The 54,453-nt window shown below is 47.0% G+C and overlaps 3 long non-coding RNA genes across 7 annotated transcripts; 2 read left to right on the top strand and 1 right to left on the bottom strand.

Annotated features, from left to right (window-relative positions):
• The first annotated feature begins 6,606 nt into the window (after window positions 1-6,606).
• On the top strand, window positions 6,607-10,783 carry LOC136290767 (uncharacterized). Its single transcript, XR_010721377.1, has 3 exons — window positions 6,607-6,836; window positions 8,643-8,705; window positions 10,081-10,783. It is a non-coding gene; the product is annotated as an uncharacterized lncRNA (long non-coding RNA).
• A 2,176-nt stretch (window positions 10,784-12,959) lies between these two features.
• On the top strand, window positions 12,960-34,827 carry LOC136290467 (uncharacterized). 3 transcript variants are annotated; one of them, XR_010721139.1, is made up of 10 exons: window positions 12,960-13,671; window positions 14,742-14,863; window positions 15,912-15,994; window positions 30,730-30,770; window positions 30,865-30,913; window positions 31,011-31,072; window positions 31,154-31,196; window positions 31,396-32,934; window positions 34,021-34,170; window positions 34,674-34,827. It is a non-coding gene; the product is annotated as an uncharacterized lncRNA (long non-coding RNA). The 3 variants fall into 3 exon arrangements; XR_010721140.1 differs by having other exon boundaries at window positions 34,727-34,827; XR_010721138.1 differs by having other exon boundaries at window positions 34,021-34,827.
• Window positions 14,831-19,312, bottom strand: LOC136290466 (uncharacterized). 3 transcript variants are annotated; one of them, XR_010721137.1, is made up of 5 exons: window positions 19,227-19,285; window positions 18,136-18,160; window positions 16,925-17,007; window positions 16,726-16,819; window positions 14,831-16,653 (listed from the first exon to the last, which is right to left on the bottom strand). It is a non-coding gene; the product is annotated as an uncharacterized lncRNA (long non-coding RNA). The 3 variants fall into 3 exon arrangements; XR_010721135.1 differs by having other exon boundaries at window positions 18,118-18,160; XR_010721136.1 differs by lacking the exon at window positions 18,136-18,160 and having other exon boundaries at window positions 19,227-19,312.
• Window positions 34,828-54,453: the final 19,626 nt, after the last annotated feature.

The following is a 54,453-nucleotide window of genomic DNA, read 5'->3' on the forward strand; positions in this document are numbered from 1 at the left end:
AAAAAATGTCCAGACCTTTTCAAATTGAAAAAATTAACAATTACAGACAGACTCTGTAGAAGTTGTCAATCCATTGCAAATGCACTCAACCCTGGAATCCTCAGAGCCCCTCTGGCAGAGTGCTCTAACCAAAGCTCAAACTTTAATCCCATTTCTTTACTGCATGTTGCAGCCTGACTGCTATTTCCAATGTGGGACTCTGTAACAAGCACCTTAAAGCCGAAACTGCATCCAAGACTTCTAATGGAGCTCTTGTGTGCTTAAATCCACAAGGACTACAAGACAGTGTAAGAACAGGTTTTGTGAAGGTTTCTCCACTGTTGCCATTGACATATGCAGGATTCTCAGTAATTTCGGGTAGCTGATACAAGCCCAATGCACCCCCTTCCCGTGTCACTGGCCCGAGACACACTGGCAGGCAGCTCCTTCCTGACTCTTGCTTGCCAGGGCTACAGGACTGCCAGGAAAGTATCAGCCACTGTATTGGAATAGAATCTTTGGAAAGATTGGTTTCCCATCACCCACTGGGAACAGAAATGACCTTCAGAATATCTACCAAGAGATATCAGGGCAGTCCCAGTCTGCAGAGCCTTGTTGGTGAAACAGATTTGTTGAAGCAAGCATATCATACAGCAAACCCCACTGCTCCAGGGAGCAGGTTTTGTACAGCAGCAAAATATTTTATAGAGCAGAAAACTGCAGCTGGAGGGCAATCACTGTCAGAAATGACAGTGGATTTTCAGTCCGGCAGAGAAAGATTGGGTTCTACGACACAATCATGCCTCTGTCCTTTCTAACTGCTTACTATTTCAGACTGAAAACATAGACTGTATGTTCAAAACAGTGGCTGTAGAGTTAAAAAAGCCACAGGCTTCGATGTGGTCAAGTATAAACTTGACTGTATTACACCAATCTGCTGCAATGACAAATTTGTTACCAATACCATGAAAGATATCCTAAAGACAATCCAGCCAATGCTGAAATAAGACATTTCTGTCTATATGAGTCTCACATCCATAAGTTTAATGTTCTCATTTTAAAATAACAAGTCCCTTGCCTCAGGATGTTTGGAAAACTTTGTGCTATTGACTATTCGACTTTTCCCTTGCTGTTTCTGGGGAGGCTGAGTCGACCAGCTTGAGGAAGGGACTTCAAAACCCAAACAATTCAATTGTCAGGCCTCCCAAATTAAATTTGTCCTGAGCAAGCAGCTTGTACAGAAAGAAGGGAATGCATCTGGAGAGGCACAGTGGCAACTTTTAGCACATGTGGACAAACATAAGTGAGTCTATTTCCACTGGCAGTTATGAACAGAATTTAGTCTGTTCATTTATACCTGGCGTGGTTGTTACAGGTCAGGTTCAGTGTCCTGCACTGAGAACTGTGGGCACCATGAAATATATAAACAAGAAGAAAGAGACAGACCTGCTTCTGTTGGTGTCAGATTCTTGGTGTCCATCAGTTTGGCATTGCTGCAGGCATGCACAACCTGGAGAGGAGTGAGGTGGGATACCTCTCCTCCTTCGCTGTTCTAAGACTAGGAAATGGCAGATGTCAGCTTAAAACTCCTTGGGCACACAGCCTTACGAACCATTGCAAATATTTACCAGGAAGGTCTTGTTCACCGCCACACACCACACTGCACCACTGTGCAAATGAATAAAATTAGAGGGGATTAGAAGGAACAGATGGATGTTTAAACCTTTCCATCATCTGCATTGATTTTTGTTTTGTTTTTCAAAAGCATTTAGGTGAGTCTTCAACTAAAACAGGTTGAAAAACACTGCCCCATCTTCTCCTCTCCCCAAGGCAGGACCAGCCACATCTACAACACTCCTGACAGACTGTTCTCCACTCAATGGCTTCAGCTCATCTTGGCTGAGGTCAAACTCATCAAGGTCAGTCCCAAGAGGCCATTAATTAACAGCCTCCCAATTAAATCAGCATTTTTTGTGTAGAGAAAATCTTACAGGTAGAGTTTGCAGTTCTAACCTGTGACTCAGCAGGCAGCCATGGGGAAGACAAACTACCCTGCTGGCCAGGGAGGTAAGGGGGAAGAAATAAAATCTGGCACCCACGTAGGGTATGGTGGCAATCCAATAACTGGCTGCCAGGAGTGACAGTCATGAATCCATCACAAACAGGGCTCCCTGTCCTGCTGCTCCTGGTCCCAGGAAAAGCAGCTGGGATCAGTGTGAGCTACACTCTGCATCTGGTTTAAAACTTACCCATGGACCTCTTCATGAACTTGTCTTGTTAGCTTCTAAGCGTAATTTGTAGTCATGGTCTCCACAGTGCCACGTAACAGCGAGTTCGGTAACTTCATCATGTCATGGCAATATTTTCCTTTGATTTTATTTCTAAACTTCCTACCTGGCAATATTTCTGGGGTCCCCTGGTTCTTCTAGTCTGAGAACAGTAAATAATGATGACTCCTCTTCTCCTGGTCATTCATCAGTTTGTAGTCTTCTCTCATCCTTCCTTCCCTACAGTCATTTTCAGACTCAAGGGAACATATACAGTCTATAGGTGACCATAATATCAAGGCTCTACCTGCACATGAACTGAAGCAAAGTGTGACAAGTGATCTTTTGTTTAAATTCAGTGTTCACTTGAGCCATGCCTGCTTGGATCCTCATCTGCAACACAAGAGCCTGGTAAGACAGATGAAACAAACAGAAAGAGGCTCCAAATAAATGCACACAATGAGAGATCAGTCTGGAGTGAAGGTGACACAGTAGGTGCTGAGCCAAGGCAAAACAAAACATAAACAGGTTAAATAATCAGGCAATCATTTTGTTTCTTCCAGCCAGGGGATGCCTTTGATAGATCACAGTGTATTTTTACTCACTGTAAATGGCATTTAGAGGTAGTTGCTCTGTTATGCCCTTAAGGTTAACAGATGCTCTATACCCAGCTGCATAGGAGAATCACTGTGTATGCTCCTCATGAAGCAAGTCAGATTACCTGCAGATAACAGCACCTATAAAGTGTTTTAACATCTAAGCATAAAGCAGGAAGGCAAAGGGGAAGGGGTGTAGGGGAAAAAACCCAAAAACCAAAACTAAAAGACCCCAGCCTCATTCTTCCTTTCACAGGTCTTGTCAGCCATGTCTGTGTCATTGCTAAGGAAAATTTTGGCCGTGGCCACTAAGGAAGCCTCAGATAGAACATTTCAAGTGAGGCCCACATGTGGGACTGCCCGTGCTGCAAGCAGAGCTGCTGTGAATATGATGAAGTGCAAGCAGTGACAAAACACTGCCTTACTAAATTTATTTGTTAGGAGCAGTGGATGGCCATGGTGTCAAGTCAGTTCTCTTGCTAAGCTGCCATTGCTGAAACCCATCAAAAATGCATGGGCCTTTTTTTTTTTTTTTTCTTATTTTATCATTCATATTCACTCTGCCAGCACAGTCAGGATCTATAAGCTCTTAATTTCCACCAGTCAAACTTATCACCAGAAGATTGTTTTCTGAAAGTAAACATAAAAGGGCTGAAGGGTGAGCAGAGATAAATAGGTAGTTAATGAAGCCATAGAGGCATCCACAGAGTAACTTCCCTGATTTAATATTTCTGCATACAAAGACAAAGCAATCAGCGTGAAAGAAACAGAACGTGATGAATACTTGGCAACTGAAACAGAGCAAGATTTCTAATGACATTTTCACTGGATTTCAGAGATACTACCATGCCTCATTATGTGCAACCTGTAGCCTTTTCTTACTGAAGGAGGCTTTGAGAACAGGAAAGGTAAGAGGAAAGCACATTTACTGCAAAGTATGTGGAAATAATCACCTACACAAGTTGGCTTTTATCACTATTTCCTTCCTTCAGGTTCCCTCACTGTCATGACATATTTCATAGATGTGTAGAAGAATGACCAAGACTTGGACCTTTTGTTATACCATTCTGCTACCTATTGAAATTAAGGCTAGAAGTAGCCAAAAAGTTAAAGCTATCAGATTATTCTGTGGATGAAATTCTATTCACATATGCTCTAGATCCAGGAGGATTTATGAGTCCATTTCCCACAGATACCAATGGAAGATTACTTTGGCCATTTTTTCTTCTGGGAGCAGACCAGATTAATTTGTGTCTTACAATATCCTTCCCTTCTCCTGCTCTAAGAATTTGTCATGACATCCTACAAATGCCACCTCTGCTACCACAGCTATTTGAAAGTAAAAAAACAACATTCAAAACATCATCTTTCGTGTTCTTTCCACCCCATGAGTTTTTCCTGCTAATTACATAGTTACTTTCTAAAATATCAGATCTTCCACAGCCTTCCAGTTTCTTTGGAGAGTGCAGGGCAGTTATTCTGGTGCTTGAATGATATAACAGCCCAGGCTTACTAAGATACAGCAGTAATTCAGGGACTGCAGGTTAGAAATCTCTGTAAATCAAATAATACTGCACAGCAAAATCTGTTCCGCTCAACTCCTCAGTTGTAAATGCATGAATTGAACAAAAACATATTTTCTCATTTCCCATAACTGTGACTGGGGAGTAAGAGTGGATATTATCTATACTCAAACTGCAGCAGGTAAATGTTTAACATTAATAAAAATGTCAGGTACATAAACTCAGCTTCTATTTCCAATAAAGTATTTTGTTCACTCCTCTCTCATTTCATAGTGGACACAAGATTACATTAAAAGATTCTGAAAACATAACAAAAAATTCAATTGTCTGACTTTTGCTTTAGGTCAAGGAAACCAGATAAAGCAACCTGGAAAAGGTACTCATCCAAGTGAAAAAGGCCCCTTGGCAGGCAGCTGGGCAGACTTTGGAAAGGCCCAGTGCCTCAGGCCACAGGGGAGAAAAGGCCTCTCAATTGGCCGCCCCTGGCAGGTCAAGCCTGCTCCCAGGCTGCTTCTGGATTCTTCTGGAGGACTGCGCAAAGCTGGGAGTCAGGTCTGCCTTCTCCACAGTCCATGTTCTAAGGCTGCCTGGGAGAAGAAATTTATGCTCAGCTCTCGTGGCACAATCTGGCCTGGCCCACGGCACAGTGCCGGCAAGGTCTTTGTGCGTTGAGGCTTTGCTGCAGCCACAAGGAAATCTCCTGGCTCAGGCTCACCTTTCCTGCTCAGCCATGCTTCCTAGTGCCCCAGCAGCAGGAAATTGCCAGATCCGAGTAGTACTGGTGACAGCAAACTGCTGGATCCGGAGTCCTGGCTCCGGCAATGTACCAGATCTGGGCGGTTCCAGCACCAGGAAATTGCCAGATTTTGGCTTTTTGTGCCAGCAAATTGCTGGACTTGGGCTATGCTGGCACTGGGAAATTTCTGGATCTGGGCTGTGGCGGCACCAGCAAACACCAGTTTTCAGGCTACAGGTGCTGGAAAGAACATGATCTGGACCACCTCCTTTCTTGCTTGCTTGCTTTCTGTCCTGGAACAAGGTGCCTTTACCCTCCCAAAATCACTGCCACTTCACCTCAGCCCTCCACAGCTCAGGACTTTTACTTCAGCCTTCCCAATTTCACTGCAACCTCCCAGAAGACACTTTTAGGCCCCAAAATTGCTAAAAGCACAAGGAGCCTCCCAAAAGTGCCTCTTGCTTTTCCTCCCTCTAGTGTCCAACTCCAAGAGCCCAAACCACCCCATCGTCCCCATTCCAATCTCCACCCCTCCCAAGCTTCATACCACCCCACAGTGCAATCCCCACATTACATTGCTCTACCCTATCCCACCCCATCCCACCCCTCCTGTGCAGAAAGCCCTGCCAACCAGGTCTTGGATGCTTTCAGGGATTCCAGGGCAGCCACAGCTTCTCAGGCCAGCCTGTGCCAGGGCCCGACCGCCCTCCCAGGATGGAACAATTCCATCCCCACATCCTATCTTACCCTGCCCTCAAGCAGCATGAAGCCATTGCCTGTGTCCTGTTGCTACCAAAATGGCTATTTTCTCCACTGAAAAGCTTCCCCTCAATGACCATCAATGCATGTATGTGTTTCAGTCATGTAGCCTGAAGTACTAAGAATTTTACTTTCCAAGCCAACACCTGTAGTAGATTTCTGTTTGGTTTGTGTCTGAGAAGTGGAATTTGTGCTGGAGAGGTGCTGTTGGGAAGAAAGGATGGAGTAAATCTGCTCTGGGGGTGTGCAATGAAGGACTAAGTTGAAGGGAAGGGGAATATTTATAAACTGTCTCCATATTTCCCTGTCATTCTGGGTGTTTGGATTTAGCCTGGGTTTGTCAGCTAAGTCATAAACAAGCCAACCCAGCTCCTGAACTCTCAATGAATATTTGAAATGCTTCCACAGAAAGACAAGTTAGCAATGATTCCGAAGGCAAAATTGTAAATGAAGGCTAATGATTGCTGGGGAATCTCTTTAGGAGTTATGAACCTCGGGCAATGGAACTTTGGAGGTGGAATCCCAGTTTCAGCCTCAGGCACCTGCAGGAGAAGAGGGGTCCTTATGCACAGAAAGGGAAGCCAGATGCCCCAGTGTGTCAGGTGCAGACAACGAGCTGTCCAGGGATTGTGCAGCAAGTCCCCTCTGCCCCTGCCCTCACACTCAGAGTGGCAGCAGCCCCAGGTGAGAGCTGTGAGGATGATGAGGGGACAGAGCAGTCCTAGATGTGAGCTGTGAGGATGATGAGGGGGTGGCTCCTGCTGGGGTCTGCTTTAAGAGGGGTTTTCCTCAGCTCACTTTGGCATGGACCTGTTGGAGGAGAGGGCTTTTTAGTGAGTTCCCAGGAGTGGCTTATGGAACAGTGGTGAGACCATCTTGTTTGGTCTGGGGTAGCACCTGGATGCACTTGGGTGTGGAGTATTGCTTGAAAAGGGGATGCTGAGGGATAAACCTTTGTGCCAGGCAGCAGTAGCAGGTGAGACAGTGTGGATTTGCAGGGGGAACTTTTCTCCTTTCAATTTCATCTTTCCAATCCCTGGTGCCCCCAGGAAAAAAATGGGGGTTATGAGGACAAAAGGAGTTAAATTGAGGGAAGGAGCTCCTCTTCTGTTGTTGTCTGTGTTTAAACTGTGGGGAATCCTCCTTCACCTGTGATTTTAAGGGTGTTGATTGAGGGAAAACTTGTATTTTCCATGGTGTTAAGGGTATCAGTTAACAGGGAATCCCTGTATCCTGTTTTAAATGGAAGGGAAAGAATACTGTATTATGGGTTTGAATTGCAGGTAACACCTCACCCCACCCTCATTTTCATCATGCTTAGATTCAGAGTGTGGGGGGAAAGCCCTGTTATTACTCCCTTTAAAGAGTTTGAATAGAGCTAAAAATCTCCCTTTCATCATTTGAGACATTTAATTTGAGGAGAACCCCTCCTTTTCTGTTTTTGTCGAGTACTAAATTGAAGGGGACAATACATTTATTTGCTGTCATTTTGGTTTAAGGTGGGGTGAACACCTGCTGTTGCCTCAGTTTCAGGGCTTAAATTGAAGGAAACCCCAGCCTTCCCAGCATTTGAAGGATTTAAATCGGGCTGTGTCTTGCTGCATTTGAGGGAGCTTCTGCCCGTGCCCTGGCACCAAATGCGTTGTGTGGGAGCACTCCTGGCATTCATTCCCTGGGGAGCTGCTGAGGTGGAGTGGGGAAAAACCCAGCCAAAACTCCCCGCAGGCTTTTCATCTGTGGGCTTTGTTGGTATTGCTCTTTAACCGAGCCACAGCTTTAAGTAATACTCTTGCTGCCTTCTAGAAACACTGTCCAATACATTTTACACTCTCCCATGAGATCTTTGGGTCCATGTTTTTTCATTGCTGCATCAATCCAGTAGCAGGGGCGGAGGTAATTGCAGTGGGGGTGTGGTGTGGGTCTTTTTGGCCCCGGCGTGGGGTTTTTGGTGCTGGTTTGGTTTTTCATATGGTGGTAAAGTTCCATAGTTTTCAAAGAAGAAGAAGAAACAGTTTTGGCAAAATTTTTTGTTATGGCTAATAAATGAGAAGTTATTTTAAAAGAGTAAAAAAATGGGGTTTCTGTTTGTTTGTGCTAGATAATATAGTTGAGAGAGAATATGGGGGAGGATGATAGAGGATATAACATAATATTGTTTTAAGACATTTTCTATTTTATTTTGTATTGTCAGCTTAATGCCCAAATTAATATATTTTAATTATATGTATACATTTATATATAGATAGTGGCAGTGCTATTTAATAAATGGTAGTATTTATATGTGTTTTTTATTCAATATTACATTCTTTGGTGGTATATAGATCCACTATGGCAGATTAGGACTTGTACAAATGAGAAGATAGGTAGAGGATTTTGTCCCTAGGACTCTTGGGCATCCATCTTTGTGCTTCTTGGAATGTCATCCCGTTGGCATGTTCTTCCTGCAGGGTTCTCTGAGCCTGGTCAGTTCACCTTCAGTCTTACATCAGTCATCTCATTCCGAGTTCTCTCGGTCCTCACGGTTGTTCTTCTTGCCAAGTGTTTTGTGTCCCCTCATTTGTCGTGTCCTGTGTAATGGGTGTCTGCATGTGTTTGGCCGGGAGCTGCTCTGCCTTGCTGTTCAGTCTGGGTGTGGGGGTAATAGGACAAGTCCCAGAGACTTGAAATTTGTCATATAGGGTATAGTTGGCCTGTAGAGAGGGTATTCCTAGGTTGCCACAAGATGTCTGGAGCTGTCAGGTTATCCTTCAGCACTCTGACTTTTGTCCTAACTTTTTTTCAGATGCAGATGGATTAAATCTGTGGCAGAGCACCCCATCCTAGGTGAGGAGATTCCCCTGAACAGGTCAGTCACTGTTCAAGACAAGAATCATATATTTCACATTTATTCACATTCACATTGCACTGCATTGCAGGCCACCAACACAAACAGTTTCAAACAAATGAGTCCCTTGGTAACCTCCCCTGGGCAGCAGCTGGACCCTGCTTCGGGCTGGGCTGAGGGAGCAAACACCTGGGGCTGACACAGCTCCACACTGAGGGTACTTGGGAAAATGTGTAGTTTTGTAGTTTTATCTTGATTTTGAGACTCTCTTTTTGGCCAACTGTATTATAAAAATTCTTATTTTAAAGTAAGCTACTTCAATAATGAATTTATGGTACAAATACCCTCTAATGCCAGAAAGTTATAAGCACTAACACTAACATTGCACCTCTTAATTTTTAGCAGCAAAACTTGATCTTAACTAAACTTAAAGCTTCAGTTTTCTGCTACTAATAAGTTAATAAACGAGTTTCTCAGCTTTTGCTCCCCTTCACTAATACTCAAGGTCTTGAAAAATTGCTCTACTATTCTAAAGTAAATACAGATTTTAGACCTCCCTCATTCTCCCCAGACTAGAAACATGTGAATTGATTTTTGATCTTCTTTCTTTGGGTTTCTGTGGCTTTTTAAGCTGCATGGAGAAGGTGTCTGTGGATGTGGTACTCAGGGAATGGTGCTGGGAAGGGCAGGATGGGAAGGAACTGCTCAGAAATCCAGAAGCAGCAGTGGATTGGGAGCTGGTATCCTGCCTCAGTCACACCCTCCTGGACAGTCTGTGCAATGATAATGTTCCTATTTTCCTCCCTGAACATGGAGTCGGAGGAGAATTGAAGCCTTTGCATTGATGGGAAGGGGAACTCCAGGGAAAAGCTGCTGTTTGTGTCCTCAGAGAGCCTGAGAGAAATATTAGCTGGCTGAAGGATACTTGTGTCCCCTCTGGAATAAATTCCTGTGTCTTCCCAGACCTGCTGGTTTGCAGTGCAGTTTGGACACATTTTGCTGCCACTTTGGTTCTTAATAACTGAAAATTCATGGATTTCTGGATGATTCCCATAGATTCTCCTATTTTGTCAGTATTCTGAGGGAGGCCCTGGCAGAGTTGCAGACGGCATGGAACATAGAACATCCAGGGGGCTTCTCCCACCTGAGTTTGTCCTGTGTGTCATGCCGGATGTTTAACTCAGTTTTGGAGTGTTCTCCTGCAGTACCCGCTTGAACAGCTGCCCCTGAGCCGAGGCCTCGCGGTGTCCCAGCCCTAAACCTGGCAGTTGGGTGCCCTTTTCCAGCCCTTTAATCCCACTGGCAATCCCAGATTCCCAGAGCTCCCTGAGGCACAGCCTGGATGGACATCCTGCCCATGTTTGAAACTTTATTCCTGTTGTTTTTCCTCTTGCAGTAGTTGACAAAAAAGAAGAGAGCCAGTAGGAAATGAAGCCACTGGAAGGCCTTATCCCAGCCCAATGTTCCCACTTTTCTCTCTGACTCCTGGATAAATGCCTGACCATAACCGGACAGAGACTGTCCATTTGATTTCCTGCCTTTTCCAATAAATTGTTGCTTTCAGCTGGAGTGTGTCCTGCTATCATCCTCCTCCTCTTCCATGGATTTGTAAATAGAATTCCTGGCTTTTGCCAAGTTGAATTTTGTTATTCCAGAAATTGTGACTCTTTTGTTCCACTGGAACTTCCCAACTCTGCTGAGAGTTTCAGATGTCAAATAGAAACAAGATTGGAGTTTCTTTGAATTGTTACTCCCACACAACACAGATGATTCTTGGACAGGAGTAACTGGACCTGTTGAATTCCCCCTTTCCTTTAAAATCAGAGCAGAGGAAGCAGATTTTAAATCATCATTCCATGAACTTCCACCAACTTCATGGCTGTTCCCAAAGTTTTCAATGCTAGAAACTCCTGAGCTTGTTTTCCAGGCAAGCTGGGATTCAGATGTTCTTCCTTCTTTTTATTTGATGTTTTTCCTCTCTCTGATTTTAGTAAGGGAATATTTATTCTTTCCACTTTCCATCCTAATTGGAATTTTTGTACATCTTAGAGCACATTTCCAAGGAACTTTACCCAATTGATGTTGGGAAATCAGGCATTGTTCAGCACCATATTCACAGAATTCTGGGAATTCCCAGGAAAACTTGCTAAGTGTTTAATTGCCATAATTAATCTCTTCATAAAGTTAAATTTACTGCATTTTTAATTACATAAATCCCATTAAAACCTAGATCCGGGCCTAACTGCTGTTCCTTGGACACAATGGGGTGGTTCTTTCCTGCCTTGGCTCATGTGGATGTTCATCCGAAGTGAGCTTCCTGCTAAAATAGCATTTGTTTCCAAGCAAAACTGGGAATTGTCTAGAAAACCTTATATTTCTGGGAGGCACTGGGTTTGTTTTCCCCATTGCTGCATAATCCAGGATGCTACTGGAGCTGTGTCAGGCAATGGCATGAGGGGAGAGCTGCAATTGTTTAATTTAATATTTTATTTATTGTTATGTTTTTATTTTTTACTTTTTTATTTTTGTATTTTAAATGTTTTCATTTTTCATGTTATTTTAATTTTTGCTTTGTTTTTAATAGATTTTATTTTTCTTTAATTTTAATTTTTATTATTTTTATTTTTAATTATTTTTAGAGTTTTTGTTTTAATTTTTAAATCTTATTTTCATGGTTTTTATTTTGCTTTTATTTTTATTTATTTAAAATTTTTATTTAAAATTTTTTATTTGATTTTATTTTTTATTTTGTTTTCACTTTATTTCTAATACTTTTAAGTTTTATTTTTATATTTTCATTTTATTTCTTCTTTTATGTGTTTTTGTTTTATTTTTTCATGTTTTCTTTGTTCCTTTTTTTTTTTCTTACTCTTTCTTACCCCGAGTATGTGGAAGTTTGGCTGTTGGCAAGAAAGAAGTTTAAAAATGACCTCTGTGCCTGCGGGACGTCTGGATATAATTGGGAGCGCAGTTAGCAAAACCTCTGTATTTTCTGCTAAATTAGAAAACCCAAAGGGAGAAAGCTGTGAACACCGCGGAGCCATTTTTTCCTTTCAAGCCCCGAACAGGACTCGTTCTACCCATGCACAGTATTACCAGCAGCAGCCTGATGTCGAGGTGTATTTCAGAGGTAGCGATAAAACAAAGCAGACGTTTTATTTTGTAACTCTCCGAACCTGGTTGTTTATTAGCAAAGAAATCCAAAGCAAACAAAAAACCCAAAAACAAAACAAAACCCCCCACCAACAGCCCCCACCCATCCCCCCAAGAAAAAAACAAAGAAAGAGGCCAATATTATTTAAATAAAAATTAAATCTTTACCCCTTTAGAAAACCAGGCTCATTTAATTCTACTGAAATTGTGGTTCTGATGTGTTAAGTTAATGAAGTCATCTAGTTTTAAATATCATTTAAAATACAGAGAAATAAACACGAATTTTAAAAAATAAATACAAACACAGAAAAATAGAAGTAGCAAAAATAAAAATATAAAATACTAAAAATAATATCAATTATAAAAATAAACATAACCTATATTATTACATGTTATTTATATTATTATATATTATATTGAAAGAGATGAATAGAAAAGATAAATGGTAATGATAAATATCAAAATAATAAATATAAGGAATATTGAAATATAGGCAAATTAAAGCCTTTTTTGGTTTCAAATTGGTTGATGGCAGGGATCTTGTAGTTGTGGGCATTTATTTTAGAGGATGTTTGGAACGGCATTTTTGGCCGCGCTCTTTTGCCTTCGCTCTGTGTTGTCGCCCGGGGCGCGCGGCAGCCTCGGGCCGAGCTGTGCGGCAGGGCTGCCACCGTGTGGACAAAAAGCGGTACTGCAGCTCCCCCCGTGCCCGTCCCCAACACGCGTGGCAGCCCCGGGCTGTGAGCTCGGGGGCAGTGCTGCCACCCGACCGTCCAAAAATCAGGGCCAAAAGGCAGGAAAAAGGCAAAGGAGCCCGGGCGCGTGGCAGCCGGCGGCCTGCGCGCGCGACCCCGACCACGGAGCCGCCCGGGCGCGATTTTTCGCGGCGTATGCAGATGTACGAACACGGGATGGAGGCTCAGCGGCGCCGCGGGCGGGTTCAGGCAGTCGATTTAGTCAGGCGCCTGTGCGAGCAGGCGTGGGGACCTTCCAGGTGCCACAAAAAAAAGATGGCGACTCGGCGCGACGCGCGACGCACTTGACCTTCCAAAGACGGCGGCCAAAAGGACGGGGGAAAATGCAATGGACGTTGGGGCAGTCTACCCGATTGCCTGCGCACGACCCCGACCACGGCGCCGCTCGGGCGCAATTTTTCGCGTCGTATCCAAGTGCGCGGGCACGGGCTAGGGGCTGAGGGGCGCCGCGGGCGGGTTCAGGTTTTTTATTCAGTCAGGCACCTGTGTGAGCAGCCGGTGCGGGGGGCCTTAGCGGTGCTCACACAAAAGATGGCGGGTCGACCAGAAGTGGCTTCACCCACAACCAACATGGCGGCGAGGAAGGATGGAAGCACGTCCTACCCCTTCTAAGGTGGCGACTCGGCGCGACGCACTTGCCCTTTCAAAGCTGGCGGCAAACAGAGCGGGAAAAAGGCAAGGACCCCGGAGGCGTCTACCCGGCTGCCTGCGCCCTGCCCTGACCGCGGTGCCGCCCGGCCGCGATTTTCCGCGGCGTTTCCAGGTGCGCGGCCACGGGCTGTGGGCTCGGCGGCGCCGCGGGCGGGCGGGAGCCGGGCCTGCGCCGACAGGCAGCGGCAGTGACGTCTCTCTGCCGAAGTCCTGCCGCGGTCGGCGGCCCAGGGGTGGCCCCCATCCCGCATCGGGCGCCCGGCCCGCCGCGTCCCCGCTGCTCCCACACACCAGCCCCGCCTCCCTCTGTCCCGGGGGGATGGAGGAAAACACAAAACATTAGGACAGAACAGTCGGCGGAGCTGCCCCGAGCCGTCCTCCTCCCGCAGTCGGCAGCCAAGAGGAGGCGGCTGCTCTCTACCGGCAAGGTAAGCGGTACGGAGGGAGCGGAGGGGTTGGCGGGGGGACAACCCCGGTTTTTCGGCCGGTGGGCGGGCGGGCGGGACGCGGTAGCGCTGTGCCCGGAGCTGGAGCACTCGCTGTCGCTGCTGGAGCCGGGCGGCGGCCGGGCCGAGCAGCAGCAAGCAACGAGAGCGGCGGACGGACGCGGCCCCCGTGCCCGTGGTGTTCGTGTGCGCCGGCTCGAGGCGGCCCGGGGGCCGCACCTGGAGCTGGGCGTTCAATGGCAAGGAGAGCGGGTGCATCCTGCTGCGCGGTGAGTGCCAGCTCTGCCACCCCCGCGGTCCCTCCTGCCATCCCTCCTTTCCTCCCTCCCGCTGCAGGTGTGGCCTCCTGCGTCGGCGCGGGCCCGGAGCGGAAGGTCTCCGAGCTCCCCGGAGAGTGCGGGTGGGGTGGGCCGGCCCTGGCTGGACACAGCCCCGGGGGAGTGGGGAGTTCCCGGGGAAGGCGCCGAGGAGAAGCCCGGTAAAGGGCCCGGAGTGCTCGTGTGCCCCCGAAACATTTATTTGGGGTGGTGTGCCAGCCGCTTATGGCCTAAGGCAGAGGGATTTCTCACAAGGACACGTAGTGAGGATGGACGAGGGGAACGGCCTCAGGATGAAGGGAGGCAGGTTTAGATTAAATATCAGAAAGAAAATGTTCCCTATGAGGGTGGTGGGGCCCTGGCACAGGTTACCCAGAGAAGCTGTGGCTGCCCCTGGATCCCTGGCGATGTCCAGGGCCAGGCTGGACGCTGGGGCTTGAAGCAGCCTGGGGTAGTGGAAGGTGTCCCTGCCCTGGGGGGGGGGGGGCGTGGAAAGGGAGGGGCTTTGAGGTCCCTTCTACAATTCAGTGATTCTGATGGTCTTGCTGAGGTCAGTCAGCCTGAGGAGCTGTTGCAAATTGAGGCTGAAAGATGAGTGCTCGTAAATTACACTGTGTAAAGCAAGAAGGAATGCTTAAAAAAATTCTAATGCATTATTTTTTTTTTTAGGAAAGGCATTGGGAGAGGTGCTTCCTTTTATTTTCTTCTGAACAAATGTTAATTCCTTACTTACAGCACGGTAGAAACCTTATTCTGCTCTGGCTGCTGAAGGACATTGGAGGCATCTCCAGGTGCACCTCCAGGCATCTTGACTCCAAGAGAGATTTGTTCTGTTTCTGTATTGACTCTGTTGAAAGGTAAACACAGAATGCTGATGGGTCAACCTGCCAGCTCCACTTCACTCAGCAAGCATCGCACGGAGGGTGCTCCTGTTATATCTCTGGCAAGGCTGGAGGTGGCTTTTTCTGCTGCTCTGTCCCAGAGTGGTTTTCTGTGTTGCTGCTGTTGGCATCGTACTGCTCAATTGTGAGGAACATACCTGTGTAAGGCAAATCCTAGGGGAAAACCCCAAACAAAACAACCAGGTCTGTCTTTTGCATGGGAAATTGCATTCCAGCCAGGAAAATATCACCGGGCCCAGGGCACAGGAAGGTTCCTTCCCATTTGATGGGAAGAGCACACAAACCAAGCAACAAATGGGCCTGGCTGGAGCCTGTTAGGGGTCAGCATTAGCAGTGGGAAGGGTGGCCAGAGGGGCTCAGGCAGGACTTGGTCTGGGCCTGACCTGCACTGGCCACATCTGCTCTGTCCTTACTAAGGTGGGTAAAGGCAAAATTTACAACTATGTACTTGAGACTCTCGCTCAGCTGTCTGAGAATCTATCTAGAAAATGGACATGTCCTTCGGTTTAGTCGGTGTATAGCACTTAAAAGTGGTCTTCAAATATTCTTCAATAACTGTATCCTGAATTAAGGCTCCACGCCAGAGTTCTTTTGTGCCAGCATATTTCTATGCTGGGTTTTTTTAATCTCTGGTGTTTTTCTGAAGTTCCCATTTATTTTGTTATATTGCCATGGATGTTCACCCTTGTACTCTGGACAGAGGTTTGGGGACTTTTTTCTTCATTCCACAGCTATAATACTTCATTTTTTTTTTCCCCATGGCAGTAAAATTCTCTAAAGCACTAAGCTGGCTGCAGAATGACATTTTCTCAGAGAGAGTAATGCTGCTTCTTCCAGCCAGCGCTGCACTGTTCTTGGTGTCTTGGTGCAATTTTTCTGTGTATCCTGTAGCCCCAGAATCCACAGCTGTCCCTCAGAGTTCTGAAGGAGTGCTGTATTTGGATTTTTGGCTTCAGAGTGGGAAGTGGAGGATCTGAACTGTGACATCTCGGCTCTATTCTAGGAACCCTGGAAAAGCAAGCTCTTCTTCGTGAGGAACTGCTAAGTCTTGAAAGCCGAGCTGTCTTGCAAGAGGTGCTGCAAAGGGTGAGATTTAACCTTATATCATTCTTTGTTGAAATCACCTCTGTGAAACCTTAATAGGCTTCAGCAGTTTCTGCAGAACAGCTGATTTCACCCAGAGCAATTCAGTGCGTTGTAACATGCACTGGACTGCTTCATGTAATTGGTATCTTGTGTTATGCAAGATCTTCAGCAACTTTTTCTTCAGTTTTCATGGTAATTAGCATTTTGTGTTTATCAAGCACATCATTAGGTTCCTATTTATGTCTCAGTAATTTGATATGTTATTCCTAGTCAGTTCCAATTCACTTCACCACATCTTGACTTAACTTTGAGTCACATTTCTTCTGCCTTTTGTGCAAATGGACTTAATGCTTTTGCTGTAACTTTGTATTGAGCAGAGAAATCGCCTTAGGCAGATCTAGTGGTCTCAGAGGCTGTTTCTGTAGCTTTGCTCAGAGCAGCAGCCCTGTGTTTTTTTCTATGCTCTCCACAAGCAGAGAAGCTACTGCAGCAACGCTCGTGCATCCCCTACCCTGGGAACAGAGAAATCGCTTTATGCAGATTTAGTTTTGTTTTTGCAGGCACTTTGCTCCTATCCAAAAAGATTAATATCACCTTATTTTGAGGTTTCAAGAAGTCACATCAAGTCATCTCAGTCACATGTTCCACATCAGATTTTCCTGTAAAAAGAAAGATATTTTTTTTTCAGCTCATTTCTTAAGCTGTCAAGAACACCAGGATCTCACACGTACTCGCAGAAATTCTCTCAACACTGTTTACTGCTTCTCTCTCTGCCAGGGCACCAACAAGTTCTGGGTCAGTTCTTGTTCCATGCTGGCCAGTGACCTAAAGAGATAAACGAAGGCACCATTATTCCTGCTAATTACAGCAACAGGCTTTTAACTTTCCAGAAGGTAAAGGCTTCTGGAAGCAGAAGCAGACACTCCTCACCTTGCTGGAGCTGATGGGTCCATTCTCTGCTCTGCTCTCACAAACCCTTCAGCCACACTGCCAAACCCAGCACTACTGCAGATCTGCAACACAACAGCAGTTTATCCACAGGGGGCTCCCCCAAACACACATTTCCCATCAGGTAACCAGAGCAGTTTATCAATGGGGGGCTTCCCCCAAACACACATTCCCCAACACATAACCAGAGTAACCCAAGTGCTGATTTTACATCTCCCCAAGTATGGCCAAAGCCCCATGTGCACAGGAACACCACATTCCTACACGGTGGCAAGAGAAACTGGAACAAACTTCATCCATTATTCCTCAGACAACAATTAATCCAATTAACCACTGTGCACATGCACTGCTTGGCGTGGGGGTCAATACACCTGCTTTATATGCTGAGCTGCAGAGGATAAACACAAAAATCCATCATGCTCCATAAATAAAACCAAACAGAAAAAACAACCATAAGAAAATTCCATACACTAGGAAATTCTTGCACATCTTTGAACATACCTCCTGAAAACTCAAAAAGCCACTTACAATAGGAAATATTCCCAAGCCAGACGAAAGTACCAAACACTGGACCCAGTACACAAAGTCTTGGGTGTAAAACCTTCACACTTCATGACAAAACTGAGAGAAGGAAAAAAGCTCCTCCAGGCAAGAAAAGTTAAACACTCTTTGCCCCCATGAGAAAAGCCCCCAAAACATACCACCAACCCAAAAGCCAATAAACCAACCCAAACGAACCCCAGCTGTCCTGAGCTCCATTTAATGTTCAGCATCTTCCCAGACTGAGGACACCTAAGGGACGTCTCACACACTATTTCCAACCCCTCTGCCCCTGCTTCCCTCTCCCTCAAGCACCATTGCCCTGCCCAGGGCTGAGAAAACCTAAACACCATAAAACAAAAAATGTAAGCTAACAGAAATAACTCACAGTACTCAAAAGCCATCTCTACTTCCAACAAGTAGCCCTCAGAAACTTGATGGCACCTTCCACAGAAATTCTGTTATTAAAGTCTCTTCATAAACCAACCAAGAACACAAACCTCAAAAGCTTGTTTCTTCCTGCCATGTTCTTTGAAGTTAAAGGCTAATTAAAGCGTCCATTACCAGACACCAGCCAGGCCCATACACCACAGAATCCGAAAGAGGGAAAAACAAAAGCAGGAAAACTTCTGTACCTTCCCCAAACAACACACCTGAAGAGTACACATCTCCCCTCACCTGCAAAAACACCAAGGCTCAGTGTAACTTTGATTTATAGAAGAGCTTATCACAAAAATTCTCCAGCAGGATGCAAAATTCCCCATGTTTTGTCTACCTGAACCATAAGAAACTATAAACAAGAGAGAAAACTGACACAGAACTGTGTTGGTTTAGATAGACAGGTATCTGCCAGGGAGGGTTGGAGTTTGTCTTAAAATGTAAGCTCTTCTCCCCCTTTTCTAAATTATCAGAAATTTGCAGTTAAAAGGCTGTCAGGCAAAGATTTTGGGAATAGGTACAGCAGTTTTTTACTAGGGATATAAAAAATACAGATGTTGTAGTACAGAAGAATAAGCAAACAAATAGACAAGAAATTTTAGAAAAAACTTTGACAGAGTCAGAAATATAACTTGATATCCTGTTGGTCAGGGTGTTGGAAGCAGTCTAAAGTAAGCCTTTTTGGAGTGGCAGATGTGGTTCTGTTGGAGTAGAGATGGTCTTGTTGAAAAAAAATGGGATCTAGTAATGGTGAGATGGGTCCAGTCTTCTAGGGATCCAGTGGAAAAACTGGATACTTAGTGGGACTGGCTCTTTTTTTATTTAGGTTAAGATGGTTTGGCTCCTCCTCCCTGTGTGGAGCAGCTTACAATAGTGCAGTGTAATGTGTAATGTCATTGATTAGCTCTTAATTGTCTATTAGCAGAAGACATTCTCATGGAAGTAGTGAAACAATGAAGAGAGATAAGTAGCACTCCACTATCTGATAAGTAACACTGACCCATTTGGGCAAAGATAAGCAATTCTGCTCCACCCAGATGGAATAGAATAATATGCTCTTTACAAAACCCATGACACAGAACAAACACAAAAAAACTCCAGTGTCAAAACCAGACCAAACCAAGCCCAGTTAAAGCAACATTCACCTCCCAACCACACACAAGAAAAGGTCTTGGGATTCTGAGGGAAACTCCAGCAAACACACAGAACAACAGCCCCACCGGTCACTGCCCACCATACAATAAACACTTAAGTAGAGTCCCCTACACACAACAGCTTATAGAAAAATGAACTAACATGGTCTCACCATACTAAAACATACTGGAGAAGCCACATATCTACACAGTTCTACTGGAGAGCTTCACACCAACCCACAAATCCCCAGTGCCTTCCGGGGCCCTTTTGAACTCCCACCTCGGCTTGCGATTGGCGGATTTGCTGAGGCATCGGCAGCGCTGATTGGACAGCAGGCCCCGGGAACCACCCCTGCGCCGCCCAGCCTGCACTGAGGGCCTGGGGGCTCCGCCCTGCCCTCAGCATCAGCCCTGCCCGATCCCGTCCGGTCCCGCTCCCCCGGCATTGGCCTGGGCTCTACCTCAGCACCGGCTTGGCCCTAATCGCCCCCAGCCCCACGCCACTGGCACGAGCCCGGGCTCCGCCCCAGACTGCCCTGGCCCTGCCCCAGACTCCGCCCTGACTTTGCCCTGGCTCCACCCCAGACTCCATCCCGGCCCTGCCCAACCCGTACTGAGGGCCCGGGGCTCTGCCCGCTCCCCCGGTTCCCCCCGGTCCCGATCCCCTGGCACCGGCCCCGATCACCCCTGACCCCGATTCCCTGGTCCCCCTCGGTCTCCGCACTGATCCCAGCCCTGATCCCCACCAGCCCGGATCCCCCGGCCCCCCTGGGCCCTCGCCCCAATCACCCTCAGCCCCAATCACTCTCTGCCCCGATCACCCGGCTCCGAGACTGGCCCAGCCTCGGCCCCCCCCCCCCCTCCCAACCCGGATGGTAGGTTTGTGTTTGGTTTGTGTCTGAGAAGTGGGATCTGTGCCAGAGTGGTGCTTTTGGGAAGAAAGTAAATCTGCTCCAGGGATCTGCAATAAAAGACTAAGAATTTATAAATGGTCTCCGTGCTTCTCTGTAATTCTGGGTGTTTGGATTTAGCCTGGGATTGTCAGCTAAGTCGTAAACAAGCCAACCAGGCTCCAAAACTCTCAATGAATGGTTGAAACACTTCCACAGAAAGACAAGTTAGCAACAATTGCATAAGGGAAAATTGTAAATGGAGGATAACGATTGCTGGGGAATTTCCTTAGGAATTATGGATCTCATGCATATGGACTTTCGGAGTTGGAATCCCAATTTCAGCCTTGGGCACCTGCAGGAGAAGAGGGGTCCTCATCCATAACGAAGAAAGCCCGGTGCCCCAGTGTGTCAGATACAATGAACTGTCTGGGGATGAGCAGCAAGTCCCCTCTGCCCCTTGGAGTGTCAGCAGCCTTCCAGCTGAGAGTTGTCACAGGATGTCACAGTTGTCACAGGATGATTGAGGGAACAGAGAAGCCCCAGGTGTGAGATGTAAACAGTGAGGAGGGAACAGACTAGCCACAGGTGTGACCTGCCAGGATAATGAGGGCAGCAGACCAGCTGCAGGTGTAAGCTGTTACAATGATGAGGGGACAGAGCAGCCACAGGTGTAAGCTGTAAAGGATAACGAGGGGGCAGTCTTAGCCAGGGGTGGTTTAAGAGGAGAGCCTGTGTTTGCTTTGGTGTTGGGCTGTGAGGGGGTTGTGTAGAGTTCCTGGGTGTGGTTTATGGAGTGGTGGGGAAGCCTCTTAGAGTGCCTGCAGGAGCATATGGTTATAGAGTATTTCTTTGTGCCAGACAGCAGCAGCAGCTAAGCTAGCATGGGTTTGTAGGGGGGATTTTTCTCCTTTTCAGCTTTGTTTTGCAAGTCTCTTCCTGGTGCTCCATGAAGAAAAAGGGATTATGGAAGGCAAAAGGAGTTTAAATTAAGTGACAAAACTGTTCTTCTGTTGCTGTCTGTGTTTAAACTGGGGGAAATTTCACCTGGATTTTTAATAAATAGTGGTACTTTATGTGGATTTAATTCACTATTACTTTCTTTGGTGGTATATGGTCTTTTGTTTGATTCTTTTGGTATTATTTATTACATGTAATTTGGTTTTTGAGTGAAGATAACTTTAGGAGTGGGTTTGTATTTGAGGTAGAATTAAGTAGCTTACTTTGATAGGCTTCTAGTATGTTGTCTTTTTTGTAACTGAAAAAACCATGTTATTCTATTCCATCTGTTGCAACTGGGTGGAACAGTGTTACTTATCAGATGGTGGAGTGTTGCTTATCTCTCTTCATTGTTCCACTAACCCCATGGGGATATCTTCTGCTAATAGACCGTTAAAGCTCATCAATGTCATGACACATTACATCATTGTAGGCGATAAGCTGTACTTGAATCATCCTGTCTGAGCATTATGCTAGGCCTCTAGGCCGTGGCACTGAGGCCTGTGAGGTTGTGGCACAGATAGAAATTAGTGCCAAGTGTGTGTCGCAGTAAAAGTATTCACTTAAGGTGTTGCAAGGGTCAAAGGGTTTCATAGTAGTTAACAAGTATAGTAATTGGTGTGGACATAGTAGCTACCTTAAACAGTTTATTAAACAATAAGTGTTTGCATTCTTTCCTGTGCCATGTACCAATGAGAATGTATCTAGAAGTGTAAACAATATAGAGTGTATAAAACCTGCCATCTTACATAGAATAAAGGAGAAACGTAGTAGTAATCATATTGGTTGGACCTGCATTTGCTCTGCCGACTCCTTTTATTATTTCGGGGTTTCCCCTGCGACTTCGCATCATGCTATTGTAAGATGCTCCACACAGGGAGGAGGGACCAAACCATCTTCACCTAGATAAAAAGGAGCCACAAGTGCCACCAGGTATCCAGTTTTCCACCAGATCCCCAGAGGAAGACTGGACCCATCTCACCATTACTGGACCCTTTTTTTTTTGACGGGACCATCTCTACTCCAACAAGACCACATCTGCCACACCAGGAGGACTTACTCTGGACTGCTTCCAACACCCTGACCAACAGGATGTCGGGTTGTATTTCTGACTCTGTTAGGGTTTTCTAGGATATTTTGTGTTTGCTTGCTTGCTTATTCTTTTGTACTACAACATTTGTATTTTTTTCATATCCCTAGTAAAGAACTGCTATACCTATTCCCAAAATCTTTGCCTGACAGCCTTTTAATTGCAAATTTATAATAATTTGGAAAAGAGGGGGAGGGGCTTACAGTCCAAGGGAGACTCCAATCTTCCCTAGCAGATACCTGTCTATCTAAACCAAGACATACATGTTATTGGGGTTTTGTTCATTGCATGTAGGGATTCAGATTGGGTAGGGTCAGCCTGGCTGCTTGAAGTTTGGGTGTTTTGTTAAATGCAGCTTTTAATTTTTTTCAAGTGTTTTCTGTTTAATGGTTTTAAAGTGGCTTTTAATAACTTATTGTGTAGCTTTATTTTGCTTGGAGATGGTGTATTATAAGGGATATGGTCTATTTATTTCATGTTAGGTTTCTTAGTTTACATGTTGGTGTCTTGGTTTAGGAAGACAGGTATCTGCTAGGTAAAATTACAATCAGAGGCTCTTTGGCAAAGATTTGGGAAATAGGAATAGCAGTTCTTTACTAGTATGTAATACAAAGCAAACAAACACAAAAAAAACTCTCTCCCTACTAAACAACTACAGCATTAATGACAAACGACAACAGTACCAAGAACCTTGAGGGCTTTGTTTCACAAAACCCAGGGCAGTTTGGTTTCGGTGTCTTTGCAGGATCCTCAGAGCACCAAGCTGGAACAGTGGAAAAGTCCCGGGCTGGTAGCTGGGATGGCAGGGTGTCCCGGCAGGCAGGGGCAGGATGTCCCGGCAGCGCAGGGAGTGCAGGGTCACGCTGCAGCAAGAGGAGCAGTGCCGAAGAAGCTCGAAGGCGAGGCAGAAAGCGCCTAGCTTCTCTTCGGCGTGCTTTGCGGCGGCTGAGATCCTCGAGGAGCGGCCGACACGCGTCTCCCGAACGCCGGAAGCAGAAAAAGCATGCAGCCGCTTCAAGCTGTGTCTTTTACTTGCGTTATCTCTTCTTTTCACTTTTTGTTCATCTCTTTGTTTCAGCCAAGCACTTTCAAGTATTCAACACCCGGTTCCTTTGGCAACTCGTGGGGAAAAAATTCCCCAGAGAAAGAAGGAACAAACCCAACTCTCAACATTATCCACCCCGAATTTTTTTCCTATACAAACATATTACATTGAGTTTTAACTATTAAAAATACATATATATATATGCAAATATGGATGCAGCCACATTGTCATGGATAGTTCACTCCAAAACAAGGTCCCCTTGAGGTATGCATCGGGTCTCTCTATCTTTTTGCATTACTCACCAGGTGCAACCTGGTCTCTGAGCGAAGACAATCCCACGGATGGGATTGTCTTTGCTGGAGGCAGGATTAATCCAAATAGTTTTTCTCAGCATACCTCTCATGTGTACCATTGGAACTTTATCTCCGTCTGTCTTTTGCAAGGGCTCAGATTGGGCAGGACTTGCTCGGTTGGTGGAACTTCGAGTGTTCACCAACCAGGTGGCTTTTGCTAAATTAGTATCCTAATTCTTAAAGGTTCTCTCACTTAGTGCTTTCAAGGTAGTTTTAAGCAGGCTATTGCACCGTTCAACTTTCCCGGCCGCTGGTGCATGATAAGGAATATGGTACACTCACTCAATGCCATGTTCTTTAGCCCAGGTGCTTATAAGACTATTCTTGAAATGAGTCCTATTGTCCGACTCGATTCTCTCAGGGGTGCCATGTCTCTACAGGACTTGTTTTTCCAGGCCCAGGATGGTGTTCCGGGCAGTAGCATGAGGCACAGGGTAGGTCTCCAACCATCTAGTGGTGGCTTCTACTATGGTTAGCACATAACGCTTGCCCTGGCGGGTTTGGGGAAGGGTGATGTAGTCAATTTGCTAGGCTTCTCCATATTTATATTTGGACTACTGCTTACTATACCATAAGGGCTTCACTTGCTTGGCTTGCTTGATTGCAGCACATGTCTCACAGTCATGGATAACTTGAGAAATACTGTCCATGGTTAAATCTACCCTTCGGTCTCGGGCCCACTTATAGGTGGCATTTCTGTCCTGATGACCCGAGGCATCATCGGCCTATCGGGCTAGGAACAACTTTTTCTTGTGTTGCCAATCTAAATCTATTTTTGACACTTCTATCTTGGCAGCCTGATTTACTTGCTTGTTGTTTTGGTGTTCTTCATTAGCCCGACTCTTGGGAACATGGGCATTTACATGGCGGACTTTCACAGGCAGCTTTTCTACACGAGTGGCAACGTCTTTTCATTTATCAGCAGCCCAGATTGGTTTTCTTCTATGCTGCCAGTTGGCCTTTTTTCACTTTTCTAGCCAGTCCCACAGAGCATTGGCTACCATCCACGAATTAGTGTAGAGGTAGAGCTTTGGCCACTTTTCTCTTTCAGCAATGTTAAGGGCTAATTGAACAGCTTTGAGTTCAGCAAGCTGACTTGATCTTCTTTCTCTTTCAGTGGCTTCTGCAACTTGTCGTGTGGGGCTCTATACGGCTGCTTTCTATTTACGGTTCATTCTCACGATGCGACAGGAACTGTCAGTGAAGAGAGCGTAGTGTGTTTCTTCTGCTGGCAGTTGGTTGTATGGAGGAGCTTCTTTAGTTCGTGTCACTTGTACTTGCTTCTCTTCGTCCGTGAAACCGAAGTTTTCTCCTTCCGGCCAGTTTGTAATTATTTCTAAAATCTCAGGGCGATTTGGGTTTCCAATACGGGCACGCTGTGTGATGAGGGCAGTCTATTTGCTCCATGTGGCATCGGTGGCATGGTGCGTGGAGGGAGCCTTTCTTTTAAACATCCACCCTAGCACTGGTAGTCGGGGTGCCAAGAGGAGTTGTGCTTCTGTGCCAATCACTTCTGAGGCGGCTTGAACTCTTTCATAGGCGGCCAAGATCTTCTTCTCTGTGGGAGTGTAGTTGGCTTCAGATTTTCTGTAACTTCGACTTCAGAATCCCAGTGGTCGGCCTCGGGTCTCTCTTGGCACCTTCTGCCAAAGGCTCCAGGACAAACCGTTGTTCCCGGCTGCAGAATAAAGCACATTTTTCACATCTGGTCTTGTCTTGACTGGGCCAAGGGCTACTGCATGAGCAATCTCCTGCTTGATCTGGGCAAAGGCTTGTTGCTGTTCAGGGCCCCAGTGGAAATTGTTTTTCTTGCGGGTAACTAGGTAGAGAGGGCTCACGATCTGACTGTATTTAGGAATGTGCATTTTCCAAAAACCTATGGCTCTTAGGAAAACTTGTGTTTCCTTTTTGCTGGTTGGTGGAGACATTGCTGTGATCTTATCAATGACCTTAGTGGGGATCTGCCGCCATCTATCTTGCCACTTTACTTCTAGGAACTGGATCTCTCTGGCAGGTCCCTTGACTTTGTTCTTCTTGATGGCAAACTTGGCTTTCAGCAAAATCTGGATGATCCTCTCTCTTTTCTCGAACACTTCAGCTGCAGTCTTTCTCCACACAATGATGTCATCAATGTACTGTAGATGTTCTGGAGCCTCACCTTTCTCTAGTGCAGCCTGGATCAGCCCATGGCAGATGGTGGGGCTGTGTTTCCACCCCTGGGGCAGCTGGTTCTAGGTGTACTGCACGCCCCTCCAGGTGAAAGCAAACTGAGGCCTGCATTCTGCAGCTAGAGGAATGGAGAAAAATGCATTGGCAATGTCAATAGTGGCATACCACCTCGCTGCCTTGGACTCCAGCTCGTACTGAAGTTCCAGCATGTCCGGCACAGCAGCGCTCAGCGGTGGAGTCACTTTATTCAATGCACGATAGTCTACAGTCAGTCTTCATTTTCCATCAGACTTGCGCACAGGCCAGATGGGGCTGTTGAAGGGTGAGTGGGTTTTGCTGACTACCCCTTGGCTCTCTAGCTCACGGATCATCTTGTGGATGGGGATCACGGCGTCTCGATTTGTCCGATACTGCCGACGGTGCACTGTCGAGGTGGCAACAGGTACTTGTTGTTCTTCTACCTTCAGGAGTTCCACTGTAGATGGGTTCTCTGATAGTCCTGGCAAGGTGTTCAACTGCTTAATGTTTTCTGTCTCCACAGCAGCTATTCCAAAAGCCCATCTGAGTCCTTTAGGGTCTTTATAATATCCATTCTTGAGGAAGTCTATGCCCAGAATACATGGAGCCTCTGGGCCGGTCACAATCGGAAGTTTTTGCCACTCCTTCCCGGTCAGGCTCACCTCGGCTTCAACCAGAGTTAGTTCTTGTGATCCTCCCGTCACCCCGGCAATGGAAATCGGTTCTGCCCTCACATGTCCGGATGGCATTAGAGTACACTGCGACCCAGTATTTACTAAAGCTTCATATTTTTGTGGCTCTGATGTGCCAGGCCATCGAATCCACACAGTCCAAAAAACCCGATTTTCTTGTGCCTCTTCCTGGCTAGAGGCAGGGCCCCTCTAGCACTGGTTATTATTCCCTTCTTGGACGTACATGGTAGAGGTTCTTTCGAGGGAATCTGACACAGCATTCTCACCTCCGTAATACCTGGCAGCTTGCTCATGGGAGGCTGAGGCTACCTTCATTCTAGTGGAACTTCCTCTGTTAGCGTTTTTCTCTTTGAGCTCACGTACCCGTGCTGCCAGGACAGAAGTAGGTTTCCCATGCCACGCTCTCATGTTCTCCCCATGGTCCCGCAGATAAAACCACAGGTCAGCTCGAGGGGTGTACCCTTTTTCTCTCGCTGGGGAATGTTGGCCTCTGATTCTGGGGCCTGTGACTCGCACCGGTGCTACATGGGAACTGTTCCTTCTCATCTCTTCTCTCATTTCCCTCATCTCCTCTTTGAGTTCCTTCACCACCGCAGAGACATGAGCCTGCATTGGGCCACTGATTATACTTTCATAATTTCTGAGCTTGTTGGCAACAGAACTCACTGTCTCTCGGTTATCCTCGGCATTAATTGTTGCGATGAATGTGGCGTATTGGGATGGTCCATGAGTTGCCAGATTCCACAACATGTGTCCTGTGCATTTAACCTTGTCGGGGTTATTATCATGCTGTCTGGTCCTCCCAAAAAGTACTTCCAATACTGCCACTTCTTTCAACTGTTGGATTCCTTCCTCAAGGGTCTTCCATCGCATTCTATTGTTGTGCTCTTGCATTCTGTCTCTGTGGACAAATCTCTCTCTCACACTCATTAGAAGTCGTTCCCAAAGGGGAAGGGGCCTTTGCTCTCTTACAAATACCTGATTTATACCTGAGTCCTGGGTCAAGGGTCTCAAATTCTTTGCTTTAGCACTATCCAGTTGCACACCTGTACCTATAAGGTCCCAGACTCGAAGTAGCCAGGCTGTATAAGCCTCACGTCCTCGTCGTGCAATATCTTTTTGCAGATTACGTAGACTTTCATATGTCAGGGACTCAGTGATGATCTCAACCTGTGGCTCTTCTGTGGACTGTGAGGACCTTCCTTTCTTACCCTTAATATCAGGATCTGACGATTTCACTTTACACTTCCTTGTTTCCACAGGGGCGACTGCTGCTGGCTGTGGCTGCCCTTGTGGTTCAGCTGGAACCTGGACAGTTGTAACATCTGTGGGTTCCACTGCTGCACCATCAGTCTCTGCCTTCTCGGGGCAGGGGGAGGGTTTTTCATGAGCTGGGGAAATGTACTCCCTCAGCATCTGGCCCATCTCATGTATTTCTTTTACCAGAGCCTCAACCCAATCCGGGTGGGTCTTTTCTGAGGCAGGCTGTGGGGCAGAGTCAGGCTCTGGGGTATCATCCCTATTCTGTGGGCTAGGTATCAGGGTGGTTATCCAGGTCAATCTTCCTTTATCTCTGAATGCTAAACAGAATACGCATATTAGCAGCACCAGCCATTGTATGATATCATTAGCATTCAGAGAAGATTTAAACCCTTCAAAAACTGCTGGGGCAGACTCAAAGAGATGGGTAAAGGGTTGGGAAAAAGAAACTTCCCCCGGTGTCATTTCCTCACAGTAGGTACCATTGTTAAAGTAACTCCAAAAACACACAGTTAGTGTACGATAGCCCTGAATCCATGTGCCTGCCTTCCAGAGGAAATTAAAAATCCATGAGTTCTTCACCTTATTAAGCCATAAAATAAACTGGATGACAGTCACAGTAGCCTTAGTTATAGGGCTCATGTTTAGATAAGGGCCTGCAAATGGAAGGAATACAGCCACAACCACATGCCACCCAAACCAGGCTAAGTTAGACCACATGATGCAGCCTAATGAGGTTTTTATATCCAACGCACACAAAAGAAAGTACTAGGTTAGTTAAGAACTGCTATTTCTCTTCCCTTTTCTTTTCTCAGTGCCCTCAAGCCCCACGTTGGGCGCCAAAATCTGTCTTGGTTTAGGAAGACAGGTATCTGCTAGGTAAAATTACAATCAGAGGCTCTTTGGCAAAGATTTGGGAAATAGGAATAGCAGTTCTTTACTAGTATGTAATACAAAGCAAACAAACACAAAAAAAACTCCCCCCCCACCAAACAACTACAGCATTAATGACAAACGACAACAGTACCAAGAACCTTGAGGGCTTTGTTTCACAAAACCCAGGGCAGTTTGGTTTCGGTGTCTTTGCAGGATCCTCAGAGCACCAAGCTGGAACAGTGGAAAAGTCCCGGGCTGGTAGCTGGGATGGCAGGGTGTCCCGGCAGGCAGGGGCAGGATGTCCCGGCAGCGCAGGGAGTGCAGGGTCACGCTGCAGCAAGAGGAGCAGTGCCGAAGAAGCTCGAAGGCGAGGCAGAAAGCGCCCAGCTTCTCCTCGGCGTGCTTTGCGGCGGCTGAGATCCTCGAGGAGCGGCCGACACGCGTCTCCCGAACGCCGGAAGCAGAAAAAGCACGCAGCCGCCTCAAGCTGTGTCTTTTACCTGCGTTATCTCCCCCTTCCACCTTTTGTCCATCTCTTTGTTTCAGCCAAGCACTCTCAAGTATCCAACACCCGGTCCCCTTGGCAACCCGTGGGGAAAAAATTCCCCAGAGAAAGAAGGAACAAACCCAACCCTCAACAGTTGGTTTGGTTGTTTTTGAACTGAGTTTTGTTGTTGAAGATTTTCTTGGTGGGTTATTATGTTTTCCAAGGATATATTTCCTGAGGTTTACAGTGGTGTAATTGGCTGTAGTGTGAGGTATAGGGGAGGGTTTTATTTATTTAGTGGTGGCTTTTATCATGGTGTGTAGTGTTTGTTTTGTGAGGTAATGTGATGTAGTTATTTTTTTAGGGTTTCCTAATATTTATAATTGGATTATTGTTTATTGTATTATAGGGATGTATTTATTTAGCTTGTTTGGCTATAGTATGTGTTCTATAGTTATGGGTAACTTGGGAGATATTGTTTATAGTTGAATGAATCTTTTAGTTTCAGGATTGGGGGGGTTCTGGGTATATATTTTGGAGGTTTTTCAGGGGATCGGACATGGGGGTTATTTTTATTATATTTGGCAGTTGGACTTAGAGTAGTAAGAGCTGGCTTTTTTCTGGTGGACTATTTTTTGTGTTTTCTTTTCTAGAGTTCATATCTTTGTGTGGTCAGGGTAGTGGTGTTTCTGGTGCAACTCTAAGCATCCATTATTGTTAGTGTGTTTTAGGTGGTCCAGACCTCCCTCACTGGCCGGCCAATGCATCTGCTGAGATCACACATTGATGTTTGGTTTTCTTTATGGTACCTAAGAGACAACAGCCCAGTGACAGCAGGAAATTCCTAGAGAGAGAAGTGGCCTTCTGTGCCGCCTGATGTTGATTCTCATCCACAGAGATAAGTGGAGGGCTCAGAGCCACAGGGGGCATGAAAGTGGGGTGCCCAGTCAGGGGTCACTGGGAGGGGGTTTTGAGTTAGGTTTGGAGATGGGGATGTCCAAGATATTACTCCTTCGGGCACATAAAGGGAAGGTCTCACAATGTTGAGGTGTGCAGGGCAGAGCAGACCCAGGGCATATCATGTCAGTTGTGCACTCTATCTTTTGGGTGTCTCATGCGGTGTGTCTTTTGCCTTAGCCCTTTGAGGGGCCGGTAGGAAGTGCTAGGCATCATTCTAAACATCTCCCTATTCCTTGGCCAGGTGCTGATACCATTCAACCTTGTGCTTGGACATTCATCGGAATCCAGCTCTCTTCAGAATCATCCAGTCCGATGTCTTTACAGGTCTTGTTCAGAGCTATCTCGACAGCTGTGCATTGCAATGATCCATTTGAGTAGATTAGGTCTTGTAAGAATGCAAAGATAGGTAGAAGATTCTGACCATAGGATTTTCGGGCATCCATTTCTGCGGTTCTTGGGATAAGGCATCCTGTTGGCATCTTCTTCCTGCAGGGTTCTCTGAGACTGGTCAGCTCACCTTCAGTTTTATCTCAATCATCTCATTCAGAGTTCTCTCAGTCCTCAGGGTCATTCTTCTTGCCCAGAGTTTTGTGTTCCTGTTGTGTCCCCTTGTTTGTCCTGTCCTGTGTAATGGGTGTCAGTGTGTGTTTGGCCCAGAGCTGCTCTGCCTTGCTGGCTTAGTCTGGGTGTAGGGGTAACAGGACAAGTCCCAGGGACTTGAAATTTATGATGTGTGGTGTAGTTGGCCTGTAGAGGGTATTCCTAGATTGACAGATGATGTCCAGAGCTGTCAAGGTATCCTGCAGCCCTTTGACTTTTGTCCTAACTTTGTTTCAGATGCAGATGGATGAAATGCGTGGCAGAGTACCCCATGCTAGGTGAGGGGGCTCCCCCGAGAAAGATCAGTCACTGTTTGTGTTTGCAGGGGAAGTGTGAATGGTGGCCATGTTACAGCTCTATTGTTTGTCTTAGATTTTAGGAAGTAAAGCCGGATCTCAGCAGTCAAGGTGACGTGGGCAAGGTGAGCAGTGACTGGTGGACAGAAGCAGTTGCTCTTGCTCAAGTCTCACTTGCTGGTGCAATTCTAAGCATTCACTGTTCTTTTGTTTTTATTTTAGGTAGCCCCCTTGCCTGATGTGCTGGCCCAGGATGCCAGAGGCCAGATGGGTGCAACATTAAGGTATACTTGGGGCATACTTCAGTCAGACTGGGGAGGTTGCTGTTTCACAGTAACTCAGCATGCTTTTTGCTTTCTTTGCAGGGGCTGCTGCTGCCCTCAGCATGCCAAGGAGTAGAGGCAGCGGGTGAGTTGGCCTTTTGGCAGGGTGACCCATAGGTGAGCAACAAGCTAAGCATTTACCTTTTCCTTTTGCTGGGTACGCTCTGGGCAGCCTCTGGAATGGAGTGAAGATCTGAGGGGGGAGGTGGGACAGCAGTGCGGAGGAGCCCCAGGGATTACTCTTCTGGAGGGGGATAGTCACATTTTCTGTTTTGAGATCCTAGGTAGCATGAAGAGGTGTGGAGGCAAGGTTTGGATACGGCAGCACCAAAGTGGATGCAGAGAATGTCTTGACATGCGTGGTGCTGACATGTTCATTTCTGTCAAGGAGGGATTTTGTCCACTCGTGTTCCAAAAGCTAAGTGTTGGGGCTGGTGGTCGAGGGAAGGGGAAAAACTTTTTCACTTGTGGGAGGTGATTTAAAGTTACGTTAGGCGAGAGGGCCCTAGTGGAATGATCCCCTCAGGAGTAAAGGGTGAGGGTTTCTCCTCAGCATCACCAGAGCCTTTGCCAGGCAGGGCAATTCTGACTCATCTCCATGTTCTAGGGAGCTTCACATTGTTGGCCTTCTTTTAGAGTCTACAGGGTTTAGGGTGCAGGAGGGTATTCCTGGCCCAGCACACCCTGGGATCCCTCCCCCAGGGGCATCCTGTTAAGTAGCAATGCCACTTTCAAGGTGTAGGGTAGTAGGGTTCAACAGGGGGAGTTTACAGTGACACACAGAGGCTAAGGGAGGACTTGAGCAGTAAAGGACTCAAGGGCTAGAGAAGGAAGGACACAATGAAAATCAGGGGTACAGGCTAGGATACAAGTTAGAGTACAGGTATACTGGCCCTCACAGCACTGCTACCAACACACTTTCCCTGAGAGCAGGTGCAGGCAGCAGCCTTAGTGCAGGAATATACCAGAAGCTCTGACATGTGCAGACACTGTCAGGCTAGGGCCAGGCAGGAAGCGATGGTGGGGAGCAGGATCCAACAGGGCTGGGGATAATGGGGGATTCCCTCCCCACCCACCCTGGGATTCCCTGTCTCTCTGCAGCCAGTGGAAGTGCTCCTGATTTCCCCCTCGAGGCGGCGGTTGGTAAGGCTTTGTGCCTTTGCCTCCGCAAAGAGTTTGGCTCTGTCAGCCTCTGCCCTGTCTCAGGGCCACATTTAGGGTAGGCAGGGAACAACTGTGGATGCACCTGTCGTGCTTGCAGGACAGCTTTTGGGACCCTAACGCTGAAGGGTGAACCTGGCTGCGAGGTGCAGGGCTCTGAAGAAGTAGGGTTCAGAAGGGGGGGGGAGGCATTTATAGTGACACACACAGAGGCTGAGGGAGGGCTTGAGAGGTAAAGGACTCAAGGGCTAGAAAGCACATAGTGAAAATCAGGGGTACAGTCTAGGATACAAGTCAGAGTACAGGTATACCAGCCCTCACAGCACTGCAACCAACACTGTGTTTCCCTGAGAGCAGGTGCAGGCAGTAACCTTAATGCAGGACAATGCCAGAAGTCCTGAGAGGTGCAGGCAGTAACCCTAAGGCCAGGGCTAGCCAGAAAGTAACACAGTGGTGGCAGAGTCCACAGGGTTGAGGTTCACTGGGGATGTCCACCCTGCGTTCCTTTCCTGCTCTAACCTGGGTTTCTCACACCCCTAGTGGAGGCTGTGGTGAAGAGGCTCAGTGCTAATAATGTCTCTAAGACCTTTGCACTGCAAAAGTCAGCCTCTGAGCACAGTTGAAGTGTGCTGCCTGCGGACCCAGGCATGCTTTAGGTGATGGTGAGTAACAGAATTGCTGCTTTTTGGCTGATGTGCTGCTAAGATTATGCTTTGATATTTTGTTTTCTTTTTTGTAGCTAAGAGACAGCAGCCTGGTGACAGCAGGGGTTTCCCAGAGGGAGAGGCAGCCATCTTTGGCACCTGGTGCGGATTCGCATCCGCAGACGTCTGAGAGAGGGCTTGGAGCCACAGAGGGGATGAAAGCGGGGTGCGGGGGCAGGAGTCACTGGGAGGGATTTTTTTGAGTTAGGTTTGGAGATAGGGATGTCCAAGATGTGACCCCTTAGGCTCCATCAAGGGAAAGTCTCATTTTTGATCACAATGCTGAGGTGTGCAGGGCGGAGCAGTCCCAGGGCATGTCGTGTCTCTTGTCTGTTGTGCACTCTGCGTCTTTTGGGCATCTTGTCTTTCATGTCTTTTCTCTTAGCCCTGCAAGGGGCCTATCAAAAACCCTGGCATCAGTCTTAACATTTCTAATCTCTGTGTTCCTCAGCCAGGTGCTTTTGACTTTGGTGCTCGGACACTCATTGGAATCCATCTCTCTTCACAAGCATCCAGTCCGATGCCTTTTCAGGTCTTGTTCTGAGCTGTATTGACATCTGTGCACCGCAACGATCCATTATTGTGGGTTAGGTCTTGTAAGAATGCAGAGACAGGTAGAGGATTCTGACCGTAGGATTCTCGGGCATCCCTCTTTGCATTTCTTGGGATAAGTCATCCTGTTGGTATCTTCTTCCTGCAGGGTTCTCTGAGCCTGGTCAGCTCACCTTCAGTTTTACCTCGGTCATCTCATTCTGAGTCCTCCAGGTCCTCAGGGTCATTCTTCTTGCCAGGGGCTTTCTGTCCTTGTTGTGTCCCCTTGTTTGTCCTGTCCTGTATAATGGGTGTCAGTGTGTGTTTGGCCCGGAGCTCCTCTGCCTTGTTGCTTAGTCTGGGTGTAGGGGTAACAGGACAAGTCTCAGGGACTTGAAATTTGTAATGTAGGGTGTAGTTGGCCTGTAGAGGGTATTCCTAGGTTGACAGATGATGTCTAGAGTTGTCAAGTTATCCTGCAGCACTTTGACTTATGTCCTAACTTTCTTTCAGATGCAGATGGATGAAATCTGTGACAAAGTGCCCCATCCCGAGTGAGGTTGATCCCCTGAGAAGATCAGTCGCTGTTCAAGATGAGTCATGTTGTATTTCACATTTATTGGCACTCCAGTGCAGGCCACCAGCATTTACAGCTTCCAACAAGTGAGTCCCTTGCTAACATCTCCTGGACAGCAGCTGGAGCCTGCTCCAGGCTGGGCTGAGGGAGCAAACACTTGGGACTGACACAGTTTCACACTGAGGGTACTTGGGAAGACGCTTAGCTTGTCCTGGATTTTTTTCTTTTTAGCTTTCTATAATGTTTTATGCGTCAACTTGGTAAAAATAAATGCTTAAGGACTGAAACCTGAGGGGCTGGCAGGTTATACACACCAAAGACACCTTTTTTTTTTTTTTTTTTAATAGTTGTGCAGCTTATATCTTAATTTTGAGACTCTTTTTTGGCCAACTTTATTGCAAAAAAATCGTATTTTAAAGTTAGTTGCTTCAATAATGAATTTATTGTACAAATACCCTCTAATGCCAGAAGGTTAAAGCACTGACACCAACGTGCCACCTTCTTAATTTTTCACAGCAAAATTTGATCTTTACTAAACTTAACAAATGACTTTTTTGGCTGCTAATAAGTTAATTAAGGTGTTTATTAGCTTTTGCTGCCCTTCACTGATGCTTTTCCTCTTCCGGGTTGTTGGCAAAAAAGAAGAGAGCCAGTAGGAAATGAAGCCACTGGAAGGCCTTATCCCAGCCCAGTGTTCCCACTTTTCTCTCTGACTCCTGGATAAATGCCTGACCGTTTGATTTCCTGCCTTTTCCAATAAATTGTTGCTTTCAGCTGAAGTGTGTCCTGCTATCATCCTCCTCCTCTTCCATGGATTTGTAAATAGAATTCCTGGCTTTTGCCAAGTTGAATTTTGTTATTCCAGAAATTGTGACTCTTTTGTTCCACTGGAACTTCCCAACTCTGCTGAGAGTTTCAGATGTCAAATAGAAATAAGATTGGAGTTTCTTTGAATTGTTCCTCCCACACAACACAGATGATTCTTGGACAGGAGTAACTGGACCTGTTGAATTCCCCCTTTCCTTTAAAATCAGAGCAGAGGAAGCAGATTTTAAATCATCATTCCATGAACTTCCACCAACTTCATGGCTGTTCCCAAAGTTTTCAATGCTAGAAACTCCTGAGCTTGTTTTCCAGGCAAGCTGGGATTCAGATGTTCTTCCTTCTTTTTATTTGATGTTTTTCCTCTCTCTGATTTTAGTAAGGGAATATTTATTCTTTCCACTTTCCATCCTAATTGGAATTTTTGTACATCTTAGAGCACATTTCCAAGGAACTTTACCCAATTGATGTTGGGAAATCAGGCATTGTTCAGCACCATATTCACAGAATTCTGGGAATTCCCAGGAAAACTTGCTAAGTGTTTAATTGCCATAATTAATCTCTTCATAAAGTTAAACTTACTGCATTTTTAATTGCTGACACCGCTAAAGTATTAGAGAGATGGGAAGTATGCTGCTGCCGCCACTGTGGTGGTGTCACAGAGCGGGGAACAAAGGGGCTGCCTCTGCTGTGGTGTCACATAGATGGGGAACTCTGGGGCTGCCAGGGCTGTAGTGTCACAGAGACAAGAAAGCTGGTCCTGCAGCTACTGTGGTGTCACAGAGGGAAACTCTTATGCTGCCACCACTGTGGTGAAACAGAGAGGGGAACTCTAAGGCTGCCCGTGCTGTGGTGTCACCGAGAGAGGAGAGCTGGTGGTGCTGCTGCTGCTGTGGTGCCGCGGAGAGAGGAAAGCTGGTACTGCCACTATTGTGGTGACACAGAGAGGGGAACTTTGGGTGTGCCTCTGACATGATGTCACAGAGAGGGGAAAGCTGCTGCTGCCACTACTGTAGAAACAGAGAGGGGAACACTAGCGCAGCCACCGCTGCGGCATCACAGAGAGTGGAACACTAGTGCTGTCACTGCTGTGGTGTCACAGAGAGCGGAACTCAGAAGCTGCAACCGCTGTAGTGTCACAGAGAAGGGAAAGCAGCTGCTGCCACCACTGTGGTTTCACAGAGAGGGGAAAGCTGGTGCTACCACTATTATGGTGGCACAGAGAGGGGAACACTAGGGGGGCCTCCACAGTGCTCCAGTGTTTCAAAGGCTGATTAAATGCAGCCCCCAAGGAAACCAAGGCTTTTGTTCTGTTTATCTCAGCAGCTTTTGTCTTGGGGCAATGTTTGGATGGATGAATTTGAGAGGCAGATTCCTAATTTTGGCCATGGACACCTGGACTTGAAAGATTTTTTTTTCCATGGCAAGAAAAGCACAGCCCCCCAGTGTTTTGAACACAGATGAGAAGTGGCCCCCAAGAGGCCAAGGCCAGCCAGGACTGTCTGTCCGTGCAGGTTTCATATGGGAACAATCCTTGGATATAATCAAATTTGCAGGTAGAATCCAAATTTCACCATGGGCACCTGGAGGAGAAGGAGAGTTCTTTCCTACAGGAAGGAAAGCACACAACTCCAGATGAGGAACAGATGAGAAGCAGCCCTCAACATGCCAAGGTCAGCTGGACCAGTTAGGCAGCCCCAGAGGCCAAGCCAGCCAGACCTGTTCCATGTTCTTGGATCCATGGGGCCCTGCAGCATCACAATTGCCCCTTGGTTCCATGAAGCCCCATAGTATCACAACAGAACTTTGTTTCCATGAGGCCCAGTGATATCCCAGTGGTCTCCTTGGCTCCACAGTGTCACAATGGGCTCTTGTTCCATGAGACTGACAGTGTCACAATGCTTACCTTGCTTTCATGAGGCCCTGTGGTATCACAATGGCCTATTGGTTCCATGGGGACTCAGAATGCCAGAATGCACTCATTGCTTCCATGAGGCCCTGCAGTGCCACAGGGGCTCTGGGGTTCCACAAGGCCCTGCAGACCCACTTGATTCAACAAGTCCTCAAAGTGTCATAATGGTCTGCAGGATTCCAAGAGGCCTCACAGTGTCACAACAGGCTCCTGGGTTCCATGAAGTCCTGAAATATGGAATAGCCCCTTGATTTCATTGGGCCCTTCACTGTTACATGAGTTCTTAGTTCCATGGAGCCCTGTAGTGTCACAGTGGTCTCCTTGGTTCCATGGTTCCACACAGTGTCACGTTGGCCCCTCAGTTCTACAAGGTCCCAGAGTGTCACACCGGCCCCTTGCTCCCATGAGGCTGTGTGATGTCACGGTGATCTCATTGGTTCCATGAGGCCCTGCAGTTCCACAATGGCCCTTTGGTGTCACAAGGCCTTGAAGTGTCATCGTAGTCTAAGCGGGTTTCCCTACTGGTTCACAATGCCCTCCTTGGTTCCATGATGCCCCATAGTGTTACAATGGTCTCCTTGATTCCATAGAGTCACAATGACCCCGTGGTCTCATGGAGCCCCACAGTGTCACCATGATCCCCTTGATTCCATGAGGCCCTGCTGTGCTACAGTGACCTCTTGGTTATACAAGGCCCTGCAGTGTCACAATGGCTCCTTGGTTCCAGTGGGTCCTGAAGTGTCATAATAGTCTCCATGCTTCCATGAGGCCCCGCAATGCCACAATGGACTTCTAGTTCCATGAGCTTTTGTACTGCCAACAACAGTCTCCTTGGTACCGCAGTGTCACAAGGGACCTTTTGTTCTGTGAGGTTCAGTATGTAACAGGGACACCTTGATTGCATGAGGTTCTGTAGTGTTACAGTGATTTCCGTGGTCATGTGGCCCTGCTGTGTAACAATGGACCCCTAGTTCCATGAAGTTCCTTAGTGTCATCATGGTCTCCTTGTTTCCACAAGGCCTTGCTTTGCCACAATGGCCCCTTGGTTCCATGAGGTTCCGTACTGTACACAGATTCTCCTTGGTGTGGGAGAACAGATTGTAAAGAGAATAGAGAGTGCTGAAGGCAATCTCACCCCTGATAAATTGCAGCTGTACAAATTACCAAGAGTGGGAACAGCCTTGCCCTTAATGGATTACAGGTATGTCCAATGAGAATGAGTGTTATAAAACAGTGGGTTAGTTGGTTGAGAGTCAGTTGGAGTCTGCAGGCTGTGCTGATGGAAGAACTGAAATTGCAGAAGACAAAAGCAAAAAAAATTTGAAAAAGGAACAAGAGAATTTACTAAAGCAGCAGTGGGAGCTAGAGACAGATTAGTTCTGTTACTCAGTTCAATGTGTTTATTTGTTGGTGAAACATACATATTGTAGTCAAAAGTTAATATTCCACAGGCATAAGTTCCACAGGCATAGATATCAATATGCATAAGTGCAAAAGCTAATGCTCCATGTAAGAGAATGATGTTCTATACTGTTAAGAGCAAAACTAAACCAAAACAAACAAAAAAGAGAGGGTTTACAAAAAATGAGAATGGAAGAGAAAAGGTAGTTATGCCACTGTAAACTTTCACTCTGAGTCTACATTTCAAATAACACAGGTGCCCCATCTGAAGGAGGATTTCTCCTTGGGAGAAATGTCTTTGAAACTTTTCTTGGTTGCCAGGAGCTGCCTCTGCGCCAGGAACCTGGCCCAGATCAGCAGCACAGACACAGCATAAGGACTTTACTGATCCTCCCGTGCATTTGGTGTTGTTTACATCAGACTCAGTCCCTGAGAGTGTGTTTAAAAACTTCTCAACACAAGCTTAGATTGAAATGCTGAAGTTTCTTGAAGTTTTAATAGGTCCCACTGAGTGACACGACTGAGAAAGTGTCCCCAGGTTCTAGTTGGAGCAGAACACTGCAGGCAGTGATGACAGGTGGGGACAAACAAGGTAAAGGCGTCTCTGATGCTGAGCAAACCTGGATGTGTTTCAGGAATGCCAAGGGCCAAGGCCTGAGCCCCAGCCCCTGGCAAGGCAGATCCTGTCCCTCCCTCATTGCTCAGGGCTCTTCCCAGGGCACTGGGATGTGGGGATATGCAACAGCAAGGGCAGGACCATTTGGCAGCCCCTGCCAGGCTGCTGAGCAGGGACATGGAGGCAATGAGGCCCCAGGCCTGCAAGGGTCGCTTGTCTCCTCCTTATGGCTCAGGCCCAGGGCCAGCAGCCATGGCCAAAGTGCTGCAGGAGCTGGCTCTGTTAGGGCCTTGCAGCTGCTGCCCATCTCTGTGCCCTGTCCAGCCTAGGCTATCCTATGGTGTCCATGCCCTGCACCTCTGTCCCTGCAGGCTGTTGTCATCCCCTGGTTGCCCCACCCGACTGGCCCTTTCATTTGCTTACAGCTCTGCGTCCTGCCTGCCTCTGCCTGGCCACACAGAGACTTTGGGCTTGATACCAAAAGAGTTAATTCCAATTTTTTAGTTCCGTGAACTTTTAGCACAGGAACAAGGCCTGCAGGGCCTGCTTTCCCAGCAAGGATGATTAGAAAACAAGTAGAAGACATCTGTCTCAAGAGTGCAGTGATAGAAAAAACAAGGAGTGAATCTGGGAACTTGGAGTGGATTTTATGGTAATGGCTAAACTGTAATACAAAGGTACCAACTGTATATGTAACACTCTATTAGAATCACATGTCTGTGTAAAGTTCTGAGTTACCACATATTGGACCTTAACCCTGAATAAGTGATGCTCTCTTAAACACCAAATTAGCGTTCAGGAATCTTATTCTGATAATTCGTAGATTTGGTGACAGAGGGGCCTCACAGAATCAAGGAGTCTACTGTGACAACTTGGAACCTCATTAAACCAAAATCCTTTTTGACACAGCAGGCCACATGGAACCAATGGTCCATTGTGATACTGCAGGTCCAAGGAGACCATTGTGACACTATGGAACATCATGGAATACAAAGTACTTTGTGAGAGAGAAAGGTTTCATGGAACCAAGAGTCCATTGTGACACCGCAAGGTCTTGTTTTAACAATGGAACCACTGTTGATAGTATAGAAACTCATGGAACCAAGGGGCCACTGTGACACACCATGGCTGCATGGAATGAAAGGTCCATTGTGACACTGTGGATCCAAGGAGACCATGGTGACACTGTGTGGCCTTGTGGAACCAAGGGGCCATTGTGACACTGCGGAACAGTCACGGAACCAAGGTGACCATGTTATACTTGGAGACCTCATGGAACAAAGGGTCTGTGGTGACATGGCAAAACCAAGGAGATTGTTGTTGACGGTATGAAGGCTCACAGAACCAGGAGTCCATTGTGACACAGCAAGGTCTCATGGAACCAAGGGTCCATTGCAACTCTGTTGGGCCTCATGAAACCACAAGACATTGTGACACAGCATGGCCACATGGAGCCAATGGGCCATTGTGGCTGAGAAACCTCATGGAAGTAAGAGTTCATTGTTACACTGTGGGGCCCTGTGGAAACAAGGGGACCAGAGTGACATTGCGGGGCCTCGTGTAATAATGGAAACTATTCTGACACTTTGGGACCCACTGGAACCAAGAGGCCACGATAGCATGGCAGGGCCTCATGGAATCAGCTGGGGACTACAGTGAACATTGTGGGTCTCCATGGGATGAAGGATCCATTCTGACACTGTGGAACCAAGTGACACTATGATGTGACACTATCACTATGTGATACCATTATGACACTATGGGGCATCATGGAACCACAGATCCTTGTGCCACAGCAGGGCCTCTTGAAACCCTGGAGGCCGTTTGTACACTTTCAGGCTTTGTGAAACCAAAGGGCCATTGTGGCTCTTCCGAGCCTTGTGGAGCCATGGGGACCATAGTGACACTGTGGGGCTCAATGGAATCAAGGGACAGTTGTGGCACTGTGTGGCACCATTGAACTGAGGAGACAATTGTGACACTACAGGGGCTCATGGAACTAAGGGTTCATGGAACAATGTGGGACTCATGGAATCAAGTGCCATTGTGACATTGTGGGGCTTCATGGAATCCTGGAGACCATTGTGACACTTCAAGGCTGGTTTGGCCTACCAGGTGCCACCTGACAGGTCCAGCTGTTCCTGGAATGTTGAGAGCTGCCTCTCATCAGGCCCTGGAGCAATGGGGCTCTATGCTTTTCTTCCTATGGAAAAGAATCATCCATCTTTCCAGGTGTCCACAGCCAAAATTGATACTCCCCCTGAAAAATTCCCTATATGCATGGGCCCTCCCAGACAAAAGCTGCCAGGACACAGAGTTCTACCTGCCCTTGCCCTCTGGTGGTCACCTTGCATCTCAAGGAAGCCCTGAGGAAAGTATTTGAACAGGTTTGACTACTGGAACATCAATGAGTCTCTCATCCTCTGAAAAACTCAGATGCTCTTCTGATCATATGTATATTTTTTTCCTCATTGCATATTATGCATCAAATAATTTTTCAGCTAAAAAATATTTTTCTTATTACTTTCCCTGTGTTATCTGACACAAAACACCTCCTTTATTAATGGATCCAGGTCACCTCTATAAGCAAACACAATAAAGAATCCAGCAGAAATTATTTATCTCTGCTCCCATCTCTCACATCTCCTCTGGAGATGGAGGTGTAGTCCCAGCACTTGGGAGGGCTCAAGGTGTCACAAGCTCAGTTCCCACACAGAGAACTTTTGGACCCTGGCGTGCTTTTCTTGGCCCCTGCACAGTCACACAGGCTGACATAAACACTGATGGTTTCTCTGCCAGGCTCTCTCAGCCCAGCCCAGCCCAGCCCAGCCCAGCCCAGCCTAGCCCAGCCCAGCCCAGCCCAGCCCAGCCCAGCCCAGCCCAGCCCAGCCCAGCCCAGCCCAGCTCCCTCCAAGCTCTGCCAGCTGCCCTGAGCTCTCTGCAGCACCAAGAGCCTCTCCCCAGCACAGCCCAGCTGCCTCTTGGCCCTACAGCTCTGCTCAGGGCAGGCTGCTCTGGGAAGGGGCCCCATGGTCTCAGCCCCTCTGAAGGGCACAGCAGCAGCTGCAGCTCAGAGAGGACTCAGCCCCAGCCATGGGGAAAAGTGCTGGGCCAAGGAAAAAGGAGACTCCCTGTGTGCCCTGCTCTCCTCTCCAGGAAATCCTGAGAGCTCTGCATTCCCTCCTACTATCCCATCTGCCCAGGCCAGTACAACTGCCTCAGCCTTGTGGCCCTCAGGAGCTGTTCCTGCTCCAGGCCCAGGTCCCATCCCAAAGCTGGGGCAGCCAGAAAGCTGTGTCTATTTCTGTTCATTGCTGCTCTGATGAGGATGGATCCTCAGCCACTTGGAGGTTGCTGATGAATTTTACTTTTACAGGGGCATCTTCTTTCTTGAGCTTTTAAGAAATTCATTGACAAAGGCTCATTAACATTTGTTCAAAACACCCAAATAATGCAAGCCCCTGGGAATAACTCAAGTCTTTAATTTTTCTGTGGTTAGTTATATAGATTTCAGAAGTGTATTCAAAACAATATATTGAAAACAATCAAGAAAGAATTGTTTTGTCCTGTCAAATTTTTCTTTCCTATTTATAGATTGATATCGGCAATGTCCAACTGATATTGATCCCCAGCACCTCCTAGTGCAGTCTGAATAGATCTGAAAATCAAAACCCTTCATGTCTGACAATCAATAAGACTTTGTGCCTACCCCCACCCCACAATTTCCCTTATCCACCCCCTGGGACTCACAGCAGCTGAGGAATGGAGTCACATCCCAGGATATCTGCAGGGCTCAGGATTGAGGCCAGGTCAGTTAAATCTCTTTATGGATCATCTGGACAAATGGATCAAGGCACCCTCAGTCCGTTCCCAGTGACCCCAAGCTGGGTGGGAACGTGGCTGTGCTGGAGGGCAGGAAGCTCTGCAGAGGGATCTGGACAGGCTGGAGCCATGGGCCCAGGACAACTGGATGAGGTTCAGCAAGGCCAAGGGCTGGGTCCTGCCCTGGGCGCACAACCACCCCAAACCCCTGGCCAAGCCCTGCCCCTGATCCCTACAGGCTGTCCTGTTCCCTTCATCCCTGCATTGCCGGGGACTTTCTGGGACAAGGGAGCTCTGCTCTGGGTATGGAGGGAGGTCCAAATAGGAACCATAACTCACCCGGTTTTTGTTCTTTGGGGGTCAGGAACTGGTGGGACTCAAAGGCACAGAAAATGTCTCTTCATTCTCAACATAAAAAATGTAAACATGGTATAATTTAAGAAACATTGAAACTCTTCCCTTAGCAATGTCAGACATCCCACATCTGTCGTGTCCACCAAACACAAGGGATTTCTGTACAAAACCAATTTTAGACTAAGATGATTCTGTGATAGACATAAACACAGTTCAGTTATTGTATCAGTATGCTCTACATGAAGTGGGGATAAAACAGCTTGAACAATTCCTGATTTGCAAAGCTGTCAGTGGTGGATGGAGAAGGGGGTCAGGCTGCTTTTGGTGGTGAGGAAATGCTGAAACCAATCTCACTCATTTCATCTCCTCCTGTCCTGGCTGAACCTCCCCTCTTGCCCCTTCCATCCATTGTCTTTTGTCTTCCACCAGGCCCCTCGGTGAAGAGCCTGGCTCTGTGTTCTCCATCACCTCCTGGGTGGCACTGCCAGGCTGGGATGAGGAGCCCCTCAGCCTTCCCTGCTCTGGGCTGGACAAGCCCAGCTCCCTCAGCCTCTCCTCACAGCCAAAGGGCTCCAGTCCCACCTTGGAGCCCTTCTCTAACCCTGCTCCAGCTGCCAGACATCTTTCATGCCCTGGGGAACCCAACCCAGGCCACAGTGACCTGGATAATCCCTGTCCTTGATGTCCTCGTCACACAGCCCAACCCCTTGTCTGTGTGTCAGGCTCTGGGGGTTGATTTGTGGAACATCCTTGGGGCAGGCTGCAGCGCTGGGTTCAGGGGGGACCCAGAGGGACAGGGGATTCTGCTGGGCACGATCGACAGGGCAGACTTCTCTAGGGGGGAAATGTGAGTGGGGGCCAAGGTGCAGTGACCAACCCAGTGACCTCACACAGCCCTGCTGTGATGTCAGAGCCCACCGCATTATGTCACCACCTGCTCTGTGTTATCACCGGCCACTCTGGGAGTCATAGGTGATGTCCCAGCCTGCTTTGTGATGTCACACAGCTGCACAGTGATGGCACAGCCCAATCTGTGGTGGTGTGGCCCACACTTTGATGTCACTGTGCTGTCCTCTATGATAAAAGAGTCCTCCCTGTGATGTCACAGCTGGCTCTATGATGTTGCACCACCACCCTGTGATGTCACAGCCCACCCTGTGATGCCACAGACCTGCCCTGTGATGTTACACAGTCCAATCTATTATGCCATAGCTGATCAATGACTTCACATGACCCACTGTGATGTCATATCTCACTCTGTGATGTCATAGCCCACTCTGTGACCTCACTCAACCCATTCTGTGACGTCACATAGCCCCTTTCTGACATCACAGCTGCTCTGTGCTGCGTGGGAAAACGGGCAACTGAATAACAGAATCAATATGATTTCAGCAGAAACCACTTTATGGTTTACATTTAAGTCCTCTTATAGTTTCTAGCACTACTGTCCATGCATACAGGTGTATCTCGATTGGCTAAGCCACTTGTTCACGAGGCAGGCGTACATCCTTCTGGACACCTAATTGATAAAGCGTCCATCACCACGTTGTTGTCCTCTGTCTAGGTTTTGCATTTTTTTTTTGTAGACAGTTTCTCAGGCTCCTCATTTTTATTTTTACTCTTGTTGTTGTCTCAGTAGCCTTGATGAATTCCTGAGAGTGCTGAAAAAAAGATTGCAGGTGGCTTGTTATCTACAAACATTTTGGCTGGTACACAGAATGGCCTAAGTTACTCAGATACATCGCAACACTGTGCCTCTATCACACGCAGCCACAGACGTGCCTCTATGACACAGTGTAAGAGATGGTCTGAAGATCCCTCATCTGCCTCATGACAGCTGTCAAGGACGAAGATTGAAGCACCCCAAGAACTGAGACTGAGACCATTAAAATTCTAATACAAGGACATTGGCCTGACAGAATGCTTGCCAAGTGTTGCCTGCAGGTGTGTTCACTGGACCAAGACTGGTTTCTCATGGGAACCAGTCCTGAAAAAATGGGGGTCCTGCTCAGTGCTGGGACCGGCTTGTCCTGTTTGGAACTGGCATGTCTGTACTTGTTTGCAACAGACTTTCTCTACTGTCCTGTACCTCTTTCCTTGACCGTCCCGTTCCCCCCGATGGACCTCGAAAAAGCTATAAAGACCCCTGAGTTAACCAAAGACTTCGTGATCATCGCACGGAAGAAGATGGATCTATTGGCCGGACCACAAGGATTTCATCTCTGTTGGTAGCTATAACCCCCCCTCTTTCTCTTTTTCTCTCTATCCTTTATTTCCTTTTGAATCCTTCAATTGCATTTGCTGTTGGCACTCAATAAAGGTGCATGTGTTTTGATTAATACTGAAATCCCCTCTGTGTTGTTTTTGCACTCTGAGATCAATAAATGAACCATCACAAACCCCGCTTGCATTAGCGGATTGTGACACACAACCTCCTCTGAGACATCACACAGTCCCCCGGTGACATCACTGACACTCTGTGACCTCCCAGCCCCCTCTCTGGAATGTCCCCCAGTGTCACCTCTGGGGCTGGGGTAGCTGGAAGCCTCCAGGAGCATTTGGGCCCCTGTGCCTGCAGCCCCCAGTGCCCAGAGGTGCCCAGCAGATCCTGCAGGCTGCAGAACCTCCACACCACCCCCAACAGCCACAAGTGTCCATCCTCGTCCCGGCAGACCTAGCACCAGTTGGAATCCCGGCCGGAGCGCGGCTGTGCTGTGACTGCTGGGCTCAGTGGAGTGGAGAGCCCCAAGTGCTTCCTGCCCCGTGGGTGCCCACAGCAGCCCCAAGGCTGTGCCCATCCCCATGTCACCGTCCCTGTGGCTGCCAGGGCTGTGTTTCCCTCCCCTGTGCTGACCCGGCCCCCCCAAACCCCCGGGGGTGCCATGGGGGTCTCACCTGGACACAGACCCTCAGCAGGGAGCTGTCCAAGGTCTGGGGGATGCAGCACAGCAGCCCTGGGACACCACCGGCCACCTCCGGCTCAGACACACCCAACTCGGTGCTACCAAGGGCATGGGATGTCCGTGGTCCTCCTCAGAGTCACCCCAGGACCCCCTGTGCCCACCCCTCACCACGGTGTCCTCAAGCCCTGCAGGTCCTGGGGTGCCCAGGGGACGGGATGGGGATACAGCCCTCCTGGGAAGATTCTGTCACCTCCCTTCCCCCATCACTGCCAGCTGGGGGCTGCTCAGGGGGTCACGGCAGGCCCTGAGGGGCCCATGGCACTGGTTTGCCACATCCCCCAGGAGCCACGCAGGTGCCACCTCCCTTGCAGGAGGAGCGCTAGGCACGTACCCTCAGCCAGAAGTGTCCATCGAGGCATGAAGGAAGGACCCTCCCACAGCCTGGGGAACTCCCCTTCCTGCGCCAGGGGGAGCAGCAGCCCCGAGCACCAAGGGGCTGCTCAAACGGCCAAAACTATCCAGCACCCAGGGGTCCACTGTCAGAAGAGTGACAATAAGAGGCAGGAGCAGAGGTTAGTAGAGGCAGGAGCCTTGTTGCACAAGCATCTGTACTTGTGAAAAGCACAGAAAACACAGAGGGCTCTAGCTCGTAGCAAACCCACAGAAATCCACTCCAAGGCGGTTAGATCTGCCTAAAGGAATGTCTCTGTCCAAAAGCTGGTACAGGCAGGAGTGATGCTAAACTAGCTTCTCTGCTTGAAAAAAGCACAGAAAGCACACACGGTTCCTGGTCAAGCAAAGCCACAAGTAAGGGCCTTCAAAAGCACTGGACCAGCATAAAGCGATTTCTTGCGTCCTGGCCTAGAAGATGCATTTTCCATGCTGCAAAGAGCATCTCTGCTTGTGGAGAGCTTGGAAACAGCGCCTAGCCGCTGTTCCCAGTGAGCCTACGGTGTACAGCGCCGAGAGCACTAGGCGCGGCGAATGAGCACTGTCTCGCTTCCCGAGTTAGAAGATGCACTTTCCGTGCTGCAAAGAGCTTGTCTGCTTGTGGAGAGCTCGGAAACCGCGCCTAGCCGCTGTTCGCAGCCAGCCCACGGCGTACAGCCGCCAACAGATCTAGGCGCGACCAACAGGTGCTTTCTCGCTTCCCAGGCTAAGAAACGCACTTTCCGTGCTGCAAAGACCTTCTCTGCTTGTGGAGAGCTCGGAAACAGCGCCTAGACGCTGTTCCAAGCGAGCCAGGGGCGAACCACCGCCAAGAGCACAAAGCGCGGCTAAAAGGCACTTTCTCACTTCCCAGGCTGGGGGACGCACTTTCTGAGCTGCAGAACCTTCTCTACTTCTGGAAAGCTCAAAAACAGCGCCTAGCCGCTGAACCTAGTGAGCCTATGACGAACTACCGCGGAGAGCACTAGGCGCGGCCAAACGGCGTTTTCTCGCTTCCCAGGCTAAGAGAAGTACTTTCCGTGCTGCAAACAGCTTCTCTGCTTGTGGAGAGCTCGGAAACCGCGCCTAGCGCTGTTCCAAGCCTGCCTGCGGCGTACCGCCGGAGAAAGCACTAGGCACGGCCAAAAGGCGTTTTCTCGCTTCCCAGGCTAAGAGAAGCACTTTCCGTGCTGCAAACAGCTTCTCTGCTTCTGGAGAGCTCAGAAATCCCGCCTAGACACTGTTCCCAGCCAGACTACAGCGTACAGCCGCCGAGAGCACTAGTCGCAGCGAAAAGGCGCTTTCTCGCCTCTTAGGATGTGCACTTTCCGTGCTGCAGTAGCTTCTCTGCTTGTGGAGAGCTCAGAAACCGCGCCTAGCTCTGTTCCAAGCCTGCCTGCAGCGTACCGCCGGAGAGTGCACTAGGCGCGGCCAAAAGGCGCTTTCTTGCTTCCCAGGCTAGGAGACGCCCTTTCCGATCTGCAAAGAGCTTCTCTGCAGCAAATGCTACTTGTTTTCTTTAGGAGAGAAGGTGCTCCTAAACCGCGACTAGAACAAAACCCCTATTCGTTCATTGACTTTCCAGAGCCCTGTTCATTTTTCCAAGCCATCCCCTGCTTAATGGAAGCATGTATCTCCCTGCTGCCCTGGTATCAAGATGTCATGATCCGCTCACACAAGCGGGGTTAGTGATGGTTCGTTTTAGGGATCTCAGAGCACAAAAGACACAGCGGGGGACAAACTCAGTTTACTCAATCACAAATGCACCTTTATTTAGTGCCAACAAATGCAATAGTGGGGAGAGAAAAAGAGAATAGTAAGGAAAACAGAAAAGAGGGGAAGGGGATTATAGCGACCAGCATGGAGGGTCGAGTCCTCGAGGCTTTTGAAGATGCCTATAGACGCGATCTTCTCCAGTGGGGAGATCTCAAAAGTGAGCGGGGGTCTCCAGGGTTTTTATAGTCCTCTCCAAAGCGACAGGCAGTTGGCCAAACAGGTGGGGGAAATCATTGCAGTGTGTTCATTTAGAGAACCCAGAACAAGGCGGTCGTCAGCAGGTACAGTGTCAACCAGTACAAGTCAGCAGGTGCAGTGTCAGCAGGCGCGGTCACTTCACCGTGACTTGCCCATTGTTTCTGCTCAGGTTCTGATGTTCCAATATGCATGCTGGGTGTTTTCCATCAAACACACCTGCAGGCAGCACTTGGCCAACATCCCACCTCAGCCAGGCCAGAACTCCTGTGTTGAGATTTTCAAGTCCCTTTTAGGGGTTTCAATCTGTCCTTGACGATGGTCGTAAGGGAGATGAGGGATCTTCGGACCGTCTCTTACACCACCCCGTGACTCACGATTGTCGTCAAGAGAGCTCCTTCTGCAGGGTTCCGTAGTCTTGCGAAGTCTTCAGGACTCGTCCATATTAGTAGCACATCCCGGAAAAAACAGAGACAGTAGAGAGTGTGTGTGAAAGAAAGAGAGAGAGAGAGAGAGAAATAGGAAAAGGAAATAGAAACAAAACAAAATCAATCAATATTGATTAAAACAATTTCATCAAAATAATCAAAACAAAATCATTAAATTCTTTAAAGTTATAACAATTTTCAAACAAAAGCTTAATTTTGATTACAATATAACATAATTAAAACAAATAACAATAATCAAAACAAGTAATTAACATTTTCAAATTAATCTGCTGTTGGAGGTCTAATTTTTACTGTTAGGGTAGTACATCTCGTGTCAATAACTTTGGGAGTGTCTCTTGCAAAAGGGGTCTTGACTAAACTGTGTGCTTCCAATATAGATGCCAAGTGTGTCAACTTCTTCATCATTTTCCAGTTTAGGATGTATAAAATGACTGATAAGACAAAACCAATCAAAACCAAAATCAAAAAAAACAACAATGGGATGACACACTTTGTTCAGGATACCTGTAGCCGTAGGTGACCACCCAAAAAGGGTATCCCACCACCTGTATTCAGCATCCTTTTTGACCCTTTCCATGACAAGATGTATTTTTTCTCACATTGTGATGAATAGTTACCAGGGTTTTCTGTCTGTTTTTCTTGATCTTTTTCAAAATCTCAATTAAGTCCTGATGAAGCAACAATTGCTTCACCAAAGTAAGATTCATCCCAATAGGGGGAGGCAATAATTTGTGCATCACTGTATAATCAGATTGTAAAAGGTGATAAGAGGTAACTGGGGCTATGTATGAAAAATCACATCCTGTAATTTTGGTAAAGTTACAAACACAATAATTTGAGTGATTCTTAAGATTCACTACTATTTCTTCTACAAACACTACATCACAAATAGTTTTAAAGCATGCACACCCATTGCCTATATATATTAGCACTGTTTCAGAAGTCTGGTTAGGGTGAATTTCAAAGTGGCAGATATTTTGTTCTGTGTTCAAACAAATGTCTTGAGCTATGATTGCATTACTCTCACAGATGAAACCTTGCTGTTCCCGAACAATACATGATTTTAAATTAACAGTTTGCCATCTCTCGCCATTTTGACGGGCCCATTCTCTGTGCTCAAAAGGATAGAGAATAGCTCCATCATGATTCAATCCTAATGCAATGATAGGAAATATCGAGTGTACCAAGGCATTACATATGGTTAACACAAAAGCTGTAACTGTGTTAGTATTGGGGTTATAGGTAAAGTTTACTAATTTCCACCAGGATTGGAATTCCTTTTCAAAATCATTTGCATTGTCCCAAATTATTTTCCGAATTTCAGTCGGAAAAGTGCCTTCTTCTCCTTCCCGTATGATTGAGGCAACAACTCTTTGCATCCATAGCTGTGCCCGGATGCAGCTAAGAGCCAAAGAGACATTGCTTTGTGTGGCACCAAGTGTATCAATTATCAATTTGTGATCATTCACATTTATCTTTTCCCAGTTTGGTAATATGTTTGATAACAACCACTGATGTGTCCCCAAGGCAGACAAAGAGGACTGCAGGGGTTGTTGTAATTTTGTCAAATCCGTCGTGGTGGTAACTGACTTATTCAATAATCCTTCGGAATCAATGCTATTTAGGATTCCCAATCCTGTCCCCAAAACACCGGTTATATCTCTTGCCATTCTTTTCTTAGAAGGGTTCCGTTTCCGCAGCCACATATTCCATCCCTGAAAAGAAGTTTGCAAAAAGGGTGAACAGCTTGGCTGAATTTCTGAAACATTATTCTGCATCAGTAATTTGACCTTTTTGAGGGACCACTCAGGATTAAACAATATTTGTTGTTGGCCAATTCTCCTGATTATATATGGTCCAATTTCAAAAATCTGTGGCCTTAGCATAACCGGTGGTTGGGTAGTGGGCGGTGTAGGCTTTACCACATTAACATCAAGTTTTCCCCAGTACTTAGTATGGTTTTCACCACATACCACTTTGTGGGAAGATTGCACATTAGTCAAATTCAACCAACAATTTTGATTTTGAATCTCACAGTGTAAAGCACAGGCGTGTGGTCCTATGACAAAGCTGTGTATGGGTTCAATAAGGAATCCAACAATCAATTCACATCGAATTGCTATATCATCACCTTGTGTTACCATAAAGGGAGGAAAAACATGATTCAACACTAGGGGAGTTTGTACATCAGGTTGTATGATCACTACTGTCAGCATAGGTCTTGCCACGGCATTGATTTTAAACGTGTAAACCAAGCCTTTCAAACCTGACTGACCTGCCGAGTCATTTCGCCAACTGCATATCACATAGGATGATTTGGTTAAGGTAAAGTTATAACTACAGTCAATAGGTTCATTCTTACACAGCTTTGTAATTTTAGCATTGTTAGTGCTAGGGCTTAGTGTATAATTTCCAATATTCTTCTGGCGACAGCACAATATAAAGGGGGCATGCTTTTTGCATTTCCACTTTTCAGTGGGACAAAGTTCTGCTGTGATGTTAGGGTGCAAACTGCTTGTTATGTCTGGTTCCAAAAGGTTTCCCGTTATTGTAATGGAGGCAGCTTTCTCTTGAGAAAATCCTGCTTTTGTGCATGTTGCCTTAATTGGTTCACCAACTGTACCATTTAGAGTTGTAACCCGTTCATTCTTATCCCATCCCGACTCACGTGGACCACCATGATACCCTGAGGTTGCCAGGTTCAGGTGACGACTTCTGGGATGTGATTCTTGAGTACTGGTATATCTAACAGTGGCTTCAGACCACGGCCACTCAGCTGGCTCCTGGCCATGGGAGTGTGGCAGGATACAGAGAAGTATTAATAATGTTAACATGGTTATTTTGTTTTCATGTCACTTGAAGTGTCCCCTCGGAGTTCTCCTGCAATAGCAAAACACAGAAAAATCTGCCACCTAAGGGCAGAACATTAAAATGATGGAATTATCCAGCGGGTATTTATCCGATGTTCTTTTCCTAAGGCATCAGATGCTATCCACGCAACTTTATTCAGAGAAGTTTTCAACACAAGTGGTACTTCTCCCACCGTAGGGAGGTCTACCAAAACAGGTTGTCCCGGGTAATGAACTGGATTTTCGGGATCATTTGGTCCTCTTTGTGAGGAGATTAAGCTCAGAGGATTTGGGCAAAAAGCAGTAATTTTTGGGCACCCATTTACCCCCCATCTTTCATTTACACTTTGCACAGCTTTATGCAACCGGCCATCCCAGCCTCCCTCTTGTGGTTTCAGAAGTCGTTTTAAAAGACCGTTAGTCCTTTCTACAATTCCATTAGCTTGAGGGTAATAGGGAGTGTGAAAAGTCCATTTTATCCCTTCACCTTTTGCCCATTCCTATAATACTTTAGCGGTAAAGTGCGACCCATTATCAGATTGAATTTCCTGTGGTTTTGGGAAAGTCCCAAACCATATCTGCAATGCTTTAACAGTGTTTTCCCCTGTAGCCCTTTTAAATGCCTCAGCTTGAACTAATCCAGATGTAATCTCAACCCCCACTAACACAAAATGTTTACCTCCTGATTGCTTAAAGGGACCTATGTAATCTACCTGCCATGCATCCCATAAGCCTTTACCTGTCCTCAAGTGTAGTGGGTCGTCCTCTAAAGGATGTCTTTCTAGCCGTTTGTGACACTGCTCACAGGCTGAAATGCAGGTGTTACACATTTCTCTGGTAACGGGCCAAGCCCGGGCATGAGCTTCCTTGTATAAGTCTTTTGTACCTGTGTGTTGTCGTTTTACATGCAGCCATTCTAATAAGTGCTCCCAATCTTCAGTGATTTCATCCTTTTTCAGAGGACTTAATTTTGCTAATTCATCAGCTCTGTTATTCCATTCTCCTGCTGGATTATCATCTGTTTGGTGAGAGGCTACCCACCCTACAGCAAAATTCCCTTGACTTGCAATTTGTAAAATTTCTTGCCACTTTTCTTTCTGCCACACTGGAATTCTGTTAACTTCCCAATCATTCTGTTGCCAGAAAGGCAGCCGTTCAGTGCAGCCCTTATATACAGCATAGGAGTCAGTGTAAATACAGACGAGAGAGGTGTTTTGTGCCTCCCTCTGGAAAACACTCCAAACAGCTATAAGTTCCCCAATTTGGGCACTGCCTTCCCCTTCTGTAATGATCCGCTCTCCAGAAGAAGTATGCAAAGCTACAGCTCTGTATTTCCACACTTTTCCTTCACGCTTAGCTGAGGCATCAGTAAACCATGAATGTGCTGTTTGCTCAGGGGAGAAGGGAGGGGCTATTTTAAGAACGGAGGCAGGTTTGTCTTGGCTGCTATTCAGATTCTCTGTGGCTTGTATTGGTAATTTTTTCACAGCGCCTTCAGTAATTGAAAAGATGTTATTATAATGTTCTATTTGTGCATACCATTTCCTTACTGAGGCTCGTTGTGCTACCCCTTCAGGAGGTGGAGTCCCTGTGATCACTATTTTAACTACTTTAAAGGGACCTCTCAACACAATTGGTTGTTTTCTTGTGATTTTTTCTACTTCTATGAGAGCTTGGGTAACAACAAATAAGCCTTTCTCCCAAGTTGTATATCTTTTTTCAGCATCTTTAAAGCCACGGGAGTAGAAGCTAACAGGTCTGATTGGGCCTTCAGGACCCCTTTGCCATATATGTACTGACAATCCTGAGGTAGCAAATTCCCATTCTACCTGAAAAGGATCTGCTGGGTGGATAGGGCCTAGGGCCTGATGAGCTGTGGCTTCAAAAATCAACAATTGTAATGCTTCTTCCTGAGAAGGGCTCCAGTCCCATTTTACTCCCTTTCTCAACAAATCATAAAGAGGTCTGGCAATAATTGAAAAATCTGGAATGTGTTTTCTCCAAAATACCAATAGTCCTAGAGCTTGTTGGAGTTCTTTTCTAGATTCGGGCATCTTGATTTGATCTAAAGAAGTTAGGGTGTCTGGTGGGATGCATGTCATACCTCCTTTCCACCAGATGCCTCAAAATTTCACTTCTTGAGAAAGTTTTTGTATTTTTCCTGAGGGGATCTGCAAACCAAGGCTTTCTAAGTGGGAAATTATTTTCTGTTGAACATCCTCCACTACTTCTTTTTCTTCCCCTCCCACTAAAATATCATCTATGGATTGGTAAACAGCTACAGTGTCAGGTTTAGATAGTTCTTCTAATTCTTGGGCTAAAGCATGGTGGGCTAAAGTGGGGGAGTGTCGGTACCCTTAGGGTAGACATGTGAAGGTATATTGCTGTCCCTCCCATGTAAAGGCAAAACGGTCCATATCTTCTTGTTGTATGGGTATCATGAAAAACATGTCTTTAACATCTATTGTTGCCATAATAGAGTGAGCTTTTTCCTGAATTGATATTATTAATTCAGCTATATTTGGGACCGCTGCTGTAAGAGGGTCTGTGTTGGCATTAAGCCGTCTGTAATCAACTGTCAGTCTCCACTTTCCATTGGGTTTTTTAACTGGCCAGATTGGTGAGTTAAAAGGGCTGTGAGTATTAACAATTACTCCTTGATCTTTCAATTCCTGAATGACTGGCTTGATACCATCTTTAGCACCAGAGGGTAAAGGATATTGTTTCACAGAAGTGATTTTGCTGAACGGTAGGGAAGGAGCTGTTTGTAGCAGCCTGATGTTAAGGCTGGGAGCTCCGAAAGACCAGAGAAAGCCTTCTGAGTCTTCCCATTGTCTCCCA

Source organism: Chamaea fasciata, unplaced genomic scaffold (assembly GCF_029207755.1).
Source record: "Chamaea fasciata isolate MVZ Bird 193981 ecotype frontalis unplaced genomic scaffold, bChaFas1.0.hap1 SCAF_6, whole genome shotgun sequence".
Classification (NCBI taxonomy): Eukaryota; Metazoa; Chordata; class Aves; order Passeriformes; family Sylviidae; genus Chamaea; species Chamaea fasciata.